This window comes from Phalangium opilio, unplaced genomic scaffold (genome assembly GCF_054372755.1).
Source record: "Phalangium opilio isolate 3A_F unplaced genomic scaffold, DU_Popi_V2 ptg000390l_1, whole genome shotgun sequence".
Lineage (NCBI taxonomy): Eukaryota > Metazoa > Arthropoda > Arachnida > Opiliones > Phalangiidae > Phalangium > Phalangium opilio.
The window spans coordinates 2,540,710-2,602,974 of NW_028324234.1; the positions used below are offsets into that span (position 1 = coordinate 2,540,710).

At 36.9% G+C, this 62,265-nt stretch overlaps 1 protein-coding gene across 1 annotated transcript; it reads left to right on the plus strand.

Annotated features, from left to right (window-relative positions):
* Positions 1 to 11,626: 11,626 nt before the first annotated feature.
* Positions 11,627 to 12,190, plus strand: LOC149596185 (uncharacterized). The gene has a single exon (XM_089861303.1). It carries the CDS (start codon positions 11,627 to 11,629, stop codon positions 12,188 to 12,190), a length of 564 nt encoding a protein of 187 aa, XP_089717429.1.
* Positions 12,191 to 62,265: the final 50,075 nt, after the last annotated feature.

Genomic DNA, 62,265 nt, shown 5'->3' on the forward strand with positions numbered 1-62,265 from the left:
GGAACGAGTGGATTTTTTCTTCTCCGAGTGACCTAACGTGTCTGTCTGTGTTTTGTTCTAACTTCTGCAATTGCTTATCAATAAAGGGAAATTACTGCATGTCTAGGTAAATAGGTGTGAAGGTAATCCAGAAATATTATTGCACTCCGCCCTTTTTACCTTTACCCTTTTATATGATACTAACCCCTCTTTGTTCGGGTCTAGCCCATAGGGCGTTTATGTTGAGTTAGTAAGGTTGGGTTTAGCAACAAGAATCGACGGCATCCATTTTCGGATTAAAGCTTGCATTTTTGGACCCTTATATCGCTTGCCACCCAAATTGGGATTATTTTGTGTAAATTTGGACAGTGATTGGACTCATTTTTCGAACAGTGAATCCTCACACTTGTTGTCAAAAATAACAGGGTGGACCCAGCCATATTTTTTTCTTCTTTCTTTTTTCCAAGCTTATTTTATTTATTCGGCCAAGTCTGAGCATAAACTTAAATTAATATTTCTTTTGAACATTCTGTTACGCATAGGAGGTAGGAATTCTGTTGAATTCGATTATTCATTTATTAATTCTTTGCCCAGTTTGATAGCATTTATCGTTTTTATTTTTTAACATTGTGTTATGCATAGGCGGTAAGATGTCTCTGTTATATTTCAAACATATATTTTTAATTATGTGAGAAGACTAGTTTAAATAAAATTCATTTTATTTTACTCTTAAATATTGCGTTTCACATAGGATGTAAGGTTTTTTTTTAATTTCGAATTTTTAATAACAAGAACAAATTCAGGATACCCTAAGAACGTGAAATGGTAACATTGTCCTCTGGTACCGTGGAGTCTTACTTCTTTCGAAAACTGTTACCGCCTTCGGTCTAGGTAACGCCTTAAAACCCGTTTTTAGCTCCATCGATGGGTTATAAATCACATTCAGCTTGTCTAGCCTTAAGCAGGGTTGGCAAGTTTTAAACTAATTGTTTTAAACTTTGGTTTAAAACTTGTTTTAAACAGCCATGAAAAAAAACTTTAATTTGTTTAAAACGTTTTAAACAAAACGTTTAAAACATGTTTTTTTATGGAGAAAAATTTCGAATATTTTTAACTTTTTTTTTTATTTGAAAATGAGCGAAAAGATTAAATAATAGAAATAATAAGCTCCAGTCAAAACCTTCCAATTATTCGACTGTTTCAAATCAGACTTAGAAATAGCACACGTCCACTGGTCCAAAACCAGTTTATTAATTGCTTGGACTAGTTTTTTAATTCAAAAAGTGGGGGTTACTGGTCCTCGGGACCAGTTTATTAATTGAAAATCTATAGGAGAACAAAGGCTGGGACCACTCCGGAGACTAGTTTATTATTTAGGACACTAGGGGGGTCACTGGTCCCTAGGACTAGTTTAAAAATTATCCTTATTTCTAAGTCTGGTTTCAAATGTGTGTTTAATTGTTTGGAGACCCTACCAGTTGTTTTATCCATTACCAATCTGTATTGAAGACTGATATTCAAAAATATGATTAAGGATAACTTATTTTGTCATCTACTTAAAGCAAAGCAATAACATTTTTCCTATGTGGTTTCTCTACACTGTTGGTACATTTTACTGTTCTAAAAATTTTACGCGTAATCTATAAAGCCAGGCCTTTGACAGTGCTAAAATTAATACGCCTAGTCCGATAACGGAAAACATGAGCTCCTACAAATAAGTAAGGGGTGGTGAAGTTTCAAATGTATGATGAGTTCTGACCAAGAAACTCGGAAGTACGGAAGCGGAAATGACTGAATAGTGGCCACAAAAGAAATCAGTCATTTAGACATTAGGGGTTAAATGTACAAATTTACGCATCACACTCATTTTGTATCCGCTATTATAAAATTATATTTTCCTTCTGAAAAGATCGTTTGCTCTTTTTTAAACAGTCAGTAGAATTTTTCAAATATTAAATATTGTATCCTCAACACGTACTCCCTTTTAAATAATTAATTTCATGATAAAATGTTTTCCGAAAATCTAACTTTAAATCGTGTTATAAACAATAAAAACACAAACTTTTTTAACTAAGTTTTTGCCAACCCTGACAAGGACCCTTTCATACACCTTCAAATTCTAAATTTTAGGAGCTCTTGATTTTCCTGTTTGACTTTGCAGTACATGTTCGTTGTACGTTGGTCTAGGGGTATGATACTCGCGCTGGTTGCGAGTGGTACCAGGTTAAATCCCGGAAGGTCGCGTCTTAGAGCTTCATATTATAAATTGAGGAGTATTTTTATTTTCGTGTTTTACCTCTCTATACGTTTCGTGGTACGTTGGTCTAGGTGTATAATACTTGCTTTGGGTTCAAGTGGTCCCTGGTTCTAATTCCACACGGACAATTTCTTACACCTTGAAATTCTAAATTTATTCAATATTGAACGCTCAAAATAATTAATATCATAAAATAATTTCGGAAAATCTAATTTGTTCTTGAAAATGCGTAAATTTGTAGTTTGATTGAATTAAATATTGATTAAGGATTAAATTAATATAAATAAAGAAAAATTGCAATATCGGGACTTCAGTCAATTGATAAACGTCACTCTTATCGTTTGTTTTTTTCCGTCTTGGTCCAAACCAAGACCTTTTTTTAATCAAGTAGGTTGTGAAAATAAGCGCCTTGCGCTAGCGGGAGTAGTGGCTTAAATGGAGACCAGCGATATAGACAATTAGATCTGGAAGAGTGATTTAAACATGTTTAAAACTAGTTTTTTTTGTGTTTTTTACTGTTTTTTTCTACTTGTTTAAAAAACAGTTTAAAACAAAAAATCGTGTTTTAAACAATAAAAAACACAACTTTTGTTTTTTTTAAAAAAAACTTCATTTTTGCCAACCCTGATGTTTCCAATTGTAAAATAAAATAGTGTAATCTTGTTTAGACCTCTTTTCCCTCCTAAAGGATTACATATTTCTACTTCGTCCAAATACAATTGAATCCTTAAAATAACATCTTTCGTTTGGTTATTAAAAAATTGGTTGCGCTTGTAAACTTCCCCATCACTAAAATCAAGCAGGACTTCATTATATGAATTGTGAAGTTGTTTTAGATCTTGCTTCGAATTATCCTCCATGATTTCTTCCCAAATATCATCATGGTTTAATACCATTATTAGAACCTTATCTATTGGTACTACTACCATTTTATCTTTTATTTCTCTATTTTTAACCTGTCTTACCCCTAGAACAAACTCTTCAGGCTCAACGAGATTCAGTGATTTCTTACAAAAAGCGTTAAGTGTGTGTTCACTTTTAACTAATTTAGTAACTGAAGCTGCAAGGTCAGCATTTTCCATAATGGCTTCCCTGGGTAGCTCTAAACAACTTTCTAAAATGCCGCTTATGTCGTTGGCTATATTTTGGGCAACAGATGATGGAAGCTGATGCTGTTCCCTAAGTTTCAATATCAATAATGCGAAGTTTCTTTTAAGATTTTCAACTTTGACTGAGTCTTCATCTTCTTGCTTTATCTCGTCATTTAGTAAACTACCATTGTCAATGTCATCAGGTATATCATTTAGCTCATGGGCTGGAACTGTCTCCTTATTAACGCATTTGATTCTGCTATTATTACGCAAGAGTAATTTATGTTTTCTATAAATATGCTTTTTGAAGGACTCGATATTTTTAAACGTGCTAGCACATTGTTGAACTGCACAGGTGACATGAAATCCTGGATGTGGCCAATGTAAAATATTTAGATGAGAGAGAAGTTTGAGCAAACTAGTTCTAGTCGTTCCACACAGAGAACAAGTGTATTGTATGGGTGGCATGTCCATTTCCTTGACCTGTTATCGAATACTGCGTTTTAATAAACAGCTATAGCTCTATTTTTAACCCTCCCTTTAATGATTATTTCAGAATCATATCGAATACGAAAGCTAAAACCCATTGAAAAGGCCCTCTAGGGGAAAGGTTTAATAAAACTAGCGTATTTAGAAGGTTCCAATAATCTTTCTAGCTTAATAACTGAAACCTCTAAAGTAACGTAATTAGCGAGAAACATGCTGTAGGTGTAAAACTATTAACTATATAAGCTTCTTCCTTATTCTAAATCCTTCCAGGGTGTCTCAAGAGTGGTCATTTTCTAAAGCTGACCCTACACAATTGTTATTTCGCTAAAAGAACGCGTTGCTAGTACGGGAAACTACGACATTTAGGGCACATGCTGTACCAAGTTTAGACCAATAGACTATTCCATTTATGTCATAAGAGAAGCAAACCCCTTCGGAGCGGGATGGCCTTCTTAGGTTATTTACCACGCGCCAAGAAGCACAGAGGGAAATCACATCCGATGGCAACTCAGCCCCTTTGTAAGTATTTAATGGAATGATCTATTTAAATACATATAGTGAAAAAAGTACTCTGGGGGACGCCCCCTTACTGGACAATTCCCGTTCCGCCAGGAGACACCGTTAGAGGCAGCCCAACACTACATATGCGAGGCTAGCCAACTCATAATTTTATTTAGAGTTTAATGTTTCAATTTGATTAACACTTAACCTAATGACGATTATTACTATTAATTAATTATACATTAGCGAACATAAACGATACTAGATTGAAATAATTTAAATTCAGTTACATCTTACAACCATAATTTACCGATGTGTTTAAGATAAGTCCGAATAGTACGCTAGAATTATGAACCATTTCATTTGTAATATTTTAAATAAAACTTGACGTTGAGGCTTAGCTTATCTTAGGTAAGAGGAAATAAATCTCAGCCTAATCGGTGTGCACGATGAGCCTTTGACTTGGGTAAAAGGATTACGCTAAATCGTTAAATTGCCTACCCTTATGAGTAATCAGTGTACAGGAATTCTAAGAGTAACAAGTCCCCTCCCCCCGTTTAAATATTTAAGCTGAACAATACAATAAAATTTTCATTACTTACGTTTCCAAAAGGATGTGATTCACTCTATCACTTGCAGTAGCACCAAATCCGAATCAAAAATGTCTTAGCAACCCGAAACGTATTTATTTCTCAAAAATGGCCCTAACCACGTTGCTTCCAAGATTGAATTGACACAGATTCTCTCAAAAGAAGAAAGACTGCTTCGTTTTCTCTTTTTAGCATTAAAATATTTTCCTTGATCCCTTGAACGTAACTGACTGAAGCGTAGAATGACCTTTTTAAGCAACAAAGCCCCTCCCATTCAGCTATTTTTACAAACGTTTCAAAGATTATGTCTAATTAAATTTTCCATTTTTTTTGGACAACGAGATTACGTTAAAAAACATCAACGTTTTTATGTAATTCGAAAGATTGTGGTATAAGACTGGTTGGTTTTTTGAATTTGGCGACGTGCCTTTTCATTGTTTTTTTAGATATCACGAAGTTTTTATACTCTTAAAGATAATAGTAATAATATCAAAAGTGAATTGGCTACTACGTAGTAGCCTAATATAAGTTTGTAAAATGTACAATATTTAGGGAAACAAATTAAGATACCGAGTTTATTTTATTCCTCACAATGATAGTCAAATTGGGTTGAAGTAATGGCTAACGCAATATAATTGCATACATTAAGTGTCATTCAATCAATATAATGATATAGCCGTGCGTTTTTGTGATAAAAGCATGACAATTTGTGAAATTGTAGGTTTTTTGGGTGTAGAAACTGCATACGTGAATTTATTGTGTGCAATTAATTATAAGTAACTAAACACGCCTCGCAACACTTTTCTCTAAACGTTTTCATGTTGTTTTATATCAATATAAATCGATTGAACATATTTGCTTGACCATTTCATTCACTCCTTACTGCTTATCACTTCAGAAGTTGATATTTATTAAGTTAGATCACGTATCTCTTAGATACGATTTAAGTCTCGTTATTTAAAAATAGACGCTCCCCATTTAAATATTTATCTTCAGTGTAATGTCTGTGATACTTTTTTAATTTTGTGTGATGAATTTTGAACTGAACTGGCCTTTTATCATCATTGCTGTTCTAAAAAAAAAACCCAACGATTCCATTACGTTCTCTTCGACGTTCTATACTACACCCATGGGAGCCACGAAATTCACTAGTGTTCATTCCAAACCCCCAAGGTTCTAGGACGAACTCTTCGACGTTCCACTCTAAACCCAGGGGTTCCATGAAAATCACTGGCGTTCATTCCAAACACCCAAGGTTCTGGGTTGAAGTGTTCGACGTTTCACTCTAAACCCAGGGGTTCCATGAAAATCACTGGCGTTCATTTCAAACACCCAAGGTTCTGGGACGAACTCTTCGACGTTCCACTCTAAACCGAGAGAGTCCATGAAAATCACTGGCGTTCATTCCAAACACCCAAGGTTCTGGGACGAACTCTTCGACGTTCCACTCTAAACCGAGAGAGTCCATGAAAATCACTGGCGTTCATTCCAAACACCCAAGGTTCTGGGTCGACCTCTTCGACGTTCCACTCTAAACCCAGGGGTTCCATGAAAATCACTGATGTTCATTCCAAACACCCAAGGTTCTGGGTCGAACTGTTCGACGTTTCACTCTAAACCCAGAGGTTCCATGAAAATCACGGGTGTTCATTCAAAACACCCAAGGTTCTAGGACGAACTCTTCGACGTTCCACTCTAAACCCAGGGGTTCCATGAAAATCACTGGCGTTCATTCCAAACACCCAAGGTTCTGGGTTGAAGTGTTCGACGTTTCACTCTAAACTCAGGGGTTCCATGAACATCACTGGCGTTCATTCCAAACACCCATGGTTCTAGGACGAACTCTTCGACGTTCCACTCTAAACCCAGAGAGTCCATGAAAATCACTGGCGTTCATTCCAAACACCCAAGGTTCTGGGTCGAACTGTTCGACGTTTCACTCTAAACCCAGAGGTTCCATGAAAATCACTGTCGTTCATTGTAATAACCATGGGTTCTACAACGATCTTAGATGTTTTATACTGGACCCTTATATTCTAAGTAGAACCCTTCCATGTCACAAGAACCACATTTGTTCTATTTTGAACGGTAGCGTTTAAGCAAAAACCCCAGACGAACCCTTATTTCTAAGAGTGTATGCTTGTTTCTCGCGTGGAAAGTACTGTTTATGTATTAACTTTTTACTGATATTAAAAATGGCGAAGTCAAAGTCAGAGGCAAGGTTTTTGGCTAAGTTAAAGGACTGTTTACCGGACGACCTTCACCGTTGTCTTGAGAACACTGGCTACAGAACAATTAACTCAATCGCAAAACTAACAGATCTAACAGAAATTGAAAAACTACAAAAATTCATAAGAGACCACTGGAAACTATATAGTGAAGAAAAGAACCTAGGAAAAGAGGGCATGTTTGGAATATTTTTAACCACCCGGAAACGTTTGAATTTCTACCAGGACACATACATACATTGCAAGCTTTCGGCGAAGAAGCTAAAAGTACAATTGTCAATTGCGAAAAAGGTCCAGAAAGGAGCCTTTTAAGCCATCAAAAGCGTAAAGGAAATCAAAACAGCAGTTTGAAAGGGAAAGTTCCGCAAAAGAAAACAACTGGACATAGTGTTGTTGAAGGTGGCGAAAGTGATGAAGACAGAACGGTTGAAGAACATACTGACGCAAATATGAACACTAATGTTATTAGTATTACCGATGACACTTACCAGTCTCAAATAGCATGTGATCTAGAAAAAATTCGTGAGCAAGTACAAATATTTCTTACAACAAAACCATTTGACGGGTTGGATACTACAGTTTTAAAAGAGGGTATTGATTTCCAAGTAGTGAATAAAACTATGTCTTTAGGAAAAGCGGAAAATAAGTATAAAATTAATTGCCTGAAATGAGGTAAGAAAAGTATGGTCGTTAGAACTCAATCCGGTGGTTTCAGTTCGTCCAACTACTATCGACACGTGAAATTTTGCATGGTTCCTTACAAGCAGCAACGTGACAAAATGAAACAAGGTGTTCTTCCCTTTACAATGAGATCACTTCCAAGCTCTAGCTCAGAAAACAGAGATTCGGATACACAAAGCGTCTTTGTCGTTGAAGATGAATCAAATGAAACTAGACCTATACCACTACACATAATTCAAAACCGAGCAAGTAAAGAAAAGTCAGTCTCTGAAGAGATGCAGGATTTTCAGGAAACCCCCCTTCGACAAGTTCCATCGGAGGGGGGCGTCCAACCCACGAATTAATGACAAACGTAGGGTCCACCTCGAATTCCGGAGCTTCACAAACAACGTTAAAAAGAAAAGGATCTTATAATTACTCTAGAGCGGAAAGACAGAAAAGAAAATTAGCAAAATTTGACCCTTCTAGCCAAGATATTCGTGACTTTTATCCTACTTTGAACAAAATAGAGCATCCTTTAAATGAAAACGAAAACCTTACGAATACCTTAACTGCTTTAACTCCCATAGACTCTGTTAGCGATTTAAATAGTTCGAGTAATCAAAAAAATTGTAAAATTAGCAACATCCTTAAACATTTATACGAAAATGCTTCTTCAAAGGTTAAGCGGCATACTACCATCATCAAAAAATTTAGTGTAGCCTTATTTATACTGGCTGGCTCTTTGGCATATTCCCTGTTATCGGTAAATTTGCCATCTGCACTACCGTCATTGAGGCAAGTTAGAAGATATTTAACTGCTGAAAAAAAAACCTATTCAAGAAGGTGAAATTAGAATCAAGGAACTTAAAGAACACATCGAGCTGTACGAAGTTCAACATAAATGCATTTCAATCAGCGAAGATGCCACTAGGATAATAGCAAAAATTGATTACGACATTGTAACGAACTGCTGCGTCGGATTTGTTCGTCCACTGAACGAAAATGGGTTTCCATACTCTAATTCCATGGAGTTCAAAGAGAATCTAAAGCGAAATACGCTTATGTATATATGGCTCAACCATTACAGCCGAACGTCCCACTAATCTGTTTATGCGTAATTGGAACGGACAACAAGTTTACAAGTTCCGATATTCTTAAACGTTGGAAATTTATTAAAACAACCTGCAAATCTAATAGCATAACTGTTGTTCGGTTTTCGAGTGATGGTGATCCCAGATTATTAAAAGCAATGATATCACAAAATAAAGTAGGGCAAAAAGTGATTAGTTCTAATCGAGGTTCTAGTCCATGTCAACAGTCTGTAGACTTATCTTGGTTCGCCAACAAAATAAGATATGTTCTATGTTTCCAAGACGCTGTTCACGTTGGTACAAAGTTACGGTGCCGCCTATGTAAACCGTCTATAATCTTGCCCATGGGAGACTACGTCTAAAGTATGTCGCACTTGAAGTTTCTGATGGAAAATTTGCCCAAATCTGTTCATGGACTCAAGGAATCTGACCTTAATGGGAAGGATAAGCAAAACTTTTCTGCTGTCGAATCTATATCTTCTTTCAACGTGGAGAAATTGTTAACAGAAAATGTTCCCGACAGCGACGCTACGTCCTTATTTTTGAAAATGATTAGAAATACAACCGTGCCCTTTTTGTCTAAAAAATGACTGTTAGAATCGCAATGGCTGTCTGTCTTTTTTCTACGCTATTGGAAACTGTGGATAAAAACGAGCGCCGATTACAATGTCTCGGATAATTTTATTTCGACTAACTGCTATCAATGCATCGAACTAAATGCTCACGCCCTAATCGCTTTGTGTTTGTTAGAAACAAGTCCCGAGAAGAACATTTGCTTCCCTTTCCTAATGGGTTCCCAGCCTTGTGAAAAAAATCTTCCATGCCGCAAGAAGTATGACACCGAATTTTTCTACTATTACAAACTTCACTTTACACGAGTTTTTGAGGAGAACACATCGGTTAGACGTATAAATACAACTAGAAAGAGAAGAAGGTTTTATCCATCCTAGTCAAAAAAAAAGATGGAAAACGGTTTGAAAACGAAGATTTTCAAACATTGAATGTACCCGATTGGGGAAAGATTGTAGAGATAGTAGATAAAACTAAAATTCAAGCTAAAAAACTTGCTGAAAATCTAGGAATGGCATCGGTTGTAGGCGCGATGGATGAAGAACTTTTAGAAGGTGCCTTTCCTTTGTACAATGAACCCATAGTCAAGACGACGCGTGTAAATGTAACCAGCGATTCCGAAGAGGATGTAGATTGTATAGAGTTACGTGTACCTCAGAGCAGCACCCAAGGCAGTGCCGAGATCCCTGTGGACGAGAATATGGACGAAAACAATCTAATTGAAGATATTATTGCTATCAATCCTTGTGAAACACCTGCTGATAAATTTCGAATAAAATTTAGACGCCAAGCTGATAGTCAAGGGTCACTGCCAGTATACGAAACGGAAGGAGAAATCCAATTGGATGTAAAATCTCCATTTACAACCCGTGCGAAACAAAACGGAAGGAAAGTTTTTATTCGTAAGACAACGGCTTTATGGCTACTTAACAGAAACGAAAAGTTATCAAATGACCGACTAATAAGAGTTCAAGAACAAACAACAACTTTAAAACAAGTAACAAAACTATCGAAAGATGCCGTTACCCCCTTCAAATCGCAAAGCTTGAATATTGGAGATTTATGCGCATTTAGGTATCAAAAAACCTACATAATAGGACGAATTTTACAGTTCATCTACTCAGAAGGAAAATCTCAAAGAGAAAGAAGCTTCCAGGGAAATTACGTAAATCTTCCTCCAAAGAAGTCTATAGGAGTTTTGTGCAACTGGTACGAAATTACCAAGGAGTTGATTGATGATAGATTGGTGCTTAAGAGATCTGATACAATTAGTCACGGATACTGTGACATTAAAAAATATTTGTGTACCATTCCGGATATTTCAGTCTCAATTGTTAACCTCCAAATATGCCTAGACCAAAAAATAATCTCTAAAATTAAAAATCTTAAATAAACTTTTGGATAGGCTTTTACTGAATATGCCAGCTTGCATAATTATTAGAAATATATTTTTGACGTGTGTAAAACGGTGTAAAATAATTACAGCATACAATAAAAGAAATATTACATGCAAATTTAAATCATTTAATCACAGCCCTCCCCCCACAAAAGAGGAATTGTACGACGAAGATATCTTATATTAATGAACTTTTTCAGAGAATCTCTTCTCAAGATATAAATTTGCAGTTCCTCTTTCAAAATGACTTACCAAGTTATAATCTCTCTAGACCTTTTTAAGCTCCAAACTCTTAAATAGCTTATAACTATAAAATAAATAAGAAATCCACAAATCATCTTGAAATTTTGAAAATCACTCTATAAACAGAGAAGTCATTCACAAAATCACTTCAAAATCAAAAAATCAATCCCGAAAACTGAAATTCAAATTGAGATTTCTGAAATCACTCCTAAGAATAGCAAAATTCACTCATAATTTTCAAAATCACTCTTAAAATCATGAACTCGCTCTTAAAATCATGAAATCACTCTCGAAATCATGAAATCAGTTCTTAGAATTCCAAATCAATGCAAGATTTTGAAATCCCGTACAAAATTTCCCATACGGCCGACCCCTCGATTGAAGCCCTAACTAACGACAGTGTTACAACTACTTCCGGATCAACGTAATACATTCCGCACTTCGAGATAGAACGAGGGGACAAAACGACCACAAAGACGCGTATAGTCTTTGACGCCTCCTCAAAGGAAAAGGGATCTAAATCACTAAATGACTGTTTCACCTGGTCCCAATCTCAACCCTAACCTCTTGGAAATATTACTTCGATTCAGAATGCATCGAATTGGAATAATGGCCGACGTAGAAAAAGCCTTTCTACAGATTTCACTGGATCCTAAAGACCGAGATTATGTACGATTCCTTTGGATTGGGGATTTCCCTGGCCAAGAGAAGCCAACGTTCATCCATATGCGTATGAAGAGGGTACTCTTTGGAGTAACATCCAGTCCGTTCCTGTTGTCAGCTACGCTACAATTCCACTTCGATAAATTTCAAGACGAGTATCCTGAGATTTGCGACATTCTTCGTAAAAACATATATGTCGACGACTATGTTGGAGGCACCTTCTCTGTGGAAGAAGCCTTAGAAATTCGGAGGCAATCCTGTGAAGTTATGAATCAAGCACGAATGAACCTTCACAAATGGGTATCCAGTTCAAAAGAAGTCATGGCCGTTTGGAGCAGAGAAGATGGTTCGGATCACATTACCGCCAAACAACTAAGTTCACCACTGAAAGTTCTTGGAATTCCGTGGCACCCGGCTTCTGAGTTCTGACACCTTTTCATTCGATATATCATCATTAATGGAATTCCTGACGCAAAAGAAGGATACCAAACGAAGTCTCTTACAAGCCGCAGCAAGACTTTTCGACCCTATCGGACTCCTAACACCATTTGTCATAGTTGTAAAATGTCTCTTTCAAGAACTCTGGAAACAAGGCGTAGACTGGGATGACTATTATTTATTAAAATAATATAGCAAACACTGCAGGGTAATATACACGATATGATCTTCGGAATGTTGCTTTTATATAAACATGGCATACCAGATCCAAAGATGCGACAAAATTAGTAGATTTAAATAATTTAAGCAAATCAAGTTGCATAATGTTTTGGTTTTCAAAAAACGCCATATCCTTCCTTTATCAATACAAATCAATCTTCGGAAACTCTTGGAAGTACCTTTTATAAGCACTCTATACGTGATTTGAAATATCAACAACCAAAACTTGGTAATCACGAGTTGATCTTTAAGGAATGTACCGCAACCCCAGGACGAGTGGTAGCTAATATTCTCCTTCTCAGATGACACAGTCCTTATAGTATAGGTCCTTAAAGTAACTGGCTTCTCCATTATATTATGACCCCTAGCAGGCTGGCTAATCTTCTGGATACGAATTTTACCTTACCAAAGGCAGGAACAACTCAGACCTAATGCACTAGATCCCATTGGTTCCTGCCTTTGGCTTCATTAGTCCTTATAGTATAGGTCTAAATCTTCGGGTCCTTAAAGTAACAAGTGCTCCATTATCACACCTAGCATGCTGGCTAATCTTCTGGACACGAATTTTACCTTGCCAAAAGCAGGGACAAATCCGAACTAATTCTCTAGGTCCCATTGGTTCCTGCCTTTGGCTTAACTAGCCTTTACCAAGCTTAGCCACTGTGTAGTGGAAAAGGGCCGCCCTTTGCTTTAAGAGGTTTTAGTTTAACAATCTCAAACAGTAATTCGTACTACTACCCATCTTGCGATTGCGATACATTTTATAATATTTATGATATACACCGTGTTGAATGACCAAGAGTGATTAGTTGCTTTGGTCCCATTAAACCGAATTCCCATTCGACAGAACGGCCTTTTTGTGGTGTCCCATTTGACCGAACGTAGCCAAAAGGTGCTATTTTATTATAGTCCCATTGGACCGAAATTCTATTGAACTGGAAGAAGACATACTGTGTGGTTTTGCATTAAATATATTTTTAATTTCACAACTTATTATTGTTAAAATAAATGTGAGTTGAAAATGTATTACTGCACTTATTTTAACTACGTTTTAATTACGGCGAACCTAACCTAACCTAACCTAACCTCACCTAACCTAACCCAACCAAACCTTGTTTGGAGGTAAAAAGATTATTTATATGAGTATTAAAAGCCCGCCTCTTACCACGAACAATTTATTAGCAATAATAGAAATATTTTGGAAAAGATGTAAGATAATTAATTGGAGAATATTTTGGAAAAGGTGGCAGCTAATTAATAGGAGAATATTTTGGAAAAGGTGGCAGCTAATTAATAGGAGAATATTTTAGAAAAGGTGGTAGCTAATTAAAAGGAGAATATTTTGGAAATATGGCAGCTAATTAGTAGGAGAATGTTTTGGAAAAGGTTGCAGCTAATTAATAGGAGAATATTTTGGAAAAGGTGGCAGCTAATTAATAGGAGAATATTTTGGAAAAGGTGGTAGCTAATTAAAAGGAGCATATTTTGGAAAAGGTGTCAACGAATTATTGGAACCAAACCAAACCAAACCTAACCTAACCTAACCTAACCCACCCAAAACCAAAATATTAAAGTTTTAACTTAAAGATATTGATGGAACTACCATTAAGACTGTACTTCATTTTAAGCACAATTTGTTTATTAATTCTATATATCTCTTGCCTTGAAAGGAATGAAAGTGAGCGATTTAATTAGTATCAACGAAACATTTACTTTTAATATTATTAACATACCTTTCGGAGAATCGAACCAACAACCTATGGCTTCGCAATCCAACATCGTATCCACCACACGACCGAATCGCTGACGGCTACAGTGTTTCAAGTTATATTCATGTATTTTTTAGGGGCATATTCGGACGATTGGGATTTCGGTCCATCGGGAATATAGCCATTGGGCTGGAAATCTAAAATCATTGCGGGATATTCGGTCGAATGGGATTTCGGTACATTGGGAATTCGGTTGAAAGGGACGATACCGATTAGTTTTACGTACAGGCAACGATAACTATATTTACTTGGATACGTTATTACATTAAAAATGCATTAATTTTAGCTAATTTATAAGGATCAATATAGATTATGGGACAAAACAGGATGAATAAATATCTTGTTTTAATCAAGCATTATTGGAGTAAGTATCTAAGGATATATTTTTTTATTAACAAGTTTTATTACCAAGAATCGCGGCTTTATTTTGCAAGGTTACGACAATAAATGCTTTATTATTAAAATAGTTATGTAGGCATAGTTCTTGAACTTGAAAGGGAGATATTTTAATCGGAAATTATCCGTTATTTACCAAATATGGCACTAAATTACCGATTTATAGCATGATGTGATTTTACCCGCGTTGTAGCTTACAATGAACACTTCTGTGGTAAATATAGAAGAGATCCATTGTAAACGGATGGTAGGATTGAAGTACAGTGGATTCTATGGTTAATTTTGAGTCGGAAATCTAACTTCTATGACATTTTACCACAAGGAAATAAGTTTTCATTAGAGTGTCTACGTATGACCCCTTAATTAAAGTAAAAGTTCAGATAACATCACATTATTAATTTACCATAAAAGCGTTCTTTTATGGTAAATATAAAGGAAAAAATATTAAAAAAGAAAAGGATCTCTTATTACAAAACATTTTGCATTTAATTAATCTTAAAAACGAGAACTACTGTGCCGCCACCACCCAACCTCTTACCCCTTACCCGCAGCCTGTCATCCCCACAACACTCTTATAATAACTTGATATATGTTGCCATAGACATTATTGAAGCCCTAACTAACGACAGTGTTACAACTACTTCCGGATCAACGTACTACATTCCGCACTTCGAGATAGAACGAGGGGACAAAACGACCACAAAGACGCGTATAGTCTTTGACGCCTCCTCAAAGGAAAAGGGATCTAAATCACTAAAACCCTAACCTCTTGGAAATATTACTTCGATTCAGAATGCATCGAATTGGAATAATGGCCGACGTAGAAAAAGCCTTTCTACAGATTTCACTGGATCCTAAAGACCGAGATTATGTACGATTCCTTTGGATTGGGGATTTCCCTGGCCAAGAGAAGCCAACGTTCATCCATATGCGTATGAAGAGGGTACTCTTTGGAGTAACATCCAGTCCGTTCCTGTTGTCAGCTACGCTACAATTCCACTTCGATAAACTTCAAGACGAGTATCCTGAGATTTGCGACATTCTTCGTAAAAACATATATGTCGACGACTATGTTGGAGGCACCTTCTCTGTGGAAGAAGCCTTAGAAATTCGGAGGCAATCCTGTGAAGTTATGAATCAAGCACGAATGAACCTTCACAAATGGGTATCCAGTTCAAAAGAAGTCATGGCCGTTTGGAGCAGAGAAGATGGTTCGGATCACATTACCGCCAAACAACTAAGTTCACCACTGAAAGTTCTTGGAATTACGTGGCACCCGGCTTCTGACACCTTTTCATTCGATATATCATCATTACTGGAATTCCTGACGCAAAAGAAGGATACCAAACTGTTGTATAACTGGCATTGCGCCTCCAATATTATATCTCTTATTGTAAAGTTGAACTGAACTGGATTGAACCCAGTCTTATTATATAAACGGATCGTCGCCTTTATTCGCGACAGTTGTTACCCAGGACGCGTGCTAATGTGCATTAAATAAACTGACGTTTTAGTAACTTTAAATGTGTTCTTATTAAGCAGTTAATTAAGAAACACAACATGGTGTCAGAAGTTGCTTCGCTTTTTCGCCCGTTCCCCGGTTTCTCGTGCGTCGCGCCGTTTTTTTCTCCTCGTGCGTTTCCCGCTACAGTTCGGTTTTTCTTCCGTGATTTCCGTAACCCTCATGGCGTCAACAGCGTTTCAAGTGTCTACCCCTGAGCCATTCACCTTTTCCTGTCAATACTAAGGGAGCAGAAGAACAAGTTAATGCGTTGATATATCTCATGGGAGAACAAGCCGAGGACATTTTCAATTCTTTTGGCCTCACCCCTGCGCACCAAAAAGAATATAAGACTGTAAGTGACAAATTCACCAGTCATTTCATCATCCGGCGAAATACCATCTACGATCGAGCAAAATTCAACTCTCGTGCCCAACGAGAAGCGGAAAGTGCCGACGACTTCATTACGCAATTATATGCCTTGGCCGAGCACTGTCAGTATGGAAACCTGAGGGACGAATTAATCCGGGACCGTATAGTCGTTGGAATTCGAGATAAAGCGTTGTCCGAACGCCTTCAAGATGATCCTGCCCTCACTTTGGAGCAAGCCATCCAACGCGTACGCAGCATGGAAGACAGACAACGTGAACAGAGAGACTTGATCAGCCTCAACACGCTTCCACAAGTCGACAGCATCGGAACCTCCAACCATAGGCCTCAAAGGCCTAAACGTTTTAACGGAAGAATTCCTGCGTCAGACCTCCAGTATAAGGAACCTTCTCAAGAGTTCCGCTCTCAAAATACCAATCGCTGTCTTCGTTGCGGAGCCATTCCCGACCACCCACGGGAGAAATGCCCAGCCAAAAATGTACGATGCTTCGAATGCGGGAAAATGGGCCACTACGCACAAATTTGCCAAAGGCGCAACATAAAACAAGTTGAGAGAATCGAAGATGCAGAAGTCACCCACATTCAGACAGCAGATGGTATATCCAATGATTTCTTTATCGGATCTGTTGCCGATCCGATCCTTCAAGAGACTCAGACCATACCAAGACAACATCGATGGATGATCACTGTCCATATCAACGACCTCCCTGTCAGATTTAAAATCGACACGGGAGCAGATGTCAATGTCATCCCCACGATCCTATATCATTCTAAATTCAAGCACCTCACGTTACTGGATTCCGAGAAACGCCTCTATGGACCTGGTAAAACTCTCCTAAGAACCGCCGGAAAAATACGAGCGTCCTTCCGCTATGGGTGTTCCACCATCCAGGATGACCTTTACGTCGTACACGATTTGCAAGTCCCGCTCCTCGGTCTCAGGGCTAGCGAGGACCTTTCATTGATAACTATGGTTCGAGACATTGAAACTTCAATAAAAGCACCGTTCGATCCACTAAAGGAGTTCCCGACCCTCTTCAATGGATTGGGCAAAATGAAGACACCGTACAAGATATCGCTCGTACCAGACGCCAGGCCTTTCTCGCTCACAACACCTCGAAGAGTCCCAATTCCATTGATGGATGCAGTAAAACACGAGCTAGAACATATGGTTCAGAAAGGTGTGATATCAAAAATTGACGAACCAACTGATTGGTGTGCTCCCATGGTCGTCGTCAAGAAGAAAGAAGAGAAATTGCTGGCCAAAATGACGAAGGATATAATTACCGAACGCCCGAATCTGAGGATATGCGTCGATTTAACCCACCTGAACAAATTCATCAGGCGAGAACGGTTCCAGCTGCCTTCTGTTGATCACCTACTCGGAGAGTTAGCCGGTGCGAAAATATTTTCTAAGCTCGACGCCAATAGCGGTTATTGGCAAGTCCCACTGGAGGAAGAGTCCGCCTTATTAACCACGTTCATCACGCCATTCGGACGCTTCTATTTTAATCGGTTACCATTTGGACTAAGCTCCGCTTCAGAACATTTCCAAAGGCAGATCTGCATTGCCTTGGAAGGACTCAAAGGTAACGTAAATTTACAAGACGACATACTAGTATATGGGAGTACACAGGCCGAACATGACGAAAACCTACGAAGAATCCTATGCCAACTCGAGAAAGCTGGTATAACCCTCAATCTCGCAAAATGTGAATTCTCGGTCTCCAAAGTCAAATTTGTTGGGCATATAATCGACTCCAATGGCATACACCCCGACGAGGACAAGATCAAGGCTATTATCCACATCAAAACACCACAGGATGTAACAGATCTAAGAAGATTTTTGGGTATGACGAATTACGTGAGCAAGTTTATTCCATCAATGGCAGAGATAGGACGGCCGTTGACGTCTCTATTGAGCACAAAAACCACGTGGACCTGGGACATACCTCAGCAACAAGCGTTTGAAGACATCAAACAAATTCTGTCCCGACATCCTGTTTTGGCAACATATGACCCAAAAAAGAAGACCATCGTTTCCGCCGACGCCTCGTCCTATGGCCTTGGAGCAGTTTTACAGCAAGTACAGGACGATGGCCAACTAAGAGTTATAGCATACGCCTCTAAGACCATGACCCCAACTGAACAACGTTATGCCCAAATCGAGAAAGAGGCCTTGGCGATAACCTGGGCCTGTGCCAGGTTCGAAGATTTCATCCTGGGCATTAAGATTTATATTGAAACGGACCACAAGCCGCTCGTTCCTATTATGCAAACTAAATCCTTATAGGATTTGTCTCCACGGCTCCAACGCATGCGAATCCGTTTAATGCGATATAATTACGAGATCTATTACACTCCTGGAAGGGACCTCATTATCGCAGATACATTGTCGCGGGGACCAATAATGAGCGACGAGGGCGGCGACCTGGAAGATGAAATAACAGCTCACATACAACTAATAACATCGCATGTACCTATCTCGGACGAAAGGCTGAGGGGCCTCCGAATAGCGCAAAACGAAGATCAGGCTTGCAAGACATTAGCTCACTACATAGAACATGGATGGCCAAAATCCCGATCACATGTCCATGACCTCGATGAATACTTTCCCCACCGTCATGATCTTTCAATTCACCGAGGATTACTACTAAAAGGGTCACGCCTCATTATTCCACCGTCGCTACGTTAACACATCCTAGCAAAAATCCATGAAGGACACCAAGGCATCACAAAAAGCAGAGCCAGGGCAAGCACGGCGGTATGGTGGCCCGGGCTATCAAAAGACATAGAAGATAAGGTCAAGCAATGCGCAACATGTACGAGAGAATCCGCCAACCGACATGAACCTTTATGTCCATCGGAATTTCCAGATCGACCTTGGAAAATTCTGGCTACAGATCTTTTCTATCTACATGGAATTTGGTACTTGCTGGTTACTGACATGTATTCCCGGTTCTTCGAGATACGGAAATTGACTAACTTGAGCACCGCCGCCATCATAAATCACATAAAGTCCATTTTCGCAACTCACGGTATTCCGGAAGTCGTAAGAAGTGATAATGGCCCGCAATTTAGCAAGACACCGACATCAGAATTTCGACGGTTTGCTGAGGAATATGGATTCACCCACATAACTTCAAGCCCCTGTTATCCTCAGAGTAACGGCTTTGTCGAAGCGGCTGTCAAAGTCGTTAAACAAACACTAAAGAAGAGCGAAGATCCTCATTTGGCTCTTCTCTCGTATCGATCGACACCCCTGGCAAATGGATTTAGTCCCGCCGAACTCCTAATGGGTCGCAAGTTACGATCCACGCTACCCATATTAGATACGGAACTTCGCCCCAGAATACCATCTATTAAGATAGTGCGTCAACGTGAAGATCAACGTCGCATCAGCCAGAAAAAGGACTACGATCAACGACATAAGACAAGGGACCTCAAACCCCTAAATAAAGGGGACAGCATATGGGTAACGGACGTTAGACAGCAAGGAGTCATCCAGAGTAAAGCCCCGGAACCCAGATCTTACATCGTCAAGACTCCGAATGGGGAAATACGTAGAAATCGGTTTCACTTACTACCGATACAACCAACAACACTAATGAAAAACCAAGTTCTGAGATACCCCAGGTTCAGCCAATGTGCTCATGCCAATGAGTACTAAAGACACGGAAAATCCTACCTCAATCCCAGAGGAACGGGTTTCTGACGATATTCGACCGCCGCAGCTGCAAGAGCCGGTAGACCTACCACAAGTACGTCCGCCGCAGCTGCAAGAGCCGGAAGACCAACCACAAATACGACAGCCGCAGTTGCAAGAGCCTGAAGACGTACAAACACAGAGACTTCCGATACCTGGGCCTGTAACAAAACCACGACAACGTACGACGGCTGACCCTGTGACGCAACAACAGCGACTGCTTGTTACCAAGACGAATAGTGGCCGAATTATAAAACCAATTGATAGACTGAATTTATAAAGTGTATAACAAAAAACAATGAGAAATGTATATTTATATTTGAAAAATTTGTAGGAAGGATGTTGTATAACTGGCATTGCGCCTCCAATATTATATCTCTTATTGTAAAGTTGAACTGAACTGGATTGAACCCAGTCTTATTATATAAACGGATCGTCGCCTTTATTCGCGACAGTTGTTACCCAGGACGCGTGCTAATGTGCATTAAATAAACTGACGTTTTAGTAACTTTAAATGTGTTCTTATTAAGCAGTTAATTAAGAAACACAACACAAACGAAGTCTCTTACAAGCCGCAGCAAGACTTTTCGACCCTATCGGACTCCTAACACCATTTGTCATAGTTGTAAAATGTCTCTTTCAAGAACTCTGGAAACAAGGCGTAGACTGGGATGACTATTATTTATTAAAATAATATAGCAAACACTGCAGGGTAATATACACGATATGATCTTCGGAATGTTGCTTTTATATAAACATGGCATACCAGATCCAAAGATGCGACAAAATTAGTAGATTTAAATAATTTAAGCAAATCAAGTTGCATAATGTTTTGGTTTTCAAAAAACGCCATACCCTTCCTTTATCAATACAAATCAATCTTCGGAAACTCTTGGAAGTACCTTTTATAAGCACTCTATACGTGATTTGAAATATCAACAACCAAAACTTGGTAATCACGAGTTGATCTTTAAGGAATGTACCGCAACCCCAGGACGAGTGTTAGCTAATATTCTCCTTCCCAGATGACACAGTCCTTATAGTATTAATAAAAACTGTCATTGTAGACAAAGACTGGAAAGTGTAAAAGATAAGGTTTGAAAATGAATTGCCTGAAGTAACAGATATTAAAATTTTCACTTTTGAAGACATCATTATAAAACATCAATTATTTTAAAAAATTCTTATCTTACTTTTTTTCACCAAAATTTCATTTTCCCAAAATATTTTTCAGCAATATTTACCAAGTATTTTGTCCTCAATAGTAGTTGTCACCTAGAAGGGTTTAAGGGATACTAGCTTGGTACTGGTTTTACTTTCAACTAACATTTGATTCTAGGAGATTCAAATACTTCGATATCTGAAAAGATTTCTCTTGAAGAGTTTAAATTTTTATATTTTAAAATTCAAAATATTGAGAAGCGGAAAATAATATAGGCCTTTTCTTTGTGATTTAGTTATTAGTGTCGAAAAGATCTGTAGATTGATCGTGATCTTTGAGAGCAACACAGCACGTTAATATTTAATACTTTGAAAGCTTTACAATTTATGAATACGTTTTGTAAAGTTTTAATACGGTTTATATTTTGTAAGCTCTCAACGATTTTCTCACGTTATAGGGTCAATTTTCTACCTAATTTTAAATTTTTGATAAAAAATAAAATGTAAAGCCGTAGTATTTTTAAAATAACGCGCATGTTCCTTTTTAAAATACTTTCCCGAAGTAATTTTGGTGAAAAAAAGTAAGATAAGAATTTTTTAAAATAATTGATGTTTTATAATGATGTCTTCAAAAGTGAAAATTTTAATATCTGTTACTTCAGGCAATTCATTTTCAAACCTTATCTTTTACACTTTCCAGTCTTTGTCTACAATGACAGTTTTTATTAATATCTGTCACTTCAGTCTTCATATTAATTAAAATTGTTTAGAAAATATGGGAGAAAAAGTCTTAGGGCGTTGCGCGTCCATCGGTAATTACCGGTCGTAGGTAATCTAGCTTAATTACCGGTCGTCGGTAATCTAGCTTAATTTCCAGTCGTCGTTAATCTAGCTTAATTACCGGTCGTCGGTAATCTAGCTTAATTACCGGTCGTCGGTAATCTAGCTTAATTACCGGTCGTCGGTAATCTAGCTTAATTACCGGTCTTCGGTAATCTAGCTTAATTTCCGGTCGTCGTTAATCTAGCTTAATTACCGGTCGTCGGTAATCTAGCTTAATTACCGGTCGTCGTTAATCTAGCTTAATTACCGGTCGTCGGTAATCTAGCTTAATTACCGGTCGTCGGTAATCTAGCTTAATTACCGGTCGTCGGTAATCTAGCTTAATTACCGGTCGTCGGTAATCTAGCTTAATTACCGGTCGTCGGTAATCTAGCTTAATTACCGGTCATCGTTAATCTAGCTTAATTACCGGTCGTCGGTAATCTAGCTTAATTACCGGTCGTCGGTAATCTAGCTTAATTACCGGTCGTCGGTAATCTAGCTTAATTACCGGTCGTCGGTAATCTAGCTTAATTACCGGTCGTCGGTAATCTAGCTTAATTACCGGTCGTCGTTAATCTAGCTTAATTACCGGTCGTCGGTAATCTAGCTTAATTACCGGTCGTCGGTAATCTAGCTTAATTACCGGTCGTCGGTAATCTAGCTTAATTACCGGTCGTCAGTAATCTAGCTTAATTACCGGTCGTCGGTAATCTAGCTTAATTACCGGTCGTCGGTAATCTAGCTTAATTATTGGTCATCGTTAATCTAGCTTAATTACCGGTCGTCGGTAATCTAGCTTAATTACCGGTCGTCGGTAATCTAGCTTAATTACCGGTCGTCGCTAATCTAGCTTAATTACCGGTCGTCGCTAATCTAGCTTAATTACCGGTCGTCGCTAATCTAGCTTAATTACCGGTCGTCAGTAATCTAGCTTAATTACCGGTCGTCGGTAATCTAGCTTAATTACCGGTCGTCGGTAATTTAGCTTAATTACCGGTCGTCGGTAATCTAGCTTAATTACCGGTCGTCGGTAATTTAGCTTAATTACCGGTCGTCGGTAATCTAGCTTAATTACCGGTCGTCGGTAATCTAGCTTAATTACCGGTCGTCGGTAATCTAGCTTAATTACCGGTCGTCGGTAATCTAGCTTAATTACCGGTCGTCGGTAATCTGGTTTAATTACCAGTCGTCGGTAATCTAGTTTAATTACCCTTAATTGGTAATCTAGATTAATTACCCTTAATTGGTAATCTAGATTAATTACCCTTAATTGGTAATCTAGATTAGTTGCCCTTAATTGGTAATCTAGATTAATTACCCTTAATTGGTAATTTAATTAGTAACCCTTAATTGGTAATTTAATTAGTAACCCTTAATTGGTAATTTAATTAGTAACCCTTAATTGGTAATTTAATTAGTAACCCTTAATTGGTAATCTAGTTTAATAACCTCTAATTGGTAGTCTAGTTTAATTAACTCTAATTGATAATTTATTTTAAGAACGTTTAATTGGTAAAGTACTTTAATTATTTAAATTCGTAATCTAGTTTATTTATCTTTAATTGGGAGTCTAGTTTATTTATCTTTAATTGGGAGTCTAGTTTAATTATCTTTTATTGGTAATCCAGAATAATTAGTAGGGAAAAGTTAAAATGTCCATTAAGCTAGTTTGAATTTGACTATATCCGCGACAATTTAGACCCGTGTGTTTTGATGGCGTCGCTGTAGCGGCCGCGTCAACGTCACTGCAACAATATTAAAGCCGTCTTATCTCACTATCGATAGGCCATTCCAACCAAAAGGCATTAAGAAGAAACAATCGGATTATTATGAGGCAACTATACGTTAAAAAAGGCCAACATTGGTCTCGCTGATATTTCCTAATAAAACAGTGTATAAATGCTAAAATATCGCAGATTGGGGTATTTTTAAAATTTAAAATTAAACATACTTAAAATTAATTTTTCTCAAAAACCTTAAAAATGGTCCTAGAAAAAGGTTTAAATTTTGATATAAAACCGTTCCCAAACGTAACAAACGAATATTTCATGTCAAAAAGGTGGCCACAAAATGGCTAAATTTGAAAAAAACTCCATGTTATTTCTATGGGAAAATTTAACTTTTTCACCAAAAGGGCTGATTAATTTTATGCAAATGAAAACCACCCTTAGCAACTTTATTTTTTATAAAATAAACTAATGAGTGGATCTTTTTGAAATTTTAACCACATATTGAGGGCCCGAATTGTAGTTCTGTGGAATTTTTTCAAAGCAGTTAATACGATACAAAAAAAGTTATAACCAATCAAAAAACCATCCTTATACATTGAAGTCGGTATGAGGTCTTATCTAAGAGAGCTATCGCTCTCATAGAATAGGTCCTTAAAGTAACTGGCTTCTCCATTATATTATGACCCCTAGCAGGCTGGCTAATCTTCTGGATACGAATTTTACCTTACCAAAGGCAGGAACAACTCAGACCTAATGCACTAGATCCCATTGGTTCCTGCCTTTGGCTTCATTAGTCCTTATAGTATAGGTCTAAATCTTCGGGTCCTTAAAGTAACAAGTGCTCCATTATCACACCTAGCATGCTGGCTAATCTTCTGGACACGAATTTTACCTTGCCAAAAGCAGGGACAAATCCGAACTAATTCTCTAGGTCCCATTGGTTCCTGCCTTTGGCTTAACTAGCCTTTACCAAGCTTAGCCACTGTGTAGTGGAAAAGGGCCGCCCTTTGCTTTAAGAGGTTTTAGTTTAACAATCTCAAACAGTAATTCGTACTACTACCCATCTTGCGATTGCGATACATTTTATAATATTTATGATATACACCGTGTTGAATGACCAAGAGTGATTAGTTGCTTTGGTCCCATTAAACCGAATTCCCATTCGACAGAACGGCTTTTTCGTGGTGTCCCATTTGACCGAACGTAGCCAAAAGGTGCGATTTTATTATAGTCCCATTGGACCGAAATTCTATTGAACTGGAAGAAGACATACTGTGTGGTTTTGCATTAAATATATTTTTAATTTCACAACTTATTATTGATAAAATAAATGTGAGTTGAAAATGTATTACTGCACTTATTTTAACTACGTTTTAATTACGGCGAACCTAACCTAACCTAACCTAACCTAACCTCACCTAACCTAACCCAACCAAACCTTGTTTGGAGGTAAAAAGATTATTTATATGAGTATTAAAATCCCGCCTCTTACCACGAACAATTTATTAGCAATAATAGAAATATTTTGGAAAAGATGTAAGATAATTAATTGGAGAATATTTTGGAAAAGGTGGCAGCTAATTAATAGGAGAATATTTTGGAAAAGGTGGCAGCTAATTAATAGGAGAATATTTTAGAAAAGGTGGTAGCTAATTAAAAGGAGAATATTTTGGAAATATGGCAGCTAATTAGTAGGAGAATGTTTTGGAAAAGGTTGCAGCTAAATAGTTATGTAGGCATAGTTCTTGAACTTGAAAGGGAGATATTTCAATCGGAAATTATCCGTTATTTACCAAATATGGCACTAAATTACCGATTTATAGCATGATGTGATTTTACCCGCGTTGTAGCTTACAATGAACACTTCTGTGGTAAATATCGAAGAGATCCATTGTAAACGGATGGTAGGATTGAAGTACAGTGGATTCTATGGTTAATTTTGAGTCGGAAATCTAACTTCTATGACATTTTACCACAAGGAAATAAGTTTTCATTAGAGTGTCTACGTATGACCCCTTAATTAAAGTAAAAGTTCAGATAACATCACATTATTAATTTACCATAAAAGCGTTCTTTTATGGTAAATATAAAAGAAAAAATATTAAAAAAGAAAAGGATCTCTTATTACAAAACAATTTGCATTTAATTAATCTTAAAAACGAGAACTACTGTGCCGCCACCACCCAACCTCTTACCCCTTACCCGCAGCCTGTCATCCCCACAACACTCTTATAATAACTTATTAAGAGTGGTCCTTAGGGCAAAATAGAACAGAACCCACTGTATTTTAGCCCTACCACCGTTTTTGAAACATCCTGTTATTATTCTAATATGGAGAATATAATAATGAATGAGGCATCAATAGTTAGTCCTTAATTTGATTACTTGTATAGAATTTCGCGAACGAAATAGTTAAAAACTATTCAACAGGATGATGAGGCTGTACCGTTACTGTTTCCATTCAAAATATCACTCGAATTAAATTCCTGCGTTATAACGATGATATATGTAATAACGACGCTGGTTAGCTAGAATTTAACGCATAATACATCATTCATTTTTCATAGAGATTATTTTCAAATCAATACATACATTAAGAATTGACGAGTTTGTGTCAACGAAAAGGTCGAAGCAAGTGAAGCCGATCGTCGAACCGTTAAAGTGTGTAAGAGCCGCCAATACCTAATTGTACAGTGTTACGAAATATAGTGAATTATTTAAATAGGATATCGTCAAAGCACTTTGGCGAAAGCCAAAAATATCTTCAATATTTTTACTACACAATATTATTCAGCTTAACTTCTCTGTCTGGGCCAAAACTAGTGATCCATTCTTGACCCACTTTTGTTTAAATGTGATGAAAATACAAACTTCGACAAATAACCAGTAGGCCAATAATATCAATTCATTAGTTCTCTTCTAAACCTCAGCTTCTCTACATCGCGACTAATTTTAAATTAAAAAAAAAGGAGAAAGAATTGGAAACCAATAATAGCAATAAATCAAGTAAAAAAGTTGAAGAGTACTCTCGCCTTTTCAAAATGCACGGAAAAGTATAGAAAAACCTTGTTCGTTAAAGGCTTTTTAAGTAGGCCTAAGTTATTTTAATTGCACAAATGTTTTTGCTCGAACCAAAGTGAAAACTACGTATTCTCACCATATTACTTTTCCCATTTTGTACAGGTAGGAGAGAAATTCCAAACAATGTATCTTTGGACCGATAGGCCTTAAAGAAAGAAGAAGAAAAACAAAAATGTTAAATTGATAAACATTATAAGAAGTCTTTCTTTAATTTGAAAATAATGCCCATGGTCACAAACTCTTTTTTTTTGGTGAAAAGTGGCCACTTCGATTTCCCGTACAAAAATTTACGGCTGCATTTTGCTGTAAAGTAGATTATTTCGAATCTGCAATATATTGCAATTAAACTGGAATATTCTGGAATAATACTGGAATAAACCTGAAATAGGTTCAACTTCAGACAAAATTAAGATGCATTCCAGAGAGCAATGCAGAACATTTTAGACGTTTTGCAGAAAAAAATATCTTCCGTTGGAAAACTCAGTACAGCAGTATACAAAATTTAGCTATTCTAGAGTCATAACAAGTTGGGAAAACCAAAATATTACCTCTCCGTGTCAAGAAGATTATATAAACTTAAGTATCCAATAAAAACATTATTATGTTTCTGGGTTGGGGTTTCCCATTTTTGTTGTTGTTTTGAAAAATATATCGCAATGCACGGGCCTTGATAGATATAGGAGGCAATGAATGAAATATATCACAATGCACGGGCCTTGATAGATATAGGAGGCAATGAATGAAATATATCACAATGCACGGGCCTTGATAGATATAGGAGGCAACGAAGGAAATATATCGCATGCACGGGCCTTGGTAGATATAGGAGGCAATGATAATCTCTCTCTTTGCACGAGAGGTTTATCTTTAATATTTAAATAAATATAATTATTTTTAATTATTTTAATCTTCAATAATTAACATTAATAATAGTTAAATCGTTTAAAATAAAGTTATACCTATTATCTTCTCAAACTTTGCTAATATTGACGTTTAAAGTGAAGGGTACCCCTCTTGCCCGCTTTTTTCAAATTTGGGGTATATATACGATTCGTTTCCATTATAATAGTAAGGAAAAAGCGCAATTGCGAAAACCTTTGGTGGCGATCCCACCTTAGGGAGGCTAGACGTTTCTCGTAACCCTAGCTGATCGCCGCGTGTATCCTAAAACCAAACGATGATAATGGAGTAGAAGCCAATGATACAGATTGGTGTCTATGTGGAATAGACGGAAGACCAGTGGATGGTGGTGTTAGAAGCCAGTGTAAGTGCAGACTGGTGTCAATGTTGGGATTGACAAAGATCAGAAGATGGTGGTGATTAGAAGCCAGTAAGAACAGACTGGTGTCCGTGTGGGATGGACGAAGACCAGAAGATGGTGGTGTGAGAACTCAAGTAGAGGAGCCATTTCCGTGACTGTGAAAGCAGTTCGGAAATGGCGAACACGTTTGCTCCGATACGCAAACTGCGAACGCGGTCACGTGGGTGTAACAACGGACAGACAGACACACAGACAGACAGACAGACACACAGACAGACACGGCCGTTACAGAACCTCTCCTGGACTACGTCACACGGAGAGGTAAAAAGAGCTACCTTACAGCTAGAAAACAGAGGGGAAATAGTAACTCCCGTAAGAAATCAGGATGTTTGTAGGCTCATTACAGGTACCTTCCAGATATTTTGTATGCATGTTACAGTCGGAAATTGTTAAGTTTGTAGGATAATTGCAGGCGTGTTTCATATACTTTTTAGGATAATTGCAGGCGCGTTTCATATACTTTTCAGGACCATCACAGGCGCGTTTCCGATAATTTGTAGGATAATTGCAAGAGCGTTTCATATAATTTTCAGGACCATTACAGGCGCGTTTCATATACTTTTCGGGATCATTGCAGGCGCGTTTCAGATACTTTGTAGGATCATTGCAGGCGCGTTTCAGATACCTTGTAGGATCATTGCAGGCGCGTTTCAGATACTTTGTAGGATAATTGCAGGCGCGTTTCATATACTTTGTAGGAAAATTGCAGGTGCGTTTCAGATACTTTTCAGGATCATTGCAGGCGCGTTTCAGATACTTTGTACAATAATTACAGGCGCGTTTCAGATACATTGTAGGATAATTGCAGTTGCTTTTCAGATAATTTTTAGGATAGTTGCAGGCACATGTCAGATACTTTGCAGGATAAATGCAGGCGCTTTTCATATACTTTGTAGGAAAATTGCAGGCGCGTTTCAGATACTTTTCAGGATCATTACTGGCGCGTTTCAGATACTTTTAAGGACCATTACAGGCGCGTTTCAGATACTTTAATTTGTACAATAATTGCAGGTGCTTTTCAGATACTTTTTAGGATCATTGCAGGCGCGTTTCAGATATTTTTCAGGATCATTGCAGGCGCGTTTCAGATACTTTTTAGGATAAGGGCTGGTGCTTTTAAGATAATTTTTAGGATCATTGCAGGCGCATTTCAGATACTTTGTAGGATAATTACAGGCGCGTTTCAGATACTTTGTAGGATAATTGCAGGTGCTTTTCAGATAATTTTAGGATAATTGCAGGAGCGTTTCATATACTTTGTAGGAAAATTGCTGGCGCGTTTCAGATACTTTTCAGGATCATTGCAGGCGCGTTTCAGATACCTTGTAGGATAATTGCAGGCGTTTTTCATATACTTTGTAGGATAATTGCAATTGCAGGCGTGTTTCAGATACACTTCAGGATCATTACTGGCGGGTTTCAGATAATTTTTAGGATAATTGCAGGCGCATTTCATATACTTTGTAGGAAAATAGCAGTCGCGTTTCAGATACTTTGCAGGATAAATGCAGGCGCTTTTCATATACTTTGTAGAAAAATTGCAGGCGCGTTTCAAATACTTTTAAGGACCATTACGGGCGCGTTTCAGATACTTTAATTTGTACAATAATTGCAGGTGCTTTTCAGATACTTTTCAGGATAATTGCAAGCGCGTTTCAGATACTTTTTAGGATAAGGGCAGGTGCTTTTCAGATAATTTTTAGGATAATTGCAGGCGCATTTCATATACTTTGTAGGAAAATAGCAGTCGCGTTTCAGATACTTTGCAGGATAAATGCAGGCGCTTTTCATATACTTTGTAGAAAAATTGCAGGCGCGTTTCAGATACTTTTAAGGACCATTACGGGCGCGTTTCAGATACTTTAATTTGTACAATAATTGCAGGTGCTTTTCAGATACTTTTCAGGATCATTGCAAGCGCGTTTCAGATACTTTTTAGGATAAGGGCAGGTGCTTTTCAGATAATTTTTAGGATCATTGCAGGCGCATTTCAGATACTTTGTAGCATAATTACAGGCGCGTTTCAGATACTTTGTAGGATAATTGCAGGTGCTTTTCAGATAATTTTAGGATAATTGCATTAGCGTTTCATATACTTTGTAGGAAAATTGCAGGCGCGTTTCAGATACTTTTCAGGATCATTGCAGGTGCGTTTCAGATACTTTGTAGGATAATTGCAGGCGTTTTTCATATACTTTGTGGGATAACTGCAATTGCAGGCGTGTTTCAGATACACTTCAGGATCATTACTGGCGCGTTTCAGATAATTTTTAGGATAATTGCAGGCGCAATTCATATACTTTGTAGGAAAATAGCAGTCGCGTTTCAGATACTTTGCAGGATAAATGCAGGCGCTTTTCATATACTTTGTAGAAAAATTGCAGGCGCGTTTCAGATACTTTTCAGGATCATTACTGGCGCGTTTCAGTTACTTTTAAGGACCATTACTGGCGCGTTTAAGATACTTTAATTTGTACAATAATTGCAGGTGCTTTTCAGATACTTTTTAGGATCATTGCAGGCGCGTTTCAGATACTTTTTAGGATAAGGGCAGGTGCTTTTCAGATAATTTTTAGGATCATTACAGGCGCATTTCAGATACTTTGTAAGATAATTACAAGCACGTTTGAGATACTTTGTAGGATAATTGCAGGTGCGTTTCATATACTTTGTAGGAAAATTGCAGGCGCGTTTCATATACTTTGTAGGAAAATTGCAGGCGCGTTTCAGATACTTTTCAGGATCATTGCAGGCGCGTTTCGTATACTTTGTAGGATAATTGCAGGTGCTTTTCAGATATTTTTAGGATAATTGCAGGCGCGTTTCAGATACTTTGTAGGATAATTGCAGGTGCTTTTCAGATATTTTTAGGATAATTGCAGGCTCGTATCAGATACTTTGCAGGACCATGGCATGCGCGTTTCAGATACTTTGCAGGGTCATTGCAAGCGAGTTTCAGATACTTTTCAGGATCATTACTGGCGCGTTTCAGATACTTTTAATGACCATTACAGGCGCGTTTCAGATACTTTTAAGGACCATTACAGGCGCGTTTCAGATACTTGAATTTGTACAATAATTGCAGGTGCTTTTCAGATACTTTTTAGTATAATTGCAGGCGCATTTCATATACTTTGTAGGAAAATAGCAGTCGCGTTTCAGATACTTTTCAGGATCATTACTGGCGCGTTTCAGATACTTTTAAGGACCATTACGGGCGCGTTTCAGATACTTTAATTTATACAATAATTGCAGGTGCTTTTCAGATACTTTTCAGGATCATTGCAAGCGCGTTTCAGATACTTTTTAGGATAAGGGCAGGTGCTTTTCAGATAATTTTTAGGATCATTGCAGGCGCATTTCAGATACTTTGTAGGATAATTGCAGGTGCTTTTCAGATAATTTTAGGATAATTGCATTAGCGTTTCATATACTTTGTAGGAAAATTGCAGGCGCGTTTCAGATACTTTTCAGGATCATTGCAGGCGCGTTTCAGATACTTTGTAGGATAATTGCAGGCGTTTTTCATATACTTTGTGGGATAATTGCAATTGCAGGCTTGTTTCAGATACACTTCAGGATCATTACTGGCGCGTTTCAGATAATTTTTAGGATAATTGCAGGCGCATTTCATATACTTTGTAGGAAAATAGCAGTCGCGTTTCAGATACTTTGTAGGATAATTGCAGGTGCTTTTCAGATATTTTTAGGATAATTGCAGGCTCGTATCAGATACTTTGCAGGACCATGGCATGCGCGTTTCAGATACTTTGCAGGGTCATTGCAAGCGAGTTTCAGATACTTTTCAGGATCATTACTGGCGCGTTTCAGATACTTTTAATAACCATTACAGACGCGTTTCAGATACTTTTAAGGACCATTACAGGCGCGTTTCAGATACTTGAATTTGTACAATAATTGCAGGTGCTTTTCAGATACTTTTTAGGATAATTGCAGGCGCATTTCATATACTTTGTAGGAAAATAGCAGTCGCGTTTCAGATACTTTGCAGGATAAATGCAGGCGCTTTTCATATACTTTGTAGAAAAATTGCAGGCGCGTTTAAGATACTTTTCAGGATCATTACTGGCGCGTTTCAGATACTTTTAAGGACCATTACGGGCGCGTTTCAGATACTTTAATTTGTACAATAATTGCAGGTGCTTTTCAGATACTTTTCAGGATCATTGCAAGCGCGTTTCAGATACTTTTTAGGATAAGGGCAGGTGCTTTTCAGATAATTTTTAGGATCATTGCAGGCGCATTTCAGATACTTTGTAGGATAATTACAGGCGCGTTTCAGATACTTTGTAGGATAATTGCAGGTGCTTTTCAGATAATTTTAGGATAATTGCATTAGCGTTTCATATACTTTGTAGGAAAATTGCAGGCGCGTTTCAGATACTTTTCAGGATCATTGCAGGCGCGTTTCAGATACTTTGTAGGATAATTGCAGGCGTTTTTCATATACTTTGTGGGATAATTGCAATTGCAGGCGTGTTTCAGATACACTTCAGGATCATTACTGGCGCGTTTCAGATAATTTTTAGGATAATTGCAGGCGCATTTCATATACTTTGTAGGAAAATAGCAGTCGCGTTTCAGATACTTTGTAGGATAATTGCAGGTGCTTTTCAGATATTTTTAGGATAATTGCAGGCTCGTATCAGATACTTTGCAGGACCATGGCATGCGCGTTTCAGATACTTTGCAGGGTCATTGCAAGCGAGTTTCAGATACTTTTCAGGATCATTACTGGCGCGTTTCAGATACTTTTAATGACCATTACAGACGCGTTTCAGATACTTTTAAGGACCATTACAGGCGCGTTTCAGATACTTGAATTTGTACAATAATTGCAGGTCCTTTTCAGATACTTTTTAGGATAATTGCAGGCGCATTTCATATACTTTGTAGGAAAATAGCAGTCGCGTTTCAGATACTTTGCAGGATAAATGCAGGCGCTTTTCATATACTTTGTAGAAAAATTGCAGGCGCGTTTAAGATACTTTTCAGGATCATTACTGGCGCGTTTCAGATACTTTTAAGGACCATTACGGGCGCGTTTCAGATACTTTAATTTGTACAATAATTGCAGGTGCTTTTCAGATACTTTTCAGGATCATTGCAAGCGCGTTTCAGATACTTTTTAGGATAAGGGCAGGTGCTTTTCAGATAATTTTTAGGATCATTGCAGGCGCATTTCAGATACTTTGTAGGATAATTACAGGCGCGTTTCAGATACTTTGTAGGATAATTGCAGGTGCTTTTCAGATAATTTTAGGATAATTGCATTAGCGTTTCATATACTTTGTAGGAAAATTGCAGGCGCGTTTCAGATACTTTTCAGGATCATTGCAGGCGCGTTTCAGATACTTTGTAGGATAATTGCAGGTGCTTTTCAGATAATTTTAGGATAATTGCATTAGCGTTTCATATACTTTGTAGGAAAATTGCAGGCGCGTTTCAGATACTTTTCAGGATCATTGCAGGCGCGTTTCAGATACTTTGTAGGATAATTGCAGGCGTTTTTCATATACTTTGTGGGATAATTGCAATTGCAGGCGTGTTTCAGATACACTTCAGGATCATTACTGGCGCGTTTCAGATAATTTTTAGGATAATTGCAGGCGCATTTCATATACTTTGTAGGAAAATAGCAGTCGCGTTTCAGATACTTTGCAGGATAAATGCAGGCGCTTTTCATATACTTTGTAGAAAAATTGCAGGCGCGTTTCAGGTACTTTTAAGGATCATTACTGGCGCGTTTCAGGTACTTTTAAGGATCATTACTGGCGCGTTTCAGATACTTTTAAGGACCATTACTGGCGCGCTTCAGATACTTTAATTTGTACAATAATTGCAGGTGCTTTTCAGATACTTTTTAGGATCATTGCAGGCGCGTTTCAGATACTTTTTAGGATAAGGTCAGGTGCTTTTCAGATAATTTTTAGGATAATTGCAGGTGCTTTTCAGATATTTTTAGGATAATTGCAGGCTCGTATCAGATACTTTGCAGGACCATGGCAGGCGCGTTTCAGATACTTTGCAGGGTCATTGCAGGCGAGTTTCAGATACTTTTCAGGATCATTACTGGCGCGTTTCAGATACTTTTAAGGACCATTACAGGCGCGTTTCAGATACTTTAATTTGTGCAATAATTGCAGGTCCTTTTCAGATACTTTTTAGGATCATTGCAGGCGAGTTTCACACATTTTTCAGGATCATTGCATGTGCGTTTCAGATACTTTTTAGGATAAGGGCAGGTGCTTTACAGATAATGTTTAGGATCATTGCAGGCGCGTTTCATATACTTTGTAGGAAAATTGCAGGCGCGTTTCAGATACTTTTCAGGATCATTGCAGGCGCGTTTCAGATACTTTTTAGGATAATTGCAGGCGCTTTTCATATACTTTGTACGATAATTGCAATTGCAGGCGCGTTTCAGATAATTTTTAGGATTATTGCAGTCGCATTTAAGATACTATTTAGGATCATTGTAGGCGCGTTTCAGATACTTTTCAGGATCATTGCAGACGCGTTTCATATACTTTGTAGGAAACTTGCAGGCGCGTTTCAGATACTTTTCAGGATCATTGCAGGCGCGTTTCAGATACTTTGTAGGATAATTGCAGGCGCTTTTCATATACTTTGTACGATAATTGCAATTGCAGGCGCGTTTCAGATAATTTTTAGGATTATTGCAGTCGCATTTCAGATACTATTTAGGATCATTGTAGGCGCGTTTCAGATACTTTTCAGGATCATTGCAGGCGCGTTTCAGATACTTTGTAGGATAATTGCAGGCGCTTTTCATATACTTTGTAGGATAATTACAGGCGCCTTTTAGATACTTTGTAGGATAATTGAAGGTGCTTTTCAGATATTTTTAGGATAATTGCAGGTGCTTTTCAGATATTTTTAGGATAATTGGACGCTCGTATCAGATACTTTGCAGGACCATGGCAGGCGCGTTTCAGATACTTTGCAGGGTCATTGCAGGCGCGTTTCAGATACTTTGCAGGGTCATTGCAGGCGCGTTTTCAGATACTTTGCAGGGTCATTGCAGGCGCGTTTCAGAAACTATGTTGTGCTGAAATTTTGGATTTTCAATTAGTAAAATTAATAAATTTTTACCTCTCCGAGTGACGATGTCGTCACGGAGAGGTATAGCACTGTACGTGTCTTTTTGCGTGACTGTCACCTAGTTCGCAGTTGACAAATCGGAGCAAGCGTGTTCGTAGAGAGATACATTGGTTTCTACTCCACTATCGTCGTTAGGGTTGAGGTGTACGCGACGATCGCCTAAGGCTACGAGAAACGATAGCTTCCAAATGGCAAGGCTTCCACCAAAGATTCACGCAATTGCGTGTTTCCTAATTTATTATTGTTAATCAGTCGCCTTATATACCAACTTTCCAAAAATTGCTAAAGAGGCTTACGCTTGAGTTCAAACATCAACAATAGCTATGTTTAAAATGATTTTAGGTATAAAGTTTCTTAAAACGATTTAACTAGAATTAAGGTAAATTAATGACGATTAAATTAATAAATATCAATTATATTTATTTAAATATTTAAAAATAGCCTCTTAATTGCGTCTCGACTTGGAGAGGTTTATTTTGGATTCCCAACTTGTACTCATCCCTTTCAAAAATATTAATCTGTAATTCATCTGCATACACGCTTTTTTATCGCTCACGCTGCAATATGTATACATTAAGGCTACATTTTCTGCAGCTCAAAAAACGGGAAAAATTCACAGCATTTCTAGAACTGCCGTTTTTACATTTTCTGTTTGTTAACTGTTAATTGTCTGTACTGGCAGAAATATGCAGCGCAATTCTGCAAACACTTTGCAAAAGTAGAAATACCAGCTGCTAGTTTAAAACTGTAATTTGTCCGTTTTTATAGACAAGTTACAGGTCTGCAAAAGTTATGGAAATCTAAAAATCCAGCTGCTAATTTAGAACTGTAATTTGACCATTTTAATAGACATGTTACAGGTCTGCAAACGTGATAGAAAAGTAGAAATCCAGTTGCTAATTTAAAACTGCAATTTGACCACATTTATAGACATGTTACAGGCCTGAAAAAGTGATGGAAAAGTAGAAATGCAACTGCTAATTTTGAATTGTAATTTGACCATTTTTATAGACATCTTACAGGTCTGCAAAAGTGATAGAAAAGTAGAAATCCAGCTCCTAATTTAAAACTGCAATTTGACCACATTTATAGACATGTTACAGGTCTGAAAGAGTGATGGAAAAGTAGAAATCCAGCTGCCAATTTAAAACTGTAATTTGACCATTTTTATAGACAAGTTACAGGTCTGCAAAAGTGATGGAAAAGTTAAAATCTAGCTTAAAATTTAAAACTGTAGCTATTCCACATTTATAGACATATTGCAGGTATTCAATTCAAGTAAAATGTCCTACTTTTGAATACCTGCAATATGGCTCTAAATGTGGTCAAATTACAGTTTTAAATAAACGGAAATAAATGGAAAAGTAGAAATCCAGCTGTTTATTTAAAACTGTAATTTGACCACATTTAGAGCCATATTGCAGGTATTCAAAAGTAGGACATTTTACTTGAATTGAATACCTGCAATATATCTATAAATGTGGAATAGCTACAGTTTTAAATTTTAAGCTAGATTTTAACTTTTCCATCACTTTTGCAGACCTGTAACTTGTCTATAAAAATGGTCAAATTACAGTTTTAAATTGGCAGCTGGATTTCTACTTTTCCATCACTTTTTCAGACTTGTAACATGTCAATAAATATGGTCAAATTACAGTTTTAAATTGGCAGCTGGAATTCTACTTTTGCATCACTTTTTCAGACTTGTAACATGTCTATAAATGTAGTCAAATAACAGTTTTAAACTAGTATCTGGTATTTTTACTTTTCCATAAGTTTTGCAGACCTGTAACATGTCTATAAAAATGGTCAAATTACAGTTTTAAATTGGCAGCTGGGTTTCTACTTTTCCATCACTTTTGCAGACCTGTTACCTGTCTATAAATATGGTCAAATTACAGTTTTAAACTAGCAGCTGGTATTTCTACTTTTTCATCACTTTTGCAGACCTGTAACACGTCAATAAATATAGTCAAATTGCAGTTTTAAATTGGCAGCTGGAATTCTACTTTTGCATCACTTTTTCAGACTTGTAACATGTCTATAAATGTAGTCAAATTACAGTTTTAAACTAGCATCTGGTATTTCTACTTTTTCATCACTTTTGCAGACCTGTAACATGTCTATAACTGTGGTCAAATTACAGTTTTAAACTAGCAGCTGTTATTTCTACTTTTGCATCGCGTTTGCAGAATCGCGCTGCATATTTCTGCCAGTACAGACAATTAACAGTTAATAAACAGAAAATGTAGAAACGGCAGACAATTTGCAGTTCTGGAATTGCTGTGAAATTTTCGCGTTTTTCGACCTGCAGAAAATGTAGCCTTAATGTATACATATTACAGCGTGGTAGCGTTAAAAAAGCGCGTATGCAGATGAATTACAGCTTAAAATTTTTGTACGGGTTAAACTAGTAAGAATTGTCAGGGAATTGAGAATCACCCTTAATTATTCCTTTCACTGTCTTGACCACTCCCTTCGACTAAAAATTCAGTGAAGGTTTTACTAATAAGTTAGTAAAATACTTTGAAGAGCATTTTTACCACTCCATATGATCAGGAATAATTAGATCGAAAGTTTACGTTTCACATTTTTAAGCTCAGACTTTAGTTTTATCAGAAGTAGGATAAGGGACTAGAATTATTGAGGTAACCAAATTCTTCACTTGGCGAAAGTGAATATTCTTGATAACATACCAACGGTTGGCCCTCTAGTAGCGGTTTCTGAGTTTTCCCTCCAAAACGTGAGACGCTCGCGGTGGTAGACGGTCGAACTAGATTCAAGCATCCGCGACCGTCTTGAGCAGCTTTAGGTTGAGGGGAAGGGGGTTGGAAATGTTTTGGCCCTCGACAATTGTTTCTCTCTAGTGTATACGCGATTGAAGCGGCATAAAATCCTCAAATTTGTTAACTAGTGCCAGGATCTATTACCAATGCTTGAGCTCTTTACTTCTAGTGTCTTATCCTACTTCAGTTTCTAATAAGTTAGTTATGTCTCACAAAAGATTTTGAAGAGCATTTTTACCGCTTCATACGATCCGAAATGTTTAGTCCGAAAGTTTACGTTTCACATTTTTAAGCTCAGACTTTAGTTCTGTAAGTCTAATTTAGTAATTTTAGACTCACCGCTTTCTCCACAGCAGCAGCTGCAAATAGAGCAATTCCCTCGTAACCGACCATTGAAACGGACCAGAAAACAATCACGAGCTTTTGCACAATCTCCATTTTGACGCAAACGGCTTGATAAATTTGGAAGCAAAGAATAGGAGTGTGAAGGGACAAGACAATCAAGAGATAATACTTGAAGAACTGATCAGCCGCTTCAATGAACTTGGTGACTCGAAAATGAGCCTTGAGTTGATTGGTAAGAGATCGAAAGATTCAAGGCGGAAATTGTCACTGTCGAAGTTCTTTGATATTCCCTCTTCAATGATGTTAAACATGGCCCGACTTAGATAAGATAGGATCATGAACCATGATAGGCTAAGAGCCCATTGCGAAGCGGTGAAAAATCCAAGATTAAGTTGAAACTAAGCCAAAAATATGTCAAGCCATTTCCCTCTTGTTGAAAGAAAGCCACTAATGAAAGCGCCATTTGACTCATGACAAAAGCTATCACAAAGATGATTGAAACTCCAAGAACAATAACCTGAGAGAGTTAGAAAACGATCAATATAAAATTTCTTTGATGGACCAGCCATTAAGGGTAATCGGTGTAAGGCTGTACTTTCGAATGTACTAAAAGAATTACGTGCAATCTTTAAAAGCCCCGCCCTTGTCAGCGCTAAAATGTTTACGCCTAATCCGTAATCGGTGTACAAGAAATTCTCAGAGAGATTATCTACTCGAATATCTTTTATAGTCAGGACCCAGTAGTATATAGGTCAGATAACGTTAGACTTAGTTTTGTTATTTGAAGTCCAATATCTTTAGGTCATGTAAAGCTAGGCTAGATTGGTTTATTTGCACCCCAGTTGTCTTGGGTCAGGTTAGGTTAGGTTTGGTTTGGTTATTTCAACCCCAATAGTATAAGGTCAGGTTAGGTTTGGTTATGTGAACCGAATAGTACTAAGTCCGGTTAGGTTTGGTTCTATTATTTGAATCAGGAATGCATTAAAGATCAAAGTTAAATGAACTTTAAATTAACTCACCTGATAGCGACTCACTCTGTCATATAAAATCGCTCGCTGTTTCATATTTAAAAACAACATTACTTGTCCGAAGGCTTTCTCTTTCTTGGGACAGAAACCTCGGTTCTTTAAGCTAAACGAATAAAACAACGAATTGCTGCACATACAGATGAAACTGTATCCCACAGACGTGATTTGGTTGAACACGGAATCACCACCAAAGAGAAAATAGATGTTTCCGAACATCTCAATTCCCGTTTCACGATTGACGGGCGCACTCGTCGCGAGCCTTATGAAATGAATCCACAAGAAAACAAAGGCCAGAGCATGATAGACTCTAATACTCCGGTGTAGTTTTAAAGTCTTTTGACTACTGATTGACATTCCAAAAATATTCATAGTTTTTATCGCTGGTTTTAATAGTTCATCTATTCGGAAATCGAAAGCTCCAGCTTGATTTTCCATCATTAAATTAAAAAAATGTCCACGTGTTTTTGCGGGTACCAATTTTGAAATAAAGACAACTGTTTTCTCAAGAACAAAACATCAAAGAATACATAACCACTTTTCTATCGCGTCATATTTGAATTATTCATTATTATTTCTTTGATGGTCGGATTGCGTGTAAGTTGAAGGAGAGGCCCTCGAAGACAATTATGTTCGCTAAAGTACTTTCTCGATTTAAAATGGCCGTTTTGCGTTCACGTTTTCGGAATAGAACTATTATATAGGTGTTCATCATTAAGAAGGATGTCATACATGAACGCTTTTATTCTGCTCGAAAATAATAACCATAAAAACGTTTATCAGACAAAAGTCTGTAATTCAATTAAATCTGAAAGAATACAGTTAGGCAATACAAGATGGTTTAAATATTAGCCTCTGTTAAGTTTAATATACAGGTCAAGGGTAGACGAGGTTTGGGTATCCTCCCAAAGAACCGGATTCCCAATGCGCCAAATAAGAAACAAAACTAGCGGAATGGCGGGTTTCGGACAACTAAGATTTAAGTAGAACGTCGATTTAAAATAATCTGCATTTAGAGTAAGTATAAGGAAACTGTAATTCACAATTACAATGAAATTTTTGCCTTGTATTTTATATAGGTTAGCGTCATTGACGTTCGTAATTGGCATTTAGTTTCACAATGTTATAATTTTATTATTTTCCCTATTGCTAGGTTAGGTTAGGTTTGGTGAACACGTCACTAAATTTTGTACAGTTCAGTTAGGTTATAATAACGAAGATCCATCAAAACTTGCAGAGGTTAACGGTAATAGTTAGTATAGGGCGCTGTCGGTTAGCTGTGGCATAGGGGCTAGCCACCAACTGCATTTTAAAGGCGTTAGATAAGTGGCAATAAGTCGCAAGATGACTTGGTCCAATTAGCTAGCTGAACTTAGATCAAAGAAATATATAGCAGCTTTCTACACGCATGGGTAAAAGACAATGTTTAAAAGTAAAGAACTGAAAAATCAAACAAAAAAAGGTAACCACATTTCATTAAATGAATCCCAATTCTAAATAGATGATAAAGTAAATAAAGGATAAACATTGTCAAATTTTCTAATTATATTTGTAATAACAGTTCCTCCTGTATAAATTTCTTTTTAAAATGGTTGAAAAACGTTAACGAATTATTTGTGTGGTTAAGATGTTTGGTTACATCATTCAGCTACCATTTTCCAACATGGCCTCGGAGTCAAATAGAAAATCAAAAATCGTTTGCAAAGATCATTAACTAGTTCAGTCAAAACGGCCAAAATTTACAAACGCATCTCGTCAGTTTAATTCGATAATTTTCTAGTCTCCATCTTAAAAGATGATGGCATATCGTAACCCAAAAACTATGACGCTCTATAGTATATAATGTAGTTAACCATTATATTTAATGGGTTGAAAGGAAAGAATTTATTCTGCAAACATGCAGGTTCATTACATCAGGAGCAGATGACAAAGGAGTCTCGGACGCTAGCTTCCATAATGTAGAGGGCAATGGGATCCGCGAACGTCACGGCAGGAGTTCATAATAACCCCCCTTCGGGGGGGAAGTACGAAACTTGCCATAGAGCTAATGGTAAAAATCGCGAACAACAAGATTTTGTCGTTTCGCATATAAAGGACTAGCCTGTTGATGGATATACAACTTTACAGTAGATTGTAGTAGTATCTATACTCCTTGGTTTTCGTTCCAAAACTTGGCAGGGATCTCTGTCGTTATGAAAAATGGCGAGTATGTGGACGTAGAAACACGATGGAATTCTTATATTAAAGATACTGGGAATCAATTTGTCCATACCGTTTTAATTTAACCACGGAATTATCACACATATCACAAGAAAACAATAATGACTATCGTTTAAATGTTTTGTAGAAAACTAGAAACCATCGCAAAGCCAACTTCTTAGCCAAGGCTTAATGTACACCGCGGCTGCCCGCGCCGACAGACTTGGTGAGACGCGACTCGCAAGCCATTTTCAATCCCTAAATCACAAGATAAAAATAGTGCTAACCCGGAATATGGGAAATTAATGCGCGTGGACGCTAAACATTGGGGTAACTATTTCTTTGGGAGTTAAGCGGTGTATAAATCCGCTGAGCTTTACGGCGAAACTTTGTTGTTACGGGCTTTTTAACCAGTTTCGTACTTCCCCCCCCCGAAGGGGGGTTATTATGAACTCCTGGTCACGGTTATTAACCAAAATCATTACGCCAGTGCCACCTCTCGTAGGAAATTTGAGCTTTATTTTCCAACCAATAGCGTGGCTGCAAAGTCTCGAAAGGAGATCTGGGAAATCGCGTCTGGAGCCTCTCTTTAAAAATACGTATCGTCTGCTTATAATTAGCCTAGGCTTAACGAGTATTACAGTTAAAAAATGGATTTCAACGGCTTTTTAATCTTTTTTTTTTAGACTAAAATTGATAATGAAAAGCCAAGCGAGTAACGTATGTACACTATTAAAAAACTAAAATGTGTTTCAGTGCCACATTTTTCTAAATTTATTCTTGAATTAAATGATAGCAACAAAAGGTTGGGAAAAGAAATCACTCACGATCTTTTAAAACCCTAAAAGTAAGAGACAAAGATTTCGTTTCCAACCTCTTGTAGCAGTCAATTAATTCCTACCTTTAAGGTCACAAAATGTAGTCTTATCTTTTATGTTAATACCAACGATTACAGCTGTTTGAATAAAGTAATTATATTGTGTATATTTATGTCGCGATCGGGTAAGACGAACCTCAGTAGCCACCGTTAGTCCGTTATTAAAAAAAATTCCCAGCAGACTTTGGTGCCAGATATAATCCACCAAAAGCATCGTCTGCTATAATGTCTGATAGCGCCTCTATGGCAAATAGAGGGCTGCAAACTGAAAAAAGTCATTCCCAAAGCCTGCCAACTCCAATGGTAAAATTTTCACAAACGCCACTGCCACCCTAACGCCATTGTTATATTTTCAACTCCTCCCTAACGCCACACTAAAGTTCATTTCATTTTTGAATCCCTGCCAAAGCCAATTGTGAAGTTTCACACGAATTCCAATCCCTACCAAAGCCAATTGATAAATTCAGTAATATTTCCAATCCCTGCCGAAGCCAATGTGAAATTTGACAATTTTTCCAATCCCAGCCAAAACCAATGAGAAATCCGACAAGTTTTCTACTAATCCCCGCCAAAGCCAATGAGATATGCGACAAGTTTTCTAATCCTTGACCAAACTAATGAGATATCCGACAAGTTTTCCCATCTCTGCCAAAGCCAATGAGAGCTTCAACAAACTTTCTTATTCCAAACACAAAAGCATTTAACCTAACCAATTTTCATTTATATTTACCCCAACGTTTTCCAGCCGGCCGTGTGGTATATTATGAACTTATATATTATGAAGGTTTTCCAACGTTATCCCACTGCATTTTTTCAATTATTTTTATTATAAACTCGAACATTGTTTATAATTGTAATTTTCCTTTTTACGTTTAATCTAAGGCGACGGAAAAATTTATGACTCTCTAACTTAAAAAGAACAAATAGTTCTAGTTTCGTTTTCTCTCGCACAGCAATGAATTTGACTTTTTTTGCGGAGGGACGGCTGTACTAGCAGCGACCGTCATGTGCCGTCTGTGTGGGGTTGAACTTCATGCATCACGCTTGCGCCAAAACAACCGCGTGGGAAATTCAAAGAGGAAAAATTGACTAATATCACTAATGCCACCCAACTCCGGTTGAATAAAATAAGGCTGGCTCTCAATGCCACCAACTCCAATTGGATACTATAAATGCCAACGCCAGCCAAAGCCACCTGAATCCAACAATAATCCAGTCCCGACCGACTCCCGTATAAGTTTTCGAAATATTTCCACTCCCTTCCGACTCCGTTCCATTTTAGAGATAATATTCCCAAAGCCACCCAAAGCCAAATTATTTATTTTACCCAACTCCAACTCCGACCAAAAATGAGGGAGTCCCTTGGCTTTCTATGGAGTTGGAGTTTTCCCAAAGCCTTTGCAGTCCTCTAGTATTCGGCCTATTCGGCCATTTTTTTCGTATTCGGTATTCGGCCGAATATTTCGTAATATTCGGCCGAATACCGAATCTCCAATCATGAAAGAAAAAAACGGAAAAATTACTCAAAAATTATTTCTTTCAATAACAATTTTTACTTTAATATTTATAATCTACCAGTGGTAAGTTGTGATGAATAAAAACAAGCATATAGTGACACGATCTACTCGCAAATGAACCAAAAACCTAAAGACGCTATAGACGGGTCCTATAGTGTTAAAGAGAGCGCGTTGAAAAATCGTAACTTCCCCCTTTTCATTCCCTCCTTCCCGAGTTTATCACCAACGTTGAAAGCTTCCGCGCAGGCGCGCTGTAGCAGAGGCGGATCTAAACAGTGTATCCCTCTCTCTGCTTGCGCGCCAATATTGCGCAGAGCAGTAATCGCGTTACAGCTAGTGCCGAGAGGAGAGGAGAGTTTTCCCACGTGACCCTACATTTCGCGTAGCCGTCTGCCTATTCACCTCACCATAACACATTCCATACCCTTCTTCTTCCATGTTGAGACCTGTCCCATTGCGGTCCGTGTGGGGGATATACGTATTTTGCGGAACGGGTTACAGCTCATAACCGGTTTCGCGCGAGTTGCACATATCTCACGGCCGAATATTCGGTGGCCGAATATTCGGTGCTTCGGCCGAGAGCATGGCCGAATATTCGGTATTCGGTATTCGGCAAAATTAATATTCGCGGCATCACTAGTATCAACTTTTTCATCGCTTCCCTCCATTCCTTCGATTGTGGTGACTTGGTCGCTTGCTCGTACGTTTCAGGCACTATTATATCACAGTAATGTGCTTGACCAAAATCTTCCTCTTGTGATTTTGATTTGTCCAGTGCTGTATCCTGATGTACTTTCTGCGCTGCAGGATACTTTTTCATTTAGGACCTCGAACGTACTCGTTGTCCATCTGAATTATAATAATAGATATCGTGCTCTCCTTTCGTTTTTCCCGCTTGCGTTATTTGGACTTCCCTTCTCCACCCTCCTGGTAAGTGCGATTACTTTATCAGATACTCTATCCATTTCTTGACATGGAATAGTCTCTTTGGTCAGGTCTGCTGATGCTTCCGAAAAGTCCTTAATATCTGACGAAGTCTCTTCATCTGTTCCCTGCATGACTTCACTTTCGTCTGTTAGTATGGACGTATCGGGGTTTGGTTCCGGTTGTTTTTTTTCTTGGTCGCAAAACGTCGATGGTTCGGTTATTATCCAAGTGATATTTTCATAATGATCCGATGGATGCCACTTAAAATGTGTAACTCCAGGCATCCTTTTTTCAACCCTTACGTGTTTTCCACTACGTTCTTCTCATCAGGATACCTGATTCTCAGACCTATAGTTTTCATGGCATAACCCACAACAACTCCAACTTTAGCTCGTCTCTCTATTTTGCTCTTTTGTCGGGGATACGGAATGTGAACGTAGGCTATGCTTCCGATGCGTCTTAAATGTGTTGCTTTAGGTTTGCGTCCCATCCACAATTCGAGAGGAACTTTATCGCCGAGTTTTGCATGTTTGGAATGATTCTTCACGTGTGCTGCGGCTAGGACCAATTCTGCCCACATGTTCTCTGGTAATTTGGAATCTTCAAAGAAAGCTTTGACCATGTTCATCAGTGTCCGATTGACTCTTTCAGAAACACCATTCATCTGTGGCGAGTACGTATTTTTTTGCTCGTGTTTAATGCCTTCTTTGATGCATTGATATTTCTTTCTACTATCTTGGCGACTCCCCCTTGATTGCGATGGACGACGACAATCTGCAGCTCTGTGTCCTGCACGTTGGCAATTATAACATGTTCCACTAAAAGTGGCCTTCGGTTTACATCTTGGACGGGATGTTCTAGTTATTGCTGCAAATGCGTTATTCGTTTCTTCATAACTTGCTTCTTTATTGACACGTCTTCCATGTTCATTGATGAGGATTTCCTTTATTGGTTCTGGTTTAAATTTATCTTTGTCCAGTTTATATAGTTGGGCCACCAAGGAATCGTAGGAACTTGGTAATGTTCCAATCATCTTGTACGCGATGTCCTTATCATCCAAAGTATTTCCAGCATCGTCCGACTCTGTTGCAAGTTCCAATAGTCTGCCAAGGAAATCAGGTATACTTTCTCCCTCCTTATATTTTAACGTATGAAATTCCATTAGTAAACGTCCAATACGAGATCTCGATTTAGGCTCAAAATGTTTCCGTAGCGCTTCCGAGACCTTTGATGCGTCTTTCACTCCAGCAAACATTCTGCGTAGTTCTGGATTCACACCCAATACGATAGTTGAGTAAGCCTTTGACTCACGGAGTTTATAAAGGCGCTGTTCCTCAGCCGTTGCTGTTTCCGTTGGAGCCACTTCCAATTCGTTGACAAGCTCCCATAATCCTCGCTCTCGTAGCATTAATTCCATTTCCATCTTCCATGTGCGATAATTATTTGCATTTAACTTGTTGATTTGATGTACGGCCGTTACCGCGCCACCGTCCGCCATATTGTTTTAGGTAAAATCAAAGTCCAGAAACCGTATTAACCGCCTTGGCCCTCGCGATTAAGATATTAAGATTTGCATTAATTAAAAGTCCATGGGCCAACCATGCTCTGCTACCATTTGTTACGTGAATTTATTGATTACACAATGCAAATCTTAGTTAAATTAGTTTATTAAGTTAAAGCATGTTACTACTACAAAAGTCGAGGGAGAAGTGAGTTGCCTGATAAAACCAAACCTATTAGCCAACCTCCGTCAGGCCTATACATTGAGCGCAGCGCCCCCTAAGTTAAGTGTTATGACAAAGTTCAGTTTAGTTCAGTTCATACTAATTTCTGTTCCTTCGAAATGTTGAGAATTGTTCCTTCGAAATGTTGAGAATTTTTTACTTCGAAATGATGAGAATTTTTGCTTCGAAATGTTGAGAATTTTTACTCCAAAATGTTGAGAATTTTTACTCCAAAATGTTGAGAATTTTTACTCCAAAATGTTGAGAATTTTTACTCCAAAATGTTAAGAGTTGTTAGTTGACACTTGTTTCTTTGAAACTGCTCCTAAATTATGCCTTTAATTATGTTGCTAAATTGTTACTTTAAATGTAGACAAGTGTTTTTCTCTTATATGTTGACAATTGTTTTTGTCCTAAATGTTGACAATTGTTTTTGTCTTAAATGTTGACAATTGTTTTCTCTTAAATGTTGACAATAGTTTTTCTCTTAAATGTTGACAATAGTTTTTCTCTTAAATGTTGACAATTGTTTTTTACTTCAATGTTGACAATTGTTTTTTCCTTCAATGTTGTGAAATTATCCATCAATTATGTTGAGAAATTATCCCTTTAATTATGTTGAGAAATTATCCCTTTAATTATGTTGAGAAATTATCCCTTTAATTATGTTGAGAAATCATCCGTTTAATTATGTTGAGAAATTATCCCTTTAATTATGTTGAGAAATTATCCCTTTAATTATGTTGAGAAATTATCTCTTTAATTATGTTGAGAAATAATCCCTTTAATTATGTTGAGAAATTATCCCTTTAATTATGTTGAGAAATTATCCCTTTAATTATGTTCAATAATTGCAGTTAAGAATTGAAATATTTTTCATTTTGTAACGCGTGGTTTCATTTTCTATACGCGATGTACGAGGTTACCTCCCACTTCTTAAATGTTAGTAGTTTTTGATAAGCGCCATCTAGTGAGCGAATTCTGTACTTTGATTTTATTCCGTTTTTTAAAAATGGCCGCGGACAACAACAATCTTTATGACACAGAGTTAACCTTTTGTCAGGCTCCGATTGAAGTTTGCAAACGCGCGATCTCCACTCCCTTAAATCCCTATCACTACTTTTACAGCCAAGAACGGAACATGTTCTACCCCAACTTGCCACTTTTATTTTTCAAAACATACTAATTACCAATGAGGATTAAAAAATATGTTCAAATCACCGGATTCACCGCGCCAAAGGATTTCAGACGATGGTTTTGAACTTCCTGCTTTTGAACGCTAGATGGCTTTAAACACCGACGTTTAAAGAGACAAAAATACCGAATTTTACGCTTTACTTCGACGCTAGATGGCAGTTTCAAAAACTACTAAGACGCAATGGCAGCCCCCTTGGAATTTGCCTGGTAAACGACGTATTGAAAATTTCCCTCGCATCTTACTGAGCTTCTATGAATAGGAGATATTTTCGCTTTATGCACGACCCCTACATTTTGTCCATAGCTCAAAGGCTGCGTATCTCGAGGGGTGCTACCTAAAACGATGTTAGGTGAGTTTACAACTTCACGGCCGCGTTGACGACTTGTCACGGCTGTGACAACAGAGATATGGAATGCCTCCAATCTCAATTGACGTAATATACTCCAAACTAACTTTGCACCAAGTTTCACGCTTTCTTGAAAAAGTGCACGATTTGGTTGAAAATCGACAGTTATCCTCCAGACTAATTGCTGAAATATAACATTGAATATGTTCATATATTTATTCTTTATGAATGGAGGAAATTAAACTCTTAGCCTTATCTTACAATTTCTTTGTTGATCTTTAGCAAAATCATGTACATCCTTTTCTTCTTGTTCTTTTGATACGTGCAACCAAATTTCTTTCATTGAATTCTTTATTTCGGCCTCTTTGTCATTGTTTGAGGGTAGGTCTTTTAATAGGTTTTCTAATTCTAGGAGAGCGGTAGCTCTCTTAGATAAGACTTCATACTGACTTTAATGTATAAGGATGGTTTTTTGATTGGATATAACTTTTTTTGTATTGTATTAACTGTTTTGAAAAAATTCCACAGAACTACAATTCGGACCCTCAATATGTGGTTAAAATTTCAAAAAGATTCATTTAATAGTTTATTTTATAAAAAATAAAGTTGCTAAGGGTGGTTTTCATTTCCATAAAACTTTTACGATATTTTCATGAAAAACATAAAATTTTCCCATAGAAATAACATGGGAAAATATTTTACAAATAACCATTTTGTGGCAGCCGTAATGCAATAACTATTCGGCTGTTTGACTTGAAACCGGTTTTAAACGAAAGCCTGGTATTTAGATTTTGTGCTTTCCAATTTTCATTAATTAGATTTAAGTTAAAGTATGTTTAATTTCACATTTTCAAAACCATTCCAATATGCGATATTTTACCATGGATAAGAGTCAGTTTATGATGTTAGCACGGTTAAGGCTATTTGGTCCAATTTTTCGTAGTGGTAAAAAACAAGAGAACCTAAGCTCGTAATAGCTAACAAGTTAAGTTGGAAAAGGACCCCACACATATATATTAAGTTACCAACTGCCTTAGAGACAGTAACAACAAAGGTGATTTAACAAGATTACCTACGACTGGTAATTAAGCTAGATTACCTACGACTGGAAATTAAGCTAGATTACCGACGACAGGTAATTAAGCTAGATTACCTACGACTGGTAATTAAGCTAGATCAGCGACGACTGGTAATTAAGCTAGATTAGCGACGACTGGTAATTAAGCTAGATTAGCGACGACTGGTAATTTAGCTAAATTACCGACGACTGGTAATTAAGCTAGATTACCGACGACTGGTAATTAAGCTAGATTACCTACGACTGGTAATTAAGCTAGATTGGCGACGACTGGTAATTAAGCTAGATTAGCGACGACTGGTGATTTAGCTAGATTACCGACGACTGGTAATTAAGCTAGATTAGCGACGACTGGTAATTAAGCCAGATTACCGACGACTGGTAATTTAGCTAGATTACCGACGACTGGTAATTAAGCTAGATTACCGACGACTGGTAATTAAGCTAGTTTACCGACGACTGGTAATTAAGCTAGATTACCGACGACTGGTAATTAAGCTAGATTACCGACGACTGGTAATTAAGCTAGATTACCGACGACTGGTAATTAAGCTGGATTACCGACGACTGGTAATTAAGCTACATTACCGACGACTGGTAATTAAGCTACATTACCGACGACTGGTAATTAAGCTTAATTACCAGTCGTCAGTAATCTAGCTAGATTACCGACGACTGGTAATTAAGCCAGAGTACCGACGACTGGTAATTGAACTTGATAAGTATATGACATGTGTTGGTGCTCAGGTATACGGAATCTTTTTATGGTATAACTATGTACAGCTTCCTCTGTATTTGCATGTGAAAATGACGGGAAAGCAATTTGAGTTTGACCGGACGTTCATTGTCAAGTCAAGCAGTCAGGAATGACAGTTTTATAATAGATGGTTGGTTAGTTCAAACGAGTTAACTAATATATGCACAATGCCCTAATACTTTTACTCTCCTAAGGTTTCTGAACAATTTGAATTAATATTAAGACTGAAGTGACAGATATTAATAAAAACTGTCATTGTAGACAAAGACGGGAAAGTGTAAAAGATAAGTGTAGAAAATGAATTGCCTGAAGTAACAGATATTAAAATTTTCACTTTTGAAGACATGATCATAAAACATCGATTATTTGAAAAAATTCTTATCTTAGTTTTTTCACTAAATTTTCATTAAACTCAAAATATTTTTCTACATTATTTACACAAGTATTTTGCTCTAAATAGTAGTCCAGAAAAAATGGTATCTTCAAGTTTTTTGAGGGATACTGGCATGATACTAGGTTACAAATTACAAAGGCCGTTCTACTGTGATGTAGTTATTAATGTTCAAAAGATATTTTGGGAGCTATACATCACGTTAATTTTGATATTTTTAAAACTTTCAAATTAACGACTACGATTTTTCAAGATTTCACACAGTTTTTTGTTCAACCATTTTCTGACTATTTAATTCTCCTTATGGGACCGAATACTCAAAACTAATTGTAAATTTTTGATATAAAATAAAATGTTCACGCGTACTACTTTTAAAATGATGCTCATGTTTCATGACAAAATATTTTGACCAATTTTGGTGAAAAAAACTAAGATAAGAATTTTTTAAAATAATCGATGTTTTATGATCATGTCTTCAAAAGTGAAAATTTTAATATCTGTTACTTCAGGCAATTCATTTTCTACACTTATCTTTTACACTTTCCCGTCTTTGTCTACAATGACAGTTTTTATTAATTCTGCTTTGAAATCAGTATTAATTATGCTTGTAACGTCAGTCATTTCTTAACTCTTTTTCTCGGATAAATTTAATTTTAATTTGTCAAACTTCTCCGCAAGTTTAGAGTTGACTTGAAACAATCTACGTTTTCTAGCTTACTCTTTTCTTCGACGTATTTTTAATGAATATTCTACAATAACGGGAAAGATAACTGCAAGCACTGCATCGATAGTTGCCTGATTGCAGTTCTGCAATAGGAGCATTTTTTGGGGGCTTAAACCAGACTAAGCACACAGCAGAAAGGCAGTGCTCCAAAGGGTAGGATAACTTCACTACTGTTAGAGGACTGAATAGTAATTGATTTTAAATATTTAATTGAGTCTTCAGTCAAACCCGGGCACTATACCATGATAAATTTTCATGTCTAAAATTGAGTAATTATGTTTAAAAATTAAACACGACTTGTGAAAATCATTTTAAAATTATTAAGCAAGAAATGCTAAAATTTTTAATACAGATGAATATAAATTGAACAACGCTACACCCACTTGAGAAGAGTATATAAACGGAGGAGTAAAAATAGAAAACTTCATCAAATTTTGAATCCCGATCAAGAAAGATCTGGTAATTTAATGCTTTGTATATCGAGTATTTCTAAGTTAGCTAGTTTTAAACAGTTTAATGGCTTTTTAAGAGCGTATATTCGCTCATTTTCAATCAAATTTAATTAGAGTTAACGGTGGTTTGAGAGGAGAAGATATTGTTCTTTATGCCGAGATAAAAGAATCTGGTGCTATTTTTGTTATTCCATTGAATGTATGGACAATTTTGATGAGAAACGAAACCCTCATTCTCGCTCCTTATAACGAAAATAAGGAATATTCGGTTGTTTTTTTGCGAACTCATCCAGAATACTTTGAAAAAATGCTTGTAGATTTTAAATTGAAAATAGAAAAAGATGGAGTTCATTTTAGACATGAAGTTCTTCCTGTGTCTCAGAAAAACGGGATTTCGAACCATGTAAAAGACTTCTTCATTGACAGAAAATGTATGGAAGATTTGTTTGGTTTTCGAGAATTAATTAACAATCACATCACACATGTCGATTTTATTTTTTTTAATTTCTATTGTACATACAACACACCATGCCTGATTTTATAAATAATACAGCCGTATCTTGTACATTGATTGATTTTACAAAATACGATCGTTTTACTTCTACTTACTGTCACCCTGATGTGGCTCACATCGTTGCAGTAAACACACATCAAAACGTCGCCCGTTTTGGGCACTCGGCAATGCCCAATTTGGGCCAGTTGTAGACACTGCAAAGATAAAAAACTTTTGATCCAATTGCTTTAACTTGGACTAGAAATATATCCTAAGCTAAATCTATTTAACCACTGAACTAACACGAGAGTTTAAATTAAAGTGTTCGGAAAGTTAAAAATAGACTGTACTCAGGTCTTATAGGTGTTTGCGCTTCTGTATCAGCTCTATCAGCTCTCTGAAGGTCCCTTAACTCTTCCGGCCCATTAAACTCCTCAAATCTGTCCTCGCTAAATTATCAATAGTATCGCAATCAGTTATAGATTTAATTGTAGAGATAAAGCAATCAATATACAATAGGGGGGACGCCCGAGATAAATTCTCCACAAACTCTCGAAGAATTTCGTCTCCTCGCAGAATGGGATGTACAATCTGCGTTCTCCGCCTAATGTAGAAAAAAATGGTGTTTGTCATCTTATAGCTGTATTACTTTAAAACTTAAAATTTCTTTACTCACAAAGAGATTGATTGGGTGGAAGAGCTAATAATGAAATAAATAAATAAAAATCAAATTAAATTTTCGATTAATCTTTAAATTAAGAGTGAAATACCTTAAATTAACATTATAAAGATATTACTAGCCCTTTAAACTTAAACCTATCCCTTTAAAAGAAACTGAAAAGAAATTCTTTCGTACAATAGATGAGGAACTAGCCCCTCAATGTTGACACAGAACGTTCTAGAACTATCCTATACCCCTATATCCATAGTGCAAAATGAAATACCTAGCAACGAAAACTCTTTCCAAGAACCCAGAGAAATGTCACGCTGATTTAGACCCCAAGCAACAAGACCTTGAGTCACTATCCTGGTACCTGGCCCGAGAAACTTCTAGAACATTTTTTTAACCCTTAAACTGACCAATACGTATTGGATCCCAAAACAAAAAGTTTTGCCTATTCGCTGTTAACATGAATCCGCCCGGCTACGTCATAAATATGGTCCACTATTCGGTAAACCGAAGTCAATCAACAAATGTTATTGTCCCAGAGATCCTTGCGAGAAACTAGAAGTTATATATAAGAAGTCCCTCCTGTCCCACTCTCAGTCGATAGCTGAAACCCTTAACGAAACCCTGTCGGCTCACCCTTATGAAACCCTTAGAAGTCCAGAGTATTATTTTACATCGGAGATTTTATTTTATTCATTTTGATACCTTTATTTTTCATCAATTTGAATCCCTAATTTTTCGGAAAAGAAACTCGGGGACATTTTTTTTAACCCTTAAGTTGAAGAAGAGAAGGAACGCGAGTGCGCGAGATATTAAAAGAAAAAAAAAGAATAATAATTAACCCTTAAATCGCGAGAAAAGAAAAAAATCATAATTATCTCTTAACTCGAGAAAGAAGAAAAAAGAACCCTTAACCCTTTAGAAGAATATGGAAGAGGAGCAACTTGTCGTAAGAAATTAAAAACTTGAAACTATTTTGTTAAACTGACTTGAAACTATGGTTAAAGAACTTAGATTATGGTTAACGGATTGATTCATTTTTTTTAAATCTTAATTTTCTATTTTTGAATATTATTGTTTTTATTGCATAACTGCACGATTTTAACCCAAACATCCCTAAAATTTAAATTTGAAACTAAAAGGAGGCATTCCATAGAGGTTATAAATTGAAAACCCCCTTTTGATTTTTGTCTAATTTTTTATTTTGACCCCTATAAAAGTGTGTGAAAATTTATGAATAAGATTGAATATTATGTTGAATATTAAAATTTGGATTAGAATCTAATTTGACTCTCAATTGACACATACCATCAAACGCGGTCACTTTTGATTCAGAAATTTTATGAGCCCCTCGTTCCCGTTAAAAGGCCTTAACTCTCCACAACTGACTGCATTCTAACATCTTGTCTTGCGTTAGCGAGGTTGAATCGTAAGTGAAAAGAGGTAGGTGTTTTGTCTTGCATCTTCACCCCTTTAGTAAGACGAAGAACAACCAACCCCACCCCCATAAACAATAAGTGAAAAAGGCAGATTAAGAAAAGGCTTATAATACTAGAAAAAGAATTTGTGATGAAATATACTGATTTTCTTTAGCTTATATTCCTTTTGAAAAACCCTAAGGTATAATAAAATACTAGTTCTAACTTAAATTAACTCATGAGTTATTTCAGTTATTGCGAAATTTTACTATAGTAAAAACGAATCCACCCCTTGACACAAGAAAAGGCAGTTGGTTTTATGCAGAATACCAAATTAAAGAATTTATTTTGATAGCTGACAAGGTAAAAAAATTTATTTGACCCTTGACATAAGAAAAGGCGGTTGATTTTATGGGGAATAATAAATTAAAGAATTGATTTTGAAAGCTGACAAAGAAAAATATTTTATAAAAAGTAATTACAATGTTGCAGTTATAATAAAGTTTTTATCATATTTTATATTCCAATTAAACTAAAAATATATATAATTTAACGCTGGTTTAGCGAACAATTTTAATAATATATAATTTAACACGGGTTTAGCGAAGTATTTTAATAATATCTATTGATTACAGATTTATACGAAAAAAAAATACTTTTAATGGATTTAAATCTAAACCAACCGCTAACATTGACAGCTTTAGCCATGGACTATATCGATTCAAATAAAATCACGCATTACGGTTATTCGCAAGAAGACGCTTTAAATATCCTTAAGAAGTTTGGTTTACAGAATGCAAAAACACTCACTGTGGCTTTCGAATTCATTCTCCAGAGCGGTAGAGTAAGTAATGTTGATATATTGAGAATTATATTATAAACTACTTGAACAACTTTTTTAAATCTCGTCTCTTTTACAGAGCTTTCGCCATAAAAGTTCCGTGGCGCGTTGAAATTCCTGTTTGGAGATATTGAAACTCTTACGTATATGGTAAACCAAACTTCTTAATTGTATTAATCTAGTCTATTGTGTTCCAAAAAACGCTAAGACGAACGTTAAATTAATTAAGAAGTTTGGTTTACAGAATGCAAAAACACTCACCGTGGCTTTGGAATTCAATCTCCAGCGCGGTAGAGCAAGTAATGTTATTGAGAATTATATTATAGACTAGTTGAACAACTTTTTTTCCCTCTCTCGCTCTTATACAGCGCGCTCGCCCTACACCTCCGTGGCGCGCTAAACTGGTTTGGATTACTTTCGCTTTCTCTCCGAAGTTGACCGAGAGAGCGCGTGGGAGGAAATTTCCAACGGTTTAAAAGAAAATTCTTGAAACCATGTATAAATTATCAATAAAAAATGTTTTATTTTTACTAAATTACTTATTTGATTTCGGTACAGAGTAAAAATTCATACGGGTGACATACTTATAATACTCGTGACTTAAACAAAATAACGAATCGGCTAACCAATACGGTAACAAAGTTACTTTATTTAATATCTCGTAGATGATGTGACAAATAAATAATAATGGCGAAAAAAATACTAGTAGAAAATATATATCGTTTATTAGCAAGGCTATTACGAATGATATAGGGATAGTAATTGGCATTAACAATACCAAAAACACCACGATAGGATACTTTGACGGTGTGTTTAAAAGCATAATTACTATAATACCTACGGATATTAATACATGCTCAAAACAAAAATCAATTGGAGCATCTGGTGAACCTTTCATCTTGTCCTGTTTTATCGATGAAATGAGGCTTTTCACCAAAATCCGTCACTTATAGTCAGGAAAAATATCTACCCCGGGGAGGTGGGCTCGCTAACACGACACTTGTTTACTTTGGGGGCGTGGTTGTTTACTTTACTCTTAAATTACAGGGTTTAACTTGGGAAATAACTTTGGAATTTTCTTAGGGAATAACTTTGGAATTTTCTTGGGAAATAACTTTGGAATTTTCTTAAGAAATATCTTTGGAATTTTCTTGGGAAAACTTTGGAATTTTCTTGGGAAATAACTTTGGAACTTTCTTTAGAAATAACTTTGGAATTTTCTTTAGAAATAACTTTGGAATTTTCTTTAGAAATAACTTTGGAACTTTCTTTAGAAATAACTTTGGAATTTTCTTTAGAAATAACTTTGAAATTTTCTTAAATATCTTGGGAATTTTCTTGGAAAATATCTTTGGAATTTTCTTGGGAAATATCTTTGCAATATCTTTGGAATTTTCTTGGGAAATATTTTTGCAATATCTCTGGAATTTTCTTGGGAAATATCTTTGGAATAACTTTGGAATTTTCTTGGCAAATATAGGGAAGATTATGGGGTAAATTATTTTAACCCTCTAGAAACGAGCATAGTTCTCACATGCAGAACCATATCCCAATGCAGGGAGTTCAATTCTTATATGCTGAACAACACCCCTTATAGCGCGGGCAGTTCTCGCATGCAGTGCGAAACTGCTTACAAAGTCAGACATTTAATCGACTTAAAAACATCCGAAAACGGCAGAAAGTTATAACCTTGAGCAAATGTATAGGGTACTAAGTGGGTTTTGGAGGCTTCAATGGTCAACAGATGTTGTTGTTAAGTTTAATAATACATTTTCACTTAAAGTTTTTTGCCGTTTCTAAGCGATACCACTTGGTATAGCTTAGAAACGCCAATCAGTGACTGCAAAAACGAGGCTCGGAGAGACCAAATTATCCAGGAGTCAAGGTGGGGGGGGGGGGGGTTGGATGTTGCGAGGAGCCCCGCGGGCCTATAACTCTATATCTTTGAACCTGTCCCGTGTTACCCTATAATTTCATGAAAGGTCCTATAATCTGCTATATATTTTTGACTTAGTTGAAGTTAATCTACTAGATCCATAAATAGTAATTTCGTGTGGAAGACTTGAAAATAACGTCATACGAAAGAAAAGAACTAAATTTCGTGCATAACATCATGGAGCAATTAGTTGAAAGATATGGATTCATTCATATGAGGATTTTTTCTCATATATTTTCCTATTAAAACACACACTTTTTCCTTTAAAAACCTATAACTCCTATCTCTCTGGTGTTATTCCTTGAACACAGCGCCCCCCCCCCATGGAAAAAATAATGATCGGCGCCTCTGGGAGGATAGTATTAGTATTGAAACTTCAACTTACCGAAATAGAATATGCTTAAAGGATAACATTCAGTCAGTTCCGTCTTACGAATTTAAACCTTTTCTATCTCAACCATTTGATCGGTTAAGTTTGACGTACAAAATTTGTCTCAAAAGTATGATAATATCAATAAATCGTTAAGCACTTAATTCTTATGATTGAACTACATGTTTCTTTATTAATTTCAGACCATCACACTCGACCTGCCCCATGCAACTAGTATTAAATTACAAAGAGGCACCTCGAATATTTTAGGCGCAATTCATAATTTAAAAAACTAGTTAGTTTAGTACACTCGAAATTAATTTTTAAGCGTAAGTAAAGGTTAATAGTCATAATGAAAAAAATTAATTGATCAATAAAGTGACGGTGACCCAGGGCCGTCTTAAGACATGGGCTATATGGGCTATAGCCCAGGGCCCCGCGTGAAGTAGGGGCCCCAAAGTTCTTGTTTAAGTAGTAGGCAAGTAGGCATTACATAACTATCACCGCCATGTTTCGAGGAAAAATTAAGTTGTGAACAAAGTTTCTAACTAGAATCTCCGTGAACCTCCATTTCAAAAGTGGTTTCTAGCCTTCACTAGGTACCATGGCTAGAACTTAGATTCGCACATGCGCACAGAGAAAAAGTAGAGCTAAATTTTCCGACCGACTGAAAAATCAAAACCATAGTCCCCGATCGTTCTAATTAGTAACAAGTCACTCAGTATTGCTTTAGCCGAAGTCAAACTGTTCACTAGTTCCAATCAACTCAATGTCGTTCAATCCAAACTGTGTTTTCACTTTACTTTTCTCAATCAGTTACTTTATTCTTTAGCATTAATTTTTCTGAAGTATCGAAACCTTTTCAATATCTTTTCTAATTTTTCAGTCTTTTCTTGGTATCTAAAGCTCGAATCCTGGTAATTTTCTCGATTTTAATTTTGCTAATAATCTAGCCTCTATTTTTTCCGGCTTTATTTTTCACTCCATTAACTGCGTTTTTTTAACAAAACCGGAGACAACATCATCGGGATCGAATTCTCATTTACACCAAAAAGATAATGTATCTCAGGATGTGGCAGAAGGAAGTGGTAGTCAAAAAGAATCTGAAATCCATGAAGCTGCTGGTCAGCCGACACTCATTGATAATCAACCAGGATTCCATGATAGAACGGCAGAATTAGCAAAATTGCTTGTTATAACTTAAACTGACCCTGCACTGTGGGGACCAATAACGAAAGAAGTTCAGAATTATTGGGTAAATCAAGGTCCGTCAAAATGCCAGAATTATGACAGTGACTTCAGTGAATCTATGCGCGTTTACAAAAATCATGCAAGGTACCTTTCAAAGTCATTTTTCAAGAGGAAATTGCACAATGGAGAAATTTTTCATCGTGAATAGTTACTGTATTCATCATCCAATGGTTCTTTATACTGTTTTGCTTGTAAATTATTTTCAAACGCAAATTTACAATTCTCTGGATCTGGTTTTGAAGACTGGAAACATGGTAACGCTCGTATTACTGAACATGAAAATGGTCTTGAGCATTGAAAATGCATGTTAGCATTTTGTGATCGACAGAGAGATTTAGGAAGAATTGATTCTTCACTGAGCAAACAATTTAACGATGAAAAACGTTACTGGCATGAATTACTGTAACGAGATGTTTCCGTGGTTAAGTTTATTGCTTCAAGAGGCTTGTCATTTCGTGGGAGTAATCAGACATTAGGATCTATGGAAAATGGAAATTATTTGGGAATTTTAGAATTATTAAGTGACTTTGATCCATTTCTAAAAGAGCATTTAACCAAATATGGAAACTCTGGAAAGGGCGTACCCTCGTACCTTTCGGCAAACATATGCGAGGAATTAAATAATAATAAATAAATAATTATTGAATTAAAAAGGGCAAAATATTACTCTTTGCGTGTAGATTCAACTCCAGATGTAACTCATACTGACCAAATGACATTTACTGTAAGATACGTTAAAGAAGATTCTCCGGTAGAGCGCTTTTAGAAATTTGTTCCAATTCATGGTCATGGTTCAGAATATTTGTCTACAGTAGTAATAAACTTTTTAAAGGAAAAAGATATTTCTCTGTCAGATTGTCGTGGACAATCTTATGACAATGCATCAAACATGTCCGGACAGTATTCTGGCTTGCAGACGCGGATCAGAGATATCAACAAAACTGCAACATATATTCCTTGAATGGTCATTCTTTAAACTTAGTGGGTGTAAAGGTTGTAGAGAGCAATTTACAAGTAGTAGCATATTTCGACTTCGTGCAACGACTACACTCATTTTTTTCTGCGTCCACCTATCGTTGGCATATACTAGTTGGTGCTTTAGGTCCAAATCAGAGTATTGTAAAGCGACAATCAGACACCCGTTGGTCAGCTCATGCTGATTGCACAAAAGCGCTAAACAACTGCTATTTTCAAATCCAATCAGCTCTTGACACTTTATCTCAAGATATCATTCAAACCAGGAACACTGATCACGAAGCTCAAGGTCTCAGCAATAAAATGAAAAAACTTGAAACCATGTTTTTAACCATTCTATGGAATGACAAACTAAGTCATGTTGACAAAACAAGCAAAGAACTTTAGAAAGAAGACGTAAATTTGTCTGTGGCTGTAAACATTTTGCAATCACTTACTTTGTACATTCAAGAGTTAAGAAATCAATTTGAAGAATATGAATGCAAAGCCAAAAACAAAATACCCGATACAGACTATGCGGATAGCAATAAAAGAATAAGGCAAAAATGTCGTCGCATCACGTACTTCGATGGTGCAACCCCCGACACACAACTTCAGGGAAGCGAAAAGTTCAAAATCGAAACGTATTTGCCAAATGTGGATTCATTAATTTCTAGTCTGAAAACCCGAAGTGAAGTATATGCAGATGTTAATGAAAAAGTTTCTTTCTTACAACGACTAAATCGTCTAGAAAATAAAGATTTTTTTTTATTATTGCGAATAACTTAGTTCATTTTATAGCGATGATCTTATGAAAGAAGAACTGATTTCGGAATGTCAACAGTTCAAGCATTACACGTCTTCTGACGTTGAACAATCACTATCTGATATTTATTTGAAACTCAAGAGTGATAAATTAGAATCCACGTTTCCAAACATAGAAATTGATCTCAGAATCTTTTTTTCAATGATGGTAACAAACTGTAAAGGTGAAAGGTCATTTTCTAAACTAGAGTTGATAAAGAACGAGCTCAGAAATAGCATGTTGCAATCAAGATTAAACAGTTTTTCACTAATGAGTATAGAATGAAACATCCTGCATCGTATTGATTTTAGTGATGTCATTAAAGCTTTCTCAGAAAAAAAGGCTAGAAAGAAAATGTTTTAATGGTGACGATTTTTCTTGAATTAGTATATTTTTGACGACATAAAATTATCTTATTAATATATTATGCTGTCTCGAGTCTTTTACAACTGAATATTATTTAAAATTTTATGTTCCTGAAATAATTAGCCCAGGGCCCCATGACGTCTTAAGACGGTCCTTTGTCGTATGACATAGCAGTGAACTTACATTCCTGCCAAGTTGTGGTTTTTTCTATCGTTTGCATTTTTTATGGTAAACATGATATTTTTTCCCACTGTCAATATACTAACAGCTAGTTGCCGACTAAATCTTACTGTAAATTCTTCCAGCGTAGTTATTGACTATACTCGCGCGTGCTATGAGAGCGTCATACGACTCTTGCGTCCTTAGTTAGGGTATAAGTGTTGGGATCGGAGTGGTACAACCAAAAACGACTGTTTTAACTGCCGTGGTGGTATTTATTAACGCTTAAAAACTTAAACCAGAAGTAAGTGAACCGAAGTTGTCAAACTCATATTGTTTTAATGTAAAGGGCAATTGCCCATTACCCCCTCTCCACCCCGACCCTCTTTCGCGCTTTTCGTGAAGTCTTTCCATCGCGCCGTTTTTAAACGGCGCCCTCGAACGGTCGAGAAAGTTTAGATTAGAGTTTGCTTGAGTGAATTAAAATGGCGGCCTTCATAGTCGGGGTTTGTTCAACAGTTGGTAACGCAAGCTGGCTGAATGAACTTGTAAGAATTAAAAACGTGAATACACAATGTAATTTTAATTTATTGCCCAAGTGTCAACTAACAATAAAAGCTAACGTGTAAAGTAGGAGAAATTGCTCTTTAAAATAAAGATTCGGGCAGCAAAGCTGATAAGCCTTTGAAGAAAATGGCATTGTAGAGCATAGCTTCATCATGACTACTGTTTTAAGTAATGAAATATTGTAGTATTGTAAGTATTGTACAGTTAATTCTGCCATTGAACGATTCGTTCTAATTTTAGCTTTGGTTTCATAACATTTTGGTATGGGTTGACTAGATATATCCTCATCAGGATTAGGCATATTAACTTCAGAATCGTCTTCCAAAGTGGCAAACTGTCGTTCAACAGCTCTTTTTCTGGGTCTTCCTCTTTTTTAGGCGTTTGAGGCTTACATTGGGTTTTTAGCTTGTTGTACAAAGCGACCAAATTTTCCACATATCTTTTCGCAGTATCAGAATTTATTAATTTTAGGTACGAAGTCTCGAAAGCACGAAAGGCTGCTAACATTCGCAAGGTATGCTAAAATATCTTTCGGCAAATTTCCTTCCATTTAAAAATGAATTCAGTTCATCTACAGCCACAGACTAAATCGAAAACTGCCTAAAGAGCTAAGCCTAGCAATAGCAGACGCCAAATTTTTGTAAT

Bases quoted from the DNA above. Each gene is read 5' to 3' on its own strand.
- LOC149596185 (XM_089861303.1), top strand. From the start codon at position 11,627: ATGACTGTTTCACCTGGTCCCAATCTCAACCCTAACCTCTTGGAAATA.